The sequence below is a fragment of the Euphorbia lathyris genome, chromosome 2, assembly GCF_963576675.1.
Source record: "Euphorbia lathyris chromosome 2, ddEupLath1.1, whole genome shotgun sequence".
NCBI classification, from domain to species: domain Eukaryota; kingdom Viridiplantae; phylum Streptophyta; class Magnoliopsida; order Malpighiales; family Euphorbiaceae; genus Euphorbia; species Euphorbia lathyris.
The window spans coordinates 69493906-69565994 of NC_088911.1; the positions used below are offsets into that span (position 1 = coordinate 69493906).

At 37.9% G+C, this 72089-nt stretch overlaps 1 protein-coding gene and 1 non-coding gene across 2 annotated transcripts; both read left to right on the plus strand.

The window, feature by feature from the left end:
- The first annotated feature begins 2257 nt into the window (after positions 1-2257).
- Positions 2258-2364, plus strand: LOC136221153 (small nucleolar RNA R71). The gene has a single exon (XR_010684939.1). It is a non-coding gene; the product is annotated as a small nucleolar RNA R71 (small nucleolar RNA).
- Positions 2365-22415: 20051 nt separating this feature from the next.
- Positions 22416-46038, plus strand: LOC136218545 (uncharacterized). The gene is made up of 8 exons (XM_066005489.1): positions 22416-22626; positions 22697-22759; positions 22916-22982; positions 23095-23195; positions 45013-45057; positions 45134-45436; positions 45513-45615; positions 45709-46038. The coding sequence occupies exons 1-8, from the start codon at positions 22510-22512 to the stop codon at positions 45789-45791; spliced, it is 882 nt and encodes a 293-aa protein (XP_065861561.1). The 5' UTR covers positions 22416-22509; the 3' UTR covers positions 45792-46038.
- The last annotated feature ends 26051 nt before the right edge of the window (positions 46039-72089 follow it).

Consider the following 72089-nt stretch of genomic DNA (forward strand, 5'->3'; position numbering starts at 1 on the left):
AAGTAGTCAGTCTAAGCAAAAGAAGAAGAAATAGAAATAGGCTAACACAATCCTGTTGTCTACTTTGTAGTAGTCAGTCCAACCGGTGGTGGTTCGCGAAGGAATTAATTCACCTTCATCATTCCTTACCATAGTTATGCCTCCCTTTTTAGGTACACAATGGATTGGACTAACCCATTCACTATCCGAGATAGGATAAATGATTCCATTGTCTAAAAGTTTAGTAATCTCATTTTTTACTACTTCCTTCATGTTCGGATTTAAGCGTCTTTGCCTATCCGCTTTAAGTGGCTTATCTTCTTCTAAATGAATTCTGTGCATTACAATACTAGGATTAATTCATTTTAAGTCTGAAATTTTCCATCTCATACTTCCTATCCTATTTCTAACAACTTCTTTCAATTTCTCTTCTTGATCTTCAGTTAACTTGTTAAAGATAATTATAGGTAGAGTATCACCTTCGCCTAAGAAAGCGTACCTTAAATGGTTTGGTAACTCTTTAAGTTCTAACTTAGGGGGTACTATAATTGAAGGCGGGACTGGTCCATCTTCTCGAATCAAAGGCTCTGGAGCCTTATCTTCTAATTCTTCTCCCACTATGGGTTCTATTATTTCTTCTCTTTGAACAATATCATTGACACATTCTTCGACCAAATCAAGTTTCATACAAGCGAATTCTTCCATAGGATATTTCATCGCTTTGTTCATATTAAACTCAATCTTATCTTCACCTATCCTCAAAACTACTTTCCCTTCTGATACATCGACTAATGCACGTCCCGTATTCATAAACGGTCGACAAAAGGTTAGTGGACAATTAACGTCATATGCAAAGTCTAATATAACGAAATCGGTAGGAAAAATAAACTTATCGACTTTGACTAAAACATCCTCAATTATACCATATGGTTTCTTAGTGGTTTGATCCGCTAATTGCAAAACCATGTTGGTACACTTGATATCTTCTTCTAAACCTAATTTATTAAAAATAGACAACGGCATTAAGTTAATGCTTGCTCCTAAATCACAAAGACAACTTGGGAATTCAATGTCTCCCAACTTACACGGGATGGTGAAACATCCAGGATCTTTGAGTTTAGTGGGCAAATTACTCGACACTATTGAACTACAGTCCTCTGTTAACGATATGGACGAAATTCCTTCCCAACTGATTTTCTTAGAAATCAAATCTTTTAAAAACTTACCATAGTTAGGAATTTGCGTTATCGCATCCATAAACGTTAAATTTATATGCAAATTTTTAAGTTTGTCCAAAAATGTTAAAAGTTGTTTGTCATAGTCCTTATTTCGGACTTTATGTGGAAAATGTGGTTTAGGTACAAAAGTTTTTGTACTTGCATCAATTGGTGAACTTTTTGTATTTAAATTATCTTCTTTGGATTTTGTTGGTAAATCACTTCCCTCCATAATGTTAGTTGAATCTCCGGGCATTTCCGGACCTAAGTAGTTTTTTCCTGAACGAAGAGTGATAGCCTTTACATGCTCTTTCGGATCTTCTTCCGTATGGCTGGGAAGACTTCCCTCTTTTCGGGATGGAATCGATTTAGCAATTTGTCCTATTTGAACCTCCAAATTATGGATGCTAGACGAGTGGTTTTTAATTAATTGATCAAATTTATTCTCGATGCGTTTGAAACCATCATCGTGGCTACTTATTTTCCCACCGGTAGCGTCTATAAATTTGTCGATTTTAGAAGATAAAGTGCTAATCGTATCTCTTGACTGATTTTGATAATTATTGGTACGATTCTGATTAGCACTTGCATTATTATTATCTTTCCAATTAAAGTTAGGATGATTCCTCCATCCAGAATTATAAGTAGTAGAATAAAGATTATTAGTTTGGTTTTGCCCTTGGACAAAATTTACCTGTTTAATCTCATCCATACCTTCGTAATCCACATCCGTTGGGATTGGATTACCATTGGTATCGCACGGTGCCATAAACCTATCAATTTTGTGCGATAAGGCAGAAAATTGGGCTTGTAACATCGCGACTGGATCGAGATTCATTATACCTTTAACTGGTGATGTGGTTGAGGATGATGGTTTCGCCACTGGTATGTGTCCACGTTCCGTGGGCCACATACTGCTGTTGATTGCCATTTCCTCCAAAAGTTCTCTTACTTGGGCGGATGTCTTCTTCATAAATAACCCTCCCGACATAGCATCTAATGAACCTCTAGTTGTAGGATTTATTCTATTATAAAAAGTTTGCATTAAAAGTGCATCGGGTAATTGGTGGTGTGGGCATAAATGTTGAAGTTCCTTAAAACGTTCCCAAGCCTCATAAAGAGTTTTATTATCATATTGTGTAAAAGATGTTAACTCTTTTATGACTCTTGCTGTTTTTGCTAAAGGGAAAAATTTTGATAAAAATGCTTGGGATAATTGGTCCCAAGTTTCGAATGTTGCGGCTGGCATAGAACTTAACCAATCTTTGGCTCTATCCTTCAAAGTGAAAGGAAAGAGTCGAAGTTTAATTGCTTTAGCTGGCACATCGGTCATTTTAAAAGTGTCACAAATTTCTAAGAAATTTGTCAAATGAGTGTTTGGGTTTTCGTTAGGTAGTCCATAAAATGTGACATTATTTTGTAACATATTAAGCAAAGCTGGCTTAATTTCAAATTGGTGGGCGACTATTTGGGGTCTAACTATGCTACTAGTTACACCGACCACTCCTGGCCTAGCGTAATCCATGAATGTAGGTGGATTTTCCATATTTTCAGGCTGTAATTTTTGTTTATCTTTGTTTTTCTTGTCTTTCTTTTTTTTCTTAATTGTCTTTTCAATTTCTGGATCAAGTGGTTTTGGTGGAATGCCCAAACTTCGAGAACTGCGCATGAACTTGAAATCTTGCACGAACCGAAACTACCTTCAAAACAAAATTGAAAAATAAATATGTAAGTAAATTGAAATAAATAAAATATAAAATATAAAAGTTAAAATAAGTATGTATAAACCTAGATTCGAAATAAAACACGAAAAATCTAAATTTTTGTAAAAAAAATTTGGCGTTCCCCGGCAACGGCGCCAAAAACTTGTTGAGCGATTTCCGCAAGTGCACAGTTTCGCTTGTAGTAATAAAAAGATATCGATCCCTCAGGGAATGTTTTTTCACAAAAAACTTATTTTCATATGGTTTAAATACGTCTTTAGGTTTATTTAATAGAAAATTGTTAATTGAATTTGGTTTTGAAATTGAATAAATAAGAATCAGATTAGAATATATGTAGAATGTTAGAAATCAATTTTGTTTTGATATTAAATTACAAGACAGAAACATTTAGCGTTAAAAATAAGAGAAGAGTTGTACTCGTTTGCATTAAGCAAAGATACCAACTTTAAACTTTGTAAAAACTATAAGTATGTAATAAGAGTAAATTCCTTCAATTAAAAGGCTTTGAACCGTAGAGAACCCCCTGGCGTTGAGTAGATTTCTACCTTGGCCAAGTTTATACTTATTTTCGATAAGCCGACCCAACGATCATATCGTCCGTAAGAATGAACTTGCCCAAGTGTTCAACAAAGCTTCCTTGTAAAGATATGAATTTAACTACGTTTTAATGAAAACACCAGAACTTTACTTCGGATCATTTACCAAAGTAACTACATAAGAATATATTGAATTGCATGAACTTTTATTAGAGGAATTATGAATTGATACAAGTTTACAGAGAACAAAAAGCATGGAAGCATTCAAGAGGAATTAGTGAGTTCCAGGTCGTCAATCCTTTCCTCAAACCTCGTTAGAGTTTGTCAGGCTCCGGGGTCGAATCCGCTACTTGATCTTCTCATTGAATCTTCGGAATAGAGATGATGTTTCTACTACCAAAATGTAAACTAGTCTTTGAACAGATCTTAATCTAAATCTAATTGCTACTGTGTTTGTAAGTAATCTAAGAACAATTTGTGTACATCAGATTGCTTTTACAAGAATGAAGTCTAACTCTGAATCGTCTTGACTCAGAATTTTTGCATAAATTCTGCACTAATCTTAAAAATCTAACTCTCCTTAACTCTGAAATCAACTCTTTATTTATAGATGTTGAAGAGTCGTGTTTAAGGGTTGTGTCCGCTGCGAAGAGACGTTTCTATCCACCCGAACAGACGCGATTCTTTGAATTAAAACATGTGTAAATTGTGCTGACAAAATTGATGATCCTACCGAGATTGGGAAATCCCTGCCGAGATTAGGGAGCAGATTTTTGGTCTTCAAAAGACAAAGGAGAGTTGCTGGAACCAGCGTGTCATGCCCGAGATTAGGGAATCTCGGTCGCGACACAGGATTTATTTCCCGATCCGGCCTCGTTCCGTCATCCTCATTTCGGTGCGCTGATTTTCCTCGTCTTTTGGCTCGTAACTTAGGGGTTTTCCTTCGTTTTTGACCTGTTTTCGTTCCTATTTGGATTTTACCAAATATTTAGGTACCTTGCATGAAAGAAACATATTCGGACGTAAAAGTACTCTAAATAGATATAAACAACACGATTTCATAGCAAAACTGATGTAAATATTAATGATATTTTAGGTATATTTCGGGCTTAACAGTAATATTAATAGAAAAAGCAACCTTACCCATTTGAATTCCACTCTTTTCCCCCTCTATTAAAAATCAAAAGAATAAATTATAGAGGAAAGGATAAAAAGACGTGCTTATATTTTAGTTGCTTTTCGAATACTTCATTGAATCACAAAAACAACCTTGAGCTTACACCTTCTTACACTTAGCAGAAAACATGTCCCTTTTGCAAAAATCTTAACCAGTCGAGTCATTAACTTTTTGCCTATAAATTCCCTTTTTCCTACCCCAACCTTTAGCCTACATTACAACCCTTAAAGACCTATGGTCTTGTTTAATTTTAATGCATTAATTTTGACCGGATGGATGATGTAATCCCAACATGACCACTTGGTGCAATAAAATGTAGAGCGTTTACAAATAAAACATTTACACCCAAACACTTGAGCATTAGAGTGACCACTTGTGAGCTATCAATTTTAGTTCTCTTCTATCGTTTTCATGAAGTGTTGATCAATAAGACCAATTAATCAGTTTTGGAGAGTTATTTGAGGTTCACTATGTTTTCAATTGCAAAAATGAGTAGTTTGAACTGTTGTAGATTATAAAATGCAATGGATTCTTGTGTTTTGTACGTGTGCTATTTGTTGATTTTTCTCTGTTTTGAATTTTGTCTTGCTTGAGGACAAGCAAGATTAAAGTGTGGGGAATTTGATAGCTCCCTAATTATAACATTTCTAGGAGTAATCTAGATCGCTTTAACTTAGTTTTTGGTTAATTTTGGTTTTAATTTGATAGTTTTTAGTTAAATTTAGTATTTTCTGCTTTTTACGGCATTTTCAGTGTTTTTAGGGATTTTCAGGGACTTTTGGGCATTTTTTGGACTGGCCATGTGAAGGAAAATAGGCAAACGTTTGGTAGCGGAAATATAAAATTTTTAACCTATTTCGTTTAAACCAAGATCCGTTAATCGTTATTTCATATAAAGAGGGATAGAAGGAAATACCTTTTGATGAACTATCTACTGTTGCAAGCGAAGTGCCCTCAACTCTTAATCCGATTTCACGAGCACAAAACAAAACACAAATCAAAATGATGTTAGAACTCAATCGAAAAATAGCAATCAAGATAGATTACCTCTAATTAATCAACACAAGATCAAGGAGTAAAAGGAAATAGATGAAATCAATTGATTCGGAAGCAAGCGGTGAAAGACGATCCACTACGGTAGGGGTCGAAATTCTCTCTCTCCGGGATAGGAAGCTTGGCCGAAATTTACAACTAGAGGGGGTTAATATAGCCTCTTCCATCTAAACCCTAGTCAGATAGAATTAGGTTACTGAATAAGAGTTGTATTCGGAATAATACTCTTATTGTTATTATCTATAATTATATCTAAATGTAAAGATAATAATAACTTATTAATAGGATAATAATTAGAATCTTTCAAAAAAAAGGATAATAATTAGAAGCAATTTAATCTCAATAAACCTCCTAACTTATTTATCCTATAATTAATTTAATCCATAATCATAATTGTAAGTCGTTGTTTTCTATCACTTGCTGATGATGATGCTGAGTCAACAAGTCAGCATTGTAAGTCGTTGTTGTTTTCTATTACAAGAATGATGCTGGGTAATCAAGTCAGCATAATTGTAAGTCAACCCGTCAGCAAGAGTAAAATCAAGAAGTCGGAATGCTGAGTTATCAAGTCAGCATGGCTGTGGTCAGTATGGTACTGAGGTGATAATACAGGTCAACATGGTCTTGCTGTGTTACCACTGGTCAGTAGGTCTTGGTGAGTTTGTACATTTTTGAGTAAGGATATTTTGGGTATTTTCACAACTTTGTAAAGGCTATAAAAGGTCTGGGTTGGGAAGTAGTTTCATACGAGAGATTCTTAGACTAAGTCATAAGTGTACACTGTGATAATCTGAATTGGGGATTGGGAAAACACGAGAGTTTCTGGAAAAGGAGAAACTGTTTCAATCTTGTTGTAATCTCCATTGATTAGTGAAGTTGCTGGATGTAGGCAGTTAAGCCGAACCAGGGTAAATTCTGTGTGTATTCTTTTGATTGTTGTTTCAAGATCCAATCTGTGATCTTTGTGTACTTTGTTTCTCTGTGTGGTTGATTGATCGTTCGAAGCGTAGTTCAACAATTGGTATCAGAGCTAATCAAGAACAGAGCAATGGGTTTTACAAAGATCGAGATCGAGCGTTTCAATAGTAAGGGAGATTTTGCTCTATGGAGACAGAGGATGAAGGCAATCTTGGTTCAAATGAAGGTTGCGAAGGCTCTGAAGGGCGAGAAGGAATTTCCGGCGACAATGACGAAGGAGGAGAAAGAAGATCTTCTTGAATTGGCTTACAGTACGATCGTCCTGTATCTTGGCGATAAAGTGCTAAGAGAAGTTTCGAAGGAAACCTCAGCTGCTGGGGTTTGGCTCAAGCTTGAACAGTTGTACATGACGAAGACACTCACCAATCGGGTTTATCTTAAGGGAAAGCTTTTCGGCTTCAAGATGAACGAGGACAAGCCAGTTGAAGACTATCTTGATGATTTCTCAAAGATCATAATTGACCTAGAGAACATAGAGGTAAAGATTGAAGATGAAGATCAGGCCATAATGATCTTGAATTCTTTACCCCAGTCTTTCAGTCATTTTGTTGAAACCATGAAGTACGCTAGAGAAACACTAAGTCTGGAAGAAGTTCTGATGGCGCTAAAGTCAAAACAGATTGAGGCCAACACCAACACTGAAGCTGCAGAAGGATTGTTTGTTCGTGGAAGGTCTGAGAAAAAGGACTCTCACAAGCCAAAGAACAAGAACGGGAAAAAGTCCAAAACTACATCCTCAAGCAATAAAGAAGGCAAGGTCTACAAGTGTTTTCACTGCCATAAGGAAGGACATTTCAGGAAAAACTGTCCTGAGAGGAACAAGAGTCTAGGTCAGCCTAAAGATCAAGGCGAAGCCGCTGTGGTAGAAGAAGGTTATGAGAGCGCTGAGGTCCTTGCTGTCACTGATAAAGATCCAAACACTGACTGGATCTTGGACAGCAGATGTACGTTCCATATGACTCCCAACAGGACGTGGTTCGAAGACTTTCAAGAGGAAGGTGGGAGGGTTCTTCTAGGCAACAACAAGTTGTGCAAGGTACTGGGTCAAGGCTCCATTAGGCTGAAGATGTTCGATGGTCAAGAAAGGATTATGACCGGTGTGAGGTATGTGCCAGAACTGAAAAGAAATTTAATTTCTTTGGGTACGCTTGATAAACAAGGATACAATTATAGAGCCGAAGGGGGTATCATAAGGATATCTAGAGGACCTTTAGTTGTTATGAAAGGTACCATGAGTAATGGCCTATACACACTCCTAGGTAGTACTGTGTTAGTCTCTACCGCAAATCTCACCGAATCTAAAACTGATAGAACCAATCTTTGGCACCTTAGACTAGGTCACGTGAGTGAAGTTGGTTTACATGAACTTAGGAAGCAGGGTTGTCTTGGTAAAGATCACATAGGAAAGATAGATTTCTGTGAGAACTGTGTCTTAGGGAAGTCAAGTAAAGTCAAGTTTCCTAAGTCAGCAATACATAGAACCCAGGACATTCTTGAGTACATTCACTCTGACCTATGGGGGCCAACAAGAACTAAGTCTCATGGTGGGAGGACCTATTTTATGACTCTTATTGATGATTACTCTAGAAGAGTATGGGTTTATATTCTAGCTCATAAGAATGAGGCTTTGCAAACGTTCAAGGATTAGAAAGTGTTAGTGGAAAATCAAACAGGAAAGAAAATCAAAAGGTTGAGAACCAACAATGGTTTGGAGTTTCTTGACAAAGATTTCATCACTTTGTGCAAGAAGTCAGGTATAACTAAACATCATACCGTTCCTGGAACTCCACAGCAGAATGGCCTAGCAGAGAGGTATAATAGGACTATCCTAGAAAGAGTTAGGTGCATGTTAATCCAATCCAGTCTCCCTAAGTCTTTCTGGGCTGAAGCAGTGCAAACTGCGTGTTACCTAATCAATAGGTGCCCATCATCTGCTATAGGTTTTAAAACACCTATGCAAATGTGGTCTGATCACCCAGAGGATTATGAAAAACTTAGAGTGTTTGGTTGTTCAGCTTTTGCACACGTTAGACAGGGAAAATTAGAACCTCGGGCTCTAAGATGTGTTTTTATAGGCTACCCTATAGGAGTCAAGGGCTATAAGTTGTGGTGCCTAGAATCTGGTTATAAGAAATCCATAGTCAGCAGAAATGTTGTGTTCAATGAGATGGATTTTCCTTATCGGAAAAACCAAGAAAAAACTCAGTTAGAACCGAGTAGTCCTAAGTCCATTCAAAACCTTGAGAGTGTTAAGAATGAGGTGGAGCTTGAAGAAAATAGTGAAAACACCCGTAAAACCGAGCAAGAAGTCAGTGATGGTAATGATACTGAGTCCAGTCAAAGCTATAGACTTGTTAGAGACCGTGAAAGAAGAGTCCCTAGGGCCCCGGTTAGATATGGTTTTGAGGACCTTGTAGCTTATGCATTTAGTGTTGCTAAGGAAGTACAAGAGTCTGAACCTGTAACCTATAGGGAAGCTGTGAATTCGGTTGACAAGGAACAGTGGCTTAACGCTATGAAGGATGAGATAAAATCCCTTGATAAAAATAAAACTTGGATTTTGGTAGATAAACCTTTTGATAAGAAGTTGGTCGGTTCAAGGTGGGTGTTTAAAAGAAAGGAAGGGATACCTGGTGTAGAGGAACCTAGGTTTAAAGCTAGGTTGGTGGCCAAAGGGTTTACTCAGCAGGAAGGTATAGACTTTAATGAAATCTATTCACCGGTTGTTAAACATAGGTCTATCAGGATTATTCTCTCTCTTATAGCTCGTTTTGATCTAGAATTAGAACAGTTAGATGTCAAAACAGCTTTTCTTCATGGAAACCTGGATGAGGTCATATATATGCAACAACCAGAGGGTTTTGAAATAGGAGATAAAGACCAGCGGGTATGTTTGCTTAAGAAGTCTCTATATGGTCTGAAACAGTCCCCTAGACAGTGGTACATGAAGTTCGATGAGTTTATGATAAGTCAGGACTTTCATAGGTCTAGTTATGACTGGTGTGTGTATAGTAGAGACCTTAGTGATGGCTCTAAGATTTATCTCTTGTTATATGTTGATGACATGCTTATAGCTTGTCAAAACAAAGCAGCCATAAATCAGTTAAAGGCACAACTAAACACACGGTTTGAGATGAAGGATCTCGGGTCAGCACGGAAAATTTTAGGGATGCAAATTTCTCGAGACAGAGGAAGAAAGAAGCTATTCCTAAGTCAGTCAGTTTATCTGAGCAAGGTGTTAGAACGTTTTGGTATGACGAATTCAAAGGCCGTTCTCACTCCACTTGCAAGTCACTTCAAGCTGAGCAGTAAGCAAAGTCCTCAAACTGATGAGGAAAAGGAAGACATAGAGAGGGTGCCATATTCGAGTGTTGTAGGCTGTCTAATGTATGCGATGGTCTGTACACGTCCAGATTTGGCTCATGCTGTGAGTCTCATCAGCAGGTTCATGGCAAATCCAGGAAGAGCTCATTGGTCAGCGGTGAAGTGGGTGCTGAGGTATGTCAAAGGCTCACTGAGTAAAGGTTTGAGTTATGGTGGAGCTGAAGCCCTAGTGGATGATGTAGCAGGTTTTGTTGATTCTGATTATGCTGGTAGCATTGACACCAGAAAATCCCAAACCGGGTACGTATTCACTGTGTTTGGAACTGCAATAAGTTGGAGGGCAAGTCTACAGTCAGTTGTGACTTTGTCAACAACCGAAGCTGAGTTTATTGCTGTTACAGAGGCAGTAAAAGAAGCTATGTGGCTGAGAGGAGTCTTAACGGAACTTGGAGTGACACAGATTGATGGTTTGAAGATTTACTGTGATAGCCAAGGAGCTATACATCTGTCAAAACATCAAGTTTTTCACGAGCAATCCAAACACATAGATGTGAGAATGCATTTCGTCAGGGATGTGATTAGCACTGGTACTGTTCAGGTGGTGAAAGTGGGAACTGAGGATAACCCAGCCGACATGCTGACCAAATCTGTTTCAAGTAATAAATTTGAACATTGCTTGAAACTGGTTAGGATGGTCAGTGGTCCTTGAGTGTATTTTCTTCACTAGTTGATGGAGTGAATAGAAAGACAAGGTGGAGATTGTAAGTCGTTGTTTTCTATCACTTGCTGATGATGATGCTGAGTCAACAAGTCAGCATTGTAAGTCGTTGTTGTTTTCTATTACAAGAATGATGCTGGGTAATCAAGTCAGCATAATTGTAAGTCAACCCGTCAGCAAGAGTAAAATCAAGAAGTCAGAATGCTGAGTTATCAAGTCAGCATGGCTGTGGTCAGCATGGTACTGAGGTGATAATACAGGTCAACATGGTCTTGCTGTGTTACCACTGGTCAGTAGGTCTTGCTGAGTTTGTACATTTTTTAGTAAGGATATTTTGGGTATTTTCACAACTTTGTAAAGGCTATAAAAGGTCTGGGTTGGGAAGTAGTTTCATACGAGAGATTCTTAGACTAAGTCATAACTGTACACTGTGATAATCTGAATTGGGGATTGGGAAAACACGAGAGTTTCTGGAAAAGGAGAAACTGTTTCAATCTTGTTGTAATCTCCATTGATTAGTGAAGTTGCTGGATGTAGGCAGTTAAGCCGAACCAGGGTAAATTCTGTGTGTATTCTTTTGATTGTTGTTTCAAGATCCAATCTGTGATCTTTGTGTACTTTGTTTCTCTGTGTGGTTGATTGATCGTTCGAAGCGTAGTTCAACAATAATCTAATTATAATTGTTTAAAATTAAATTAATTCTTTATGTGTCACAACACATAGAAATCGCCCCCCCCCCCCTCTATTACTGGGCCTTAGTGGACTCAGTTGGGCTTCCGTCAATTAATTAACATCTGTTTCTCTTTTGGGTTCCAAGTCTTATGTGTGACCCATTAGGTTCTTATTGCTTCTAGCCGTATACAACCATTAAATTAATTTCTCAAAATTACATTCAATCTTTGTATAATGGAATGAGTACGCGAACTGTGATTGGCAGATCCGAAACATTCCCCCGGAGCTATAAGAAGACAGGTTGATTCTGTCGTTGACCTTTCCGTATTAGTTACAGTATAATTCGATCCTTTATCAACTACATCCTTGAACAGAATCTTATGACTATGGATAATGTCAAGTCATATATAGCGAGACGTTCGTTTTACTTGTACATGCCGAGTTAACTCCAATTAGATAGGTTAAGTGAAATCTACATTTCAAGTCTTACGCTATCACCTTATAAGGATTTAGAGTCAAGTCTTCCACAAGCGATCCTTGGACGTATCTCCTATTTATCAAGAGTGACAAATGCTCAATCCAATGTTAACTATCCTACAATTACTTCATGTGATACCCAACGTCTGCCATTGATGGGGCGTACGGCTAGGTAGAGCTTTTCTACGACAAAATGTATATTATGATAAGTGCGTTACGACTATGGATGTGATCTTTCTAAATGCTCTAACTCTACTAGACGCCACTACTTAGGGGCAAGTGTACCCCGTCGTATCAAGTAATAATCCGGTTAAGACCGGGTATCGAATCCACGGGATTTATAACTACAAGTACTAGACGACTCGGTTTTATACGTTATCTAAGCGGTGAATACTTTGAGTTGGTTCGGGGAACAACTACAAACTACTGCTAACTACGGGTGAGACAAGTTTATATAACAAAACTCCGTGAAATGATATGGATGACGATAAGTTATAAATATGATAAATAATGACTCTCAATATATAAACGGTTAACGTTTTACTCTTGCAAAGACGACTACGTGTAGTGTAACCGATCTGTGAAGTACTTAGACTACGTGATTCCTAGTCAAGGCGTGTCTAATGCTTGGGACCAGAAATTAGGGCCCGTAAGTTCCGTGGTTTGTCAATTCCTACGGTTTCCGGAGCGTCACTTCCGGTAAGGCAACACCTATATGAATCCCTAAAGATAGCCCGAATGGCGTCGGAAATCGCGTTCTCCTACACAATAATCAATTACGAGTATCAAAACAAGTAGCAAACATCAACACAAATATAAAGAAGGAGATTATGAATCATAAATTATAAATATGGAGAATGTAAGTGTGAATTACAACCAAGCCTAGTACATAGGAAGAGTGCAAGCTAGTTAGCAAGTAAAAATGGAAGAATCCACCCTCGGAACTAGCTAACCGGACTCAAGGCCGTCTCTTAGGACTTGGAGGTGGAGCTTTCGAGCTTGGTGAACGGAGATGGAACGGAACTTTGATGGACTGCCGGGATCAATGAACAAGCTCTCAAGGTGGAAGAGAATTGCTATGTAAACTACAATCTCCAACAAAAATAACAAGAACCTAAACTATAATAACAATGGTATATCAAAGGTGTCTAAGGTATCTAAAAAGTGTCCCTAAAACTTAAGGTTCAGCCCCTATTTATACACATCAAGCTAGGGCAAAGTTGTAATTTCATAAGATACAAGCATGGAGGAACATGATTTTGTGCAGATTTCCCATGATACGCCCCGCGTATGGTGGAGTATGCCCTGCGTAATTGCCCATTCCGTCAGAAATCTCCTGCATGTGGACCAAATCCAGATCTTGTTGTCTCAATCACGCCCCGCGTGTACTGGGATGCGCCTCGCATGTTTGAGTTTCTGAGATTTTATTGCTTGATTTGGCCCTTTTACGCCTCGCGTAGTCGAAGCACGCCCCGCGTAAATGAGTCTCTGATCTTTTTGCATTGAAGAACTTCCTTACATGCCTCGCGTGTAAGGTGGTACATCCCGCGTAGGGTAGTTGACTCAGGGAGACCATGCAGACTGACTTTCAGGATTAGGCTTATCATTTCTGACACATGTTTCCACGCCTCACGTGGTGGTTGGTACGCCTCGCGTATTGGTGACTAGATCCCACGTGGTGCCTGTGGATTGAACAATTATTTCTGACCAAATGTTCCACGCCCCGCGTAAAGGGAGGTACGCCCCGCGTATGTTGGTGGAATTTCACTCCTTGCTCGTACCTGAAACACAGTTCTCGAGAGCCGAGTTAGCTTGACGTTTTTATTTCTAATTAACTCAAAAATAGGGAAAATTAACCGTAAGTACGGAATTTATTTTTATTTCGTTATTTTATTTAAAACACTCTATTTTTGCAATTAAACTTATTTATTTCATCTAAAACTAAACCGTAAATCACGCTAAAAGATAGGGACGAAACGCCCCTATCAAACCTCCTCGGACTTTAAAGTTTTACTTGTCCTCAAGTAAAAGAAATCGAAAGACAAGGGATTGACATTATTAAGAAACAAACCGTCGGTTGGTTTTACCAAGTGCGTGATTCCGAAGCTAAAGTTTTATACACAGTTTTCGGTAAGTACTTACGCAAACAAATGAGTGACCAAAACTTGTTTGAAACCTCCATGATCAAATTTAATAGGCAATATTAACGGAGGTTGATTATCTTTTGAGAACCCGATAGTACCTCACCAAGGGATTTCACTCTTACGCTCAAATTTTGGTGGGTCGGTGTTTTTGCACTCTTCTTTGCACTTACTCGAAGTCACTTTGAGTTTGCATTTTTATCCGGGTTTTTCCTCCTATGTTATGGTCTAGGCAATATTAAAAATAAACCCGGAGGGGGTTGTAATGCGGGTGGCTTTTTAGTGATTAATTTTTTGGAAACTCGAGTTCAAATACCATTTTGATGATCGCACCGCGTTTTTATTTTGGCCTTAGTAAGTTTGTAAAATATAACTCGAAATTGCTCGGGTGGAGGTTGAGAATGCCTTTTGCTCTTTATTGTGTTTTTCTTTTTCTTTTTGTTTTGAGAGCGACACAAAAACGATCTCGAGGACTTATGGTGCTCACTTATCAAGGCCTTGGCTTATTTCGGGTGCGAATTGATTTTGTTGGTATTTACACAAGAGAAAAAAGAGGGTTAATTGTTAAAAGGGTATTAACAAGAAAAGTCGGTTAGTAGGCTCAAGGGGGTTTCCTAGAGGTTGATGAAAACGAGAAAAATAAATTAAGAAAAGAATTAAACTAAGTGGGTTCGTTTTATCATCTATTGCCATTTTAACCAAAATAAGTGTACTTAACACGGTATTAGATGCAAACTCTATGAGTCGAGTAAAGTCAAAGCTCTCGAAAAATTGTGAAAGAAATAGAGTTCTTGTACGAACTCTTTTAGGCTCAAAATTACCTCACAAAATTTCGGGTTAATTGTGTACGTTCAAGTTCTCGTCAAATTTTCAACTATATATCCCGTTTTTATTGCCTTTTTTAATTTTATTATGGAGATGACCTGTGGGTTAGGACTCGAGGCTTTCGTTTAGTACGAACCTAGGCTTTGCATAAATCCTAGAGCTTCGGAATTAAGACTACAATTTCTTACTAAAACCGATCCTTTGTATTAATGACTTTACATCTAAGGACAAATAACGGAGCTTTAATTAATTTCTGAGGGGTAGTGTGTCGGAAAAATTAAAGAATCAATAAATTAGTTTAACTATTTTGTTGTTTATTTAATTTTTATTTTTGTTTTTTTGTGTAAAACAAACGGGAAGTGTGGGGTTGCACGGCCCTCCGCGTTATTAAAATGACGCCTATTTCAAGGGCGTCGCAAAAGAAAACAAAAACAAAAACAAGAATAAAGATGGAATAAAACTAGACCCTTGAAGGTCAGGTCCTACGCGAGGCGTGCCCAGGGGGGCGCCCCGCGTAGGAGGTGCATTTTTAGCCATTTTTGGCCAGAGACTCAAATACGCGGGACGTACGACGAGGGGCGCCCTGCGTGTTTGAGTTTCTGGGCGAATTATACAAGAAAAATGGCGATCACGCGGGGCGTAAAAGGGAATACGCCCGGCGTGAGTTGCCAAAATGGTGTCAGAGACTCAACTGCGCGGGGCGTGCTGGTGTGTACGCCCCGCGTGAGAAACTTGGATTAGTATGGGATTTGTTTTTCTGCTTTTTCATTGATTTTAAAAAAGAAAGGAAACAAACGGATATGATACATATATACAAAGGGTTGGAGGGGCGCAAACCGAGGCTACGTTTAGAGTCGGAGTAGCTCGACTTTCTCATGATGTGTGTATGCTTACGGTGTTTGGAGGAATGTGGCTTCGCCGTGTTGTGGAAAAGTGCCTCCGCAGTATATTTTCAGACGGTGGATGTTCACCCGGTGGGTTGCGTTGTCGGAACCTTGGATGTCGATCACTCCGGACGAGTGGGCCTCAATAACGGTGTACGGTCCCGACCACCGACGTTTTAATTTTCCTGGGAACAAGCGGAGGCGAGAATTATAGAGGAGGACTTTGTCTCCTTTGTTGAATTCCCTGATTTGCACGTGCCTGTCGTGCCACTTCTTCGTACGTTCTTTGTAAATATTGGCATTTTCGTATGAACCGAGATGAAGTTCATCAAGGGTATTGAGTTGGAGGAGACGTTGATCCCCCATGGCCTGCACATCAAAATTTAAAAATTTCAGAGCCCAATAGGCCTTATGTTCCAATTCCACCGGTAAATGACACGATTTCCCAAAAACTAAACGATAAGGAGACATCTCGATAGGCGTTTTAAACGTCGTGTGGTAGGCCCAAAGAGCGTCATCGAGCTTTAGGCTCCAGTCTTTCCTAGAGGAACTAACCGTTTTTTCTAAGATACGTTTTAGTTCGCGGTTAGAAACCTCGACTTGCCCGCTAGTTTGCGGATGGTAGGGTGTGGAGACTCGGTGTGCAACCCCGTATTTTTTTAAGAGTTGGTCGAATTGGCGATTGCAAAAGTGGGAACCCCCGTCACTAATGATAGCTCGAGGGGTTCCAAACCGAGTAAAGATGTTTTTCTTTATAAATTTCCCTACCACCTTGGAGTCGTTTGAGGGTAAGGCAACGGCCTCCACCCATTTGGAGACATAGTCAACCGCCACAAGAATGTAGGAGTTGTTATGCGACTTAGGGAAAGGCCCCATAAAGTCTATCCCCCAAACATCAAAAAGTTCGCAAACTAGGATCTCTTGTTGGAGCATTTCATGTTTACGGGAGATGTTCCCGCTCCATTGACAAGCGTCACATGATTTGACGAAGTCTTGGGAATCCTTGGACAAGGTAGGCCAATAAAAACCACATTGTAGAACCTTTGCCATGGTCCGACTAGGGCCAAAGTGGCCCCCTGGCTCTTGGGTGTGACACATATGCAACACATGATTTACCTCTTCTTCCGATATGCACCTACGAATGATATTATCAGCACAAGATTTAAACAAGTAAGGTTCTTCCCAAAAATAGTTCTTAGCGTCGTGAAAGAACTTCCTACGCTGCTCGTAAGTAAGGTGAGGGGGAAGAATATTACCGGCTTTGAAGTTCGCCATATCGGTGTACCAAGGTAAATGTGTTACCGCATAGAGAGTTTCGTCGGGAAAGGTCTCCTTGATCTCCACAACTCCCGGAGATGCGGCTTGCTCGCTTTGTAGTGGGGAAAGATGGTCGGCTACGACAGTCTCCACTCCTTTTTTATCCCTAATTTCGATGTCAAATTCTTGTAGGAGTAGAATCCACCGTATCAATCGTGGTTTGGCATCCTGCTTAGTCATTAAGTACTTGAGAGCTGTGTGGTGAATGTATACGATAATTTTGGATAACACGAGATATGATCTAAATTTATCGAAAGCAAAAACTACAGCAAGCATCTCTTTTTCCGTAATGGAATAGTTTTGTTGGGCTTCATTGAGCGTTTTGCTCGCATAAAAAATGGGGCGGAAAATTTTATCCACCCGTTGACCCAAACAAGCACCTACAGCCAAATCACTCGCATCACACATAAGTTCAAAGGGGAGACTCCAATCGGGTTTCACCATGATGGGTGCATTAATTAGTTTTTCCTTTAGCGTGTTAAATGCAAGCAAACATTCGGAGGAAAAACTAAATTCCGCATCCTTTAAGAGGAGTTGGGTCAAGGGGGTTGCTATTTTAGAGAAATCTTTAATGAATCGCCTATAAAACCCCGCATGACCTAAGAAACTCCGAATCCCTTTAACATTGATTGGAGGAGGCAATTTCTCAATCACCTCAATCTTGGCCGGATCGACCGCGATTCCCTCCCCGGACACCTTGTGTCCTAAAACAATACAATCTTGAACCATAAATTGACACTTCTCCCAACTAAGAGCTAGGTTAGTGTCCTCGCAACGTTGAAGGACTTTATCAAGATTGCTCAAACAAATTTCGAAGGACGACCCAAAAACAGAAAAATCGTCCATGAAGACTTCCATGAAATCCTCAATCATCTCGGAGAATATAGCCGTCATGCACCGTTGAAAGGTGGCGGGAGCATTACAAAGCCCAAACGGCATCCGCCTATATGCAAATGTCCCATATGGACAAGTAAATGTCGTCTTTTCTTGATCCGACGGATCAACGGGGATTTGCATATAGCCGAATAGGCCATCGAGGGTACAAAAGAATTTATGTCCCGCCATTCTTTCCAACATTTGGTCAATGAACAGTAAAGGAAAATGATCTTTTCGGGTGGCCTCATTAAGTTTCCTATAATCAATGCATACTCGCCACCCCGTTATCTTCCGTGTGGGAATTAATTCCCCTTGATCATTTTCCATCACCGTAGTGCCCCCCTTTTTGGGAACGCATTGGACCGGACTAACCCACGGACTATCAGAGATAGGAAAGATTATACATGCGTCGAGGAGTTTGATTACCTTGGCCTTCACTACCTCTTTCATGTTGGGGTTAAGTCGTCATTGCGGCTGCACGGAGGGTTTGACTTTGTCCTCCATAAAGATGCGGTGTGTGCAAATGGTGGGGCTAATTCCTTTAATGTCGTGAATGGTCCACCCAAATGCGCCCTTGTGTTTTTGTAACACCGCAACCAATGCTTCCTCCATTTCCACTGTCAAAAGTGAAGATATAACAACGGGTAAGAAATTAGGAGGTTGCAAAAACACATATTTTAAATTAGGAGGCAAGGGTTTAAGTTCCAAAGTCGGAGGCTCTTCGAGAGATGACTTTGATTTTGCTTTGTTATCCCGGTCCAAACCCTCGATCCGGCTCCTTGCCAACAGACATTGTTCAATCTCGGAGTGAGAAGTTGAGTGGGGCTGCACTTAATTACCCCACCTATGACAAAGAGTTATACGCTCTAGTGAGGGCGTTGGAAACATGGCAGCATTACCTTTGGCCTAAGGAGTTTGTTATTCACTCTGATCATGAATCCCTAAAACACCTCAAGGGACAAGGTAAGTTGAATAGACGACATGCCCGGTGGATGGAGTTCATTGAGACTTTTCCATATACTATTCAATACAAGCAAGGTAAAGAAAATGTGGTGGCTGATGCACTATCGCGCAGGTATATTCTTTTAAGTTCTTTGAATACTAAACTCTTGGGATTTACACATCTTAAGGAATTGTATAAAGGTGATGTTGATTTTGGTGATATGTACCTTGCATGCGGTAAGTCTGCGGTGGACAAATTCTATTTACTTGATGGCTTTTTATTCCGTGAAAATAGACTATGTGTGCCACAATGTTCATATCGAGAATTGCTTGTCCGGGAAGCCCACGATGGTGGACTGATGGGACATTTTGGGGTTCGTAAGACTTTAGATATTTTACATGAACATTTCTTTTGGCCGAAGATGCGTAGGGATGTCAACAGACTTTGTTCTAGGTGCATCGTTTGTAAAAAGGCTAAGTCTAAGGTTTTGTCCCAAGGTCTCTATACCCCGTTACCCGTGCCTACGGAACCCTGGGTAGATTTTCTATGGACTTTATTGTTGGGTTACCTAGGACAAAGAAAGGTCGTGATTCCATTTTTGTTGTGGTTGATAGGTTTAGCAAAATGGCACATTTTATTGCATGCAATAAAACCGATGATGCCACCAATGTTGCTGACCTTTTCTTTCGAGAGGTCGTAAAGTTGCACGGAATCCCAAAAACTATAGTATCCGACCGAGATGCTAAATTTTTAAGTCATTTTTGGCGTGTTTTCTGGAGTCGATTGGGTATTAAGCTTTTGTATTCTACTGCTTGTCATCCTCAAACGGATGGACAAACCGAGGTCGTTAATCGAACTCTTGGTCAAATTTTGCGTACTGTGGTTGGGAAAAATCTTAAGAATTGGGAAAAGTGTTTACCTATGGTAGAATTTGCATATAATCGCAGTATTCACTCATCTACTTTGTTTTCACCATTTGAAGTTGTTTATGGTCTTAACCCTCTTACTCCTATGGATTTACTACCTTTACCTGTGGATGCCAGGTCTAGTACAGATGGCGTTAAGAAAGCAGAATTAGTGCAATCCATTCATGAGAAGGTTCGCAAGCACATTGAAGAAAAAAATAGACGGGTTGCTTCTAAAGTAAACCAACATCGTAAACGGGTTGTGTTTGCACCTGGTGATTTGGTGTGGGTGCATTTTCGAAAAGAGAGATTTCCAGGACTTCGTAAAAATAAGCTTCAACCCCGAGGCGATGGTCCTTTTCGAGTTTTGGAGCGTGTTAATGACAACGCTTACAAAATTGATTTACCTGGTGAGTATAATGTATCAGCTACTTTTAATGTTACTGATTTATCTTTTTATGATGCAGATTCTGATTCGAGGTCGAATCCTTTTGAGGAGGGAGGGAATGATATAACCTGGGTTGAAAATCCGGATTCTCATATGGAGCGAATACGTCTACCAGATGGACCTGTTACTCGGGCACGTGCTAAGCAGTTTGAAGAGGAGCTCCAAACATATGTGGTGCAAATGTTAGATATGTCGGACCAAATTGACACAGATGGAATTCAAGAAGCTATAACTTTTTCATACCTCTCGGGTTATTCGGAAAGCGGACACATCAAAGAAACCGAACATGGATTAAACAAAACAAGCAGTGAAATTGAGTCAAAAATCACCATATGAATTTTAACCATTTGGATTTATTGGGAAAATAAAATCAATTCAATATGAATTGATTTAATTATTTCAATGGTCAAAATGACAATTTCAACACAATGTGAACCTAATCAATTTCATGAGAATTGAGTCTTGTTTTCTCATTTGCATTATTGTCAAATTATGTGTATTGATTTTCTTTGTCTTAATGGTTTGACTAAATAAAGTACTTAAATGCCCTTGTATTATTATTGTTATCAAAGATATGTAAGGGCAATTCAAGTAATTGTTTGTATTTGCTTTACCTATTTAAAGGTGAGCTTTTTCATATGTAAGACACAAGTTTCATCTTAATAAAAATATTACTCTTAAAGAGTTGTGAGTGGTTTCTCTTGTGTTCTTTGGGGCACTACTTTGAACAGTTCGGGATTAAATCCTTAATTGTTGGAGACTGGGATTGGGTCTTTACAACCTAGTTTTGTAAGGGTTCTTTTCTGTCCGACCCTGATTCGTTAGCTTTCCTAGGGATCAAATCTAGTTGTCGGGTTTTCGAGGCACCGTTCCTCATGGGTTCGCATCATTGGGTGCTTCTCAAAAAATTATCCAACCCACTTAAGCTAAGCTCTTATCACCTCCTTTTGAAAAGCTTCAAAACTAATATTTTATTTTACCTCTTCATGTTTGGGCTTGGCCTCTTTTCTTGGTTCCACCTACATCCTTATGCAGTTTGTAGCCTAATCCACACTTAGTTCCATGTGCTGGGGACAAACCTTCGAATATCCTCACTCTTTGTTGTTGTTTTTCCAAAACCTAACACTAGCATAAACTTCATCTTTTTCTCCCTAGCCACTACGGGAGGCATCTCATCATTATAAATCATTTCCACTTGAAAACCATCCTTTGGAGGGAATGCCAAAAAAACACAAGTACAAAGCATGATTGAACTTGATGAAATGCAAGAAGAGGCACAAGTCAAAATAGTGGAAGCAAGGGTGGAACCTGAACCTGTCTCACAGACTAAGACACATGTGACGCAACAACCTTGTAGGTATGATAGAATTCGTCAAGGTCCAAAGAGATATGAATTTTTAGTGGGCTACAACAAAGAGGTTCTCGTCTTAAATGATGAACTTATGACTTATGAGGACGCTCTTGAAATCCCAGATTCCGAATCATGGCTAGAGGCCATGAAGTCTGAAATGGACTACATGTACACCAACCAAGTGTGGACTTTAGTTTTATCCACCAGAACTGATAAAATTCATTGGGTCATGTGGGTCTTCAAGAAGAAGACCACCATGATGAAAACGTTAGTACCTACAAGAATAGATTGGTAGTGATGAGGTTGTAAATGAGTCGAGCCGTTCACGAGCGACTCGGTGGTCGGCTCGATAAAAGCTTGGCTCGATGTGTAAATGAACCGCTCGTAAGCATGATTTACTGGATCGGTTCGTAAATGAGCCGAGTTTGAGCAGGTCAAAGCTCGACTTGAAAGCTCGCCAGCAGGCTCGATTAGAACATTTATGAAAAAATTTAGTTTTATAGAAAACTATATAGTTTTGTGTTAGTTCAGAAATATCTAAATGTAATATTATTTAATTTGCTATTAGATGAGTTCGTTCACAAACATAATAAATGAGTAATATACAAACTATTTATAAGCATCTTGTTTATTTATTTATGAACTTTGTTTGTGAGCTTGTTTATGTATACAATTAAAAAGCTATTTACGATTAAACTTTATAAAATATAATTAACAATTTACTCCCAAACAAAATAATTTTCTTAATGAACCAAGTTCAAAGATGATTTTGGACTTCAACAAATCAAAGTTGGGCTCGGGTTCAAACTCGTTTATAGCGAGCGGGCTCGTCTCGATTTCAGCCTAGGTGTGAAAATAAAAATATAGCAAAAACAGCCAGAATGCCAAGGAATCCCACCTTCTACGCTTACGAGAATCTGCAGCTACATTATACCAAAAAACTTAGAGTAGCTTTCTGAATATCATGGCCGGAAACTCCACAGGGTTCCAATTATTCTCGACCTCGAATGGGCTAGGATTAGGGGTTTTCGAGGATCCTCTCCCTCCTCCACCTCCTCCAGTTGAAGTTCAATCATCTGAGGTATCATTTAAACTCTGTTCTATATATTACCGATTAATGGATTGTTTTACTAATTCTGTTTTAAATGAAGGCTTCTTCGGCTTCAAAATGCTCAGTGGAGCCACTGGACTTGGATGGTCTCACTTTGCTCAAGGTCAGTTCTAGTTCTTTGCGTCCTCCTGTTTGGTTGCTGAGAATGGTTGGAAATATACACGACTGACGACTGAAACAAAATTTTCAGAACATACCTTGACTGAATTGAGCTTTTCCAGTTAATTTTGAGGCGTTTTCTTTCTTTTTCTTCGTTCAGGGACGGGTTAGCACTAAGGAGGTTTTTGGCTTGCCTAATTCTGATTTGGTACCCGGTGTATATGAAGGTGGAAAAATTATTTTCTTTACCTTTGATTGATTACCTTTATTTGGAGTATTTATGGCCATGACTGAAGCTTGTTATGTTATATACATATTGTTTGTTGTTTTGATTTTTAGGAGGGCTGAAGCTTTGGGAAGGCTCACTGGACCTCATTAAAGCTCTCCGCTCAGAGGTACAGAATGGGAATTTATCATTTACTGGAAAGCGAGTTTTAGAGGTGGGTACCACTTCTTCAAGCGGTTTTCTATTTAATAACTGTTGTTGCATGAGTTGGTTGATTGCTTCTGATTCAAACTTCACGGATTTCATGTTGTCGCCTTGTAATTATCTTTGTACCTTTGCATGCTAGTCAAGAAACAGAATAGAGAATTTATTGGGTTCAGAAGCATCTTTTCTCTATGAATATGAAATGCATTGCCTGAATGTCTGAGATACATAATCTATGCCGTTGTTTCATTATGCTTGTTCATCTGTGATTGAAACTCAATGATGCATAATCCTTGTCAAGATTTAAGTTAAGAATATCCGTGAAGATTTTGTAGGTCGGGAATGCATAATGGGAAAAGGTACAATAGAATTCTGTCCCTTTTAAGTATGTCCTCGAGTCATGGATTCCTTGAGTATGATATATGATTTAGATTTTAAATTGAAATCCTCTTATACAAGGTTTAGAGCTCTCCTTGGATAACTTTTATTACCTTAACTTTCATCCAGGCCTTAAAAATAGTATTCCGGGTAGAACTCACCTTGCTTTACCTTGTAATAAGCATTTATCATCTTGTCAAAGGAATATTGCCAACCTATCATGTGAGACAAGGAATAATCTAATTACACTGCTACCATTTGCCACATAAGGCATTCGCTTTACTTTCATGACGCATATTTGCTTAATTTATTTCTCTTGTTACAGTCACTTCTAACTCAATTTGAGCATATGTAACAATGCATGAGATAGTGATCACTAATATCTAAATGCTGCAATTGTCCTTTTTGCAGTTACAACAAAAAGGTATCATAGATATCAAACAGAAAGATTATGTTGTAGTTTAATGTTCTAACTCTAGGATTATTAACCGTTGAACAGTTAACTTTGAAGAAGAACAATTTGGTTGGAGGGAACATGAGAATCTACTGATTCAAATTTGGTGAAAACAGTAAGAGATTCTTGGGTTGTGTGCCAGGATCTGAGATTTAGTCATATAATTTTCTTGTAGACATCTCCTTGTTCTGAATGCACAAGACTTGTTCATTCTTTCTTTCTTTTCTTCCATACTTTCCAGTTATCTTGTCTAATTTTGCTCATCTGTTAAGCTTCAATTATGTATTATAAAACCTCGTGACAACATGTTACATATAGGATTTGCAAACTGTGACCTATTTGAATCGGCACATAAATAGGTTATTCAAGTTTGTGCTACATTGTCAGGTGTAAGCTTCTGACTTAGAAGTAGAATAGAATTTAAGGAAGAATAGAAGAATTTAGAGAGAAGATGAAAAGAAAGCAAGGAGAGAATAGCTTTTGCTAAATTTCATTGATAGTCCATTCTATGGAAGGCATGACCTCTAAATAGCTGGTACAACTGAGGCCACAAAACGGTTACGAGACAACTGACATATACAACAAACTACTACAGTCCAAAATAGGCTAAAGTTAATGCATCAATACATCAGAAATAACAATGCAACAAATAGTAAATAACTAGGAATTAGAAATACTATCAGCCTAACAGAATTGACTATCATAAGAGCCTGAATTACACACGAGGTCCTTTATTTCTGGGTTTCTACGTAACAATACCTCCTCCTTTACCATATTCTTGTCCCCAAGAATGAAAAAAGTATGGGTTTTGGGTAGCTAACATAGCCTAATCTTCCCAAGTAGCATCTATTGAGGGCATGACTGCCCATTGGATCAAAAGTTGTGGAGTAGACACCCCATCAATGAGAGCATTCCTAGAATTTAGGACTTTGGCCGGCTCAATGACAAACTCACCATCAAAAGGAGGGAGTGTAGTCAATGGGGATACATCTGATTTGGGCTTGCGTTTGAGTAAGGAGATGTGAAAGATATTGTGAATTCGACAAGTTGGTGGTAGCTAGAGCTTATAAGCTACCTTGCCAATGCATTCAGTATCTGAAATGGGCCATAGTATTTAGTAGAGAGCTTCAAGGAACTACGAAGAGCTATGGTAGACTGTCAATAAGGATGAAGCTTCAAGAACACCCAATTAGCCATTGCAAACTCCTAGTCTATCCTCTTTTTGTCTCATAGTTTCTTCATGCGGTTCTGAGTTGAAGATAAACACTCCTTCAATTAAGAAGTCATTTGACATCGTTCTTTGAAAACATCTTCAGCTATAGCTACATCAGTAGATTGGAAAGCAAAATTGGCAGCTGAGGCATGATTCCATTCGAAGCCTAAAATGACTCATGTTGATAGCACTGTGATACTTAGAATTGTGCCAGAATTTAGCTAAGCTTAGCTAGTGAACCCATTTTATTGGATTTAGGAAATACATACACAAATAATTTTCTAGGCACTGATTCAGACATTCTAACTCACCATCAGATTGAGGATGATAGGCACTACTAAAGTGCAACTGAGTGCTTATTAGTTTCATAAGTTCCTTCGAGAATATTGCCCTAGGCATTCCATGTAATTTAAAGACATTGTCTAGGAAAGCTTGAGCCACAGTAGCAGGATTGAAGGGGTGAGATGGGGCAATAAAATGACCACCTTTGGAGAATCTATCCACCACCACCAAGATGGTATCTGTAATGTATGTAATTGTATATAGATATTAGTTTAGGGACCTATTAGCATATTAGTTCAGGGACCTATTAGCATCTCTACCACTTTGTATATAAATACATATTGTTCCAATAATACACTATTTGAGTTTTCCCAAACTACATGGTATCAGAGCCAGTGTGACCAAGTGGTCCTGGGTTCGATTCTTGGCAGCCCCATTTGTTGAGTTATTTGCAGGACATGGTAATATGGGCCTGTGTTGTCACGCTTCAAGCCCAAGTGTGCTTTCGTGTGTGGGGGTGTGTCAGCTATTAATATGAAGTGGACCTTTAACTATTAGTTCGAGCTTTTAGCTAAAACGGTTCCATGACATGGTATCAGAGCCTGCCCTAGTGTGCAGTGTTTTTCTTTTGTGTTTGCCCTAGTGTGCAAACTGATTTAGGGTTCCACCTTCTTCTGATTTCCATTTTTCTGATCATCACCTAGTCTCACCTCACGGCCCATCCGTCTACCCATCCTCAGATCGGCCTGTTCGCGGCGGTCCGGCGACATTCCGACAGACGAGTGCACCGCACGCGCCACCTCACTCTGGCGACCCTCCTCCACGCTCCGGCGCGTGACGGCGCGTCCGGCCACCTCCGGCCGCCGACTCGACTCCGACCAACACCGTTGGCTTCGTCTCCCTCCGATCGGCCTCCCTGTCCAATTTATTTTGTGTTCCGACGACTTTTGTTTTCGCACCCTGTGAAGGTTGGTCCCTGTTTGTGTTCCTTTTTTGCTGAAACTTGTTGGGTTCTGTTTCTTCTTTGCTAAAATGGCTCAGGACAAGGATAAGAAAGTTGAATCGAGTAAACATGTGGTTAGTAGCATTATGACAGTTTCTCCTAAGATTACTGATCATAAATTGACGGGTTCCAATTATTTAGACTGGTCTAAAACAATCAAGATTTATTTGCGTAGCATCAGGAAGACCCGTCATTTAACTGATGATCCTAAGACAGATGATGAGGATTGGATGGCAGATGATGCCTGTTTGTTTTTGGGTATCAAGAACTCTATTGATGCGTCTATTGTTGGTTTGGTTCGTCATTGTGAGTATGCCAAATAACTTATGGACTATCTGCAAAATATGTATGCTGGGAAGGATAATTTGTCTCGCTTATACGATACGTATAAGTCTTTCTATACTACTGATCGTCAGGGTCAATCTGCTCAGGATTACTATATGCAGTTGAGGGAAATTTTTCAGCAGTTGAATGAATTGCTGCCTTTGAGTACTGATATAAGAGTGTTGCAAGCTCAACGGGAACAAATGTTTGTTCTTCGCTATCTGTGTGGACTTGGTTCTGATTTTGAGGGTGTTACTTCCCAGATTCTCTCTAGTGCCACCATTCCTGATGCTGAGGAAGCTCTTAGCCGTGTTTTGCGAAGTGGGCTGGTTCTGTCACCCACTCCTGTTGTTCCTGCTTCCAGTGCACTAGTCAGCCACAAGCCTTCATCTGACCGCTCTTATAAGGGTCCGATTAAGGGTGGCACTCGGGATACCAGATATCCAACTGAAGGGAACAGAGTCTTTCGGGACACCAGATATCCAACTGAAGGGAACAGAGTCGTTGAGTGCTATTACTGTCATGAGCCGGGTCATACCACACGTACTTGTCCCAAACTTAAGGCAAAGGGGCAGCACAGGCACCGGTCTGCTCACATTGTCACTAGTGATGCTACATCCTCTGGTCCGACCTACACCCTTACTGCAGATGAATATGCTAAGTATCAAGAATCATTAGCTCCTCAGCATTCTACTTCACCTATCACTGCTATTGCTGATTCAGGTAATTCTAATAAGTGCCTCATTTCTTCGTCTTCAAAGTGGGTCATTGATTCTGGTGCAACAGACCATGTGACAGGTAATTCTGAATTGTTCACCTCTCATAATAAAACTTTTCCTTCACATGTTGCTATAGCTGATGGTACACATTCCCCTGTTATTGGTTCTGGCACTATTAACCCAACTTCTTCTCTTTCCCTCTCCTCTGTTCTTAATGTGCCTGGATTTACATTCAATCTAATTTCTGTGAGTCAGCTTACTCGTTCACTTAATTGTTCTATCTCATTTTTCCCTGATCATTGCTTATTTCAGGATCTCATGACGAAGCAGATTATTGGTAGTGGACGGGAATCTGGCAGTCTCTACATCGTGGATACAACTGTTAGAAGACCGGTTGCCCTCTCTAGTGTATCCACACCTTTTGATGAACATTGTCGGTTGGGACATCCTTCTCTACCAGTGTTGAAGAAATTATGTCCTCAGTTTCAGGATTTGTCTAGTTTAGATTGTGAGTCGTGTCAGTTTGCTAAACATCACCGTTTGTTTTCCCCTCCCCGAGTCAATAAAAGGTCAAGTTTTCCATTTGAATTAGTTCATTCTGATGTTTGGGGTCCTTGTTCCGTTGTGTCGAAACCTGGTTTCAGATATTTTGTTACTTTTGTGGATGATTATTCTCGAACTACTTGGTTATATTTAATGAAAAGTCGTTCTGAATTATTTACTCATTTTACTACTTTTTGTGCTGAGATTAAAACACAATTTAATGTTTCTGTTCGTATACTCCGAAGTGACAATGCTAAAGAATACTTTTCTGGACAATTTCAGTCTTTCATGATCCAGAATGGTATTCTTCATCAATCTTCCTGTGTTGATACATCATCCCAAAATGGTGTTGCTGAACGCAAGAATCGTCATCTTCTTGAAACTACTAGAGCTCTTCTGTTTCAAACACGTGTTCCTAAACATTTTTGGGCTGATGCTGTCTCTACAGCATGTTTTCTGATCAATCGTATGCCTTCTTCCGTGTTATAAGGTGAGACTCCGTATGGTACTCTCTTCCCTCATAAACCTGTGTTTCCTGTGTCACCTCGTATTTTTGGGTGTACTTGCTTTGTTCGGGATGTTCGTCCACAAGTCACTAAACTTGACCCCAAAACCCTTAAATGTGTCTTCCTTGGATACTCTCGTCTTCAAAAAGGGTATCGTTGTTTTTCTCCTTCCCTTGATAAATATCTTGTGTCTTCTGATGTCACGTTTATGGAACATCTTCCGTTCTTTTCCATGTCGTCTGATATCTCCAGAGGTGATACTGATGTTGATGATGAGCTGGTCTATCAAGTTCACCAGGTTTCGGATGGCTGTCCCTCTAAGCCACCAATTACTCAAGTATATTCACGACGTGAGAGACCTCCTGCTTCTGATCCAGTACCAATTTCTGCTTCGCCTTCAGATCCTGCTTCTGAGTCAAGCCAAACCACTGATGAACTTCCCATTGCCCTTCGTAAAGGTAAAAGATCTTGCTCCCATCCTATTTCTGCTTTTGTTTCCTATGAGCGCTTATCTTCTCCTTCACAGTCTTTTGTTGCTTCCCTTGACTCTACTACTACTCCTAAATCTGTATCTGAGACGTTATCCCATCCGGGCTGGCGCCACGCCATGATTGATGAAATGAATGCTTTGGATGCTAATGGCACTTGGAACTTGGTAAATTTACCTGTTGGTAAGAAACTTGTTGGATGTCGTTGGGTATTCGCTGTGAAAGTTAACTCTGATGGTTCTGTTGCTCGACTAAAGGCTCGTCTTGTTGCAAAAGGCTTTGCTCAGACTTATGGGGTTGATTATTCTGACACCTTCTCCCCAGTGGCTAAAATGGGCTCTATTCGTCTCTTTATCTCCCTGGCTGCCCACTCTAATTGGCCCTTGCATCAGTTAGATATCAAAAATGCTTTCCTACATGGGGACCTTCAAGAAGAAGTTTACATGGAGCAACCACCAGGGTTTGTTGCTCAGGGGGAGTATGGCAAAGTTTATCGCCTCCGCAAATCTCTATATGGGTTGAAACAAAGTCCTCGAGCATGGTTTGGAAAGTTTAGTCAAGCAATTGAGGTTTTTGGGATGAAGAAGTGTAAGTGTGATCACTTTGTCTTTTATAAACATTCTGCTTCAGGTATCATTCTCTTGGTCGTCTATGTAGACGATATTGTTATTACAGGCAGTGACATGTCAGGAATCTCATCTTTGAAATCATTTCTCCATGGTCAATTTCATACCAAGGATCTAGGAGCTTTGAAGTACTTCTTAGGAATTGAGGTGTCAAGGAGTAAGAAAGGAATTTTCCTGTCTCAAAGAAAATATGTTCTTGATTTGTTGTCCGAAACTGGAAAATCTGGAGCTAAGCCATGCAGTGCACCTATGACACCGAATGCGCATCTCACATCAGAAGGAGAGCCCTTTGAAGACCCTGGAAGATATAGGCATTTGGTTGGAAAGTTAAACTATCTTACAGTGACTAGACCAGATATTGCCTATTCTGTCAGTGTTGTTAGCCAGTTTATGTCATCTCCCACTGTTGATCACTGGACTGCACTGGAACAGATCTTATGCTACTTAAAGGGAACTCCTGGCCGAGGCTTACTTTACAAGAATTATGGTCATACCCAGATTGAGTGTTTCTCTGATGCAGATTGGGCAGGAGACAAAGATGATAGGAGATCCACTACCGGTTATTGTGTTTTTGTTGGAGGTAATTTAATTTCTTGGAAGAGCAAGAAGCAACGTGTTGTTTCTCGCTCCAGTGCAGAATCTGAATATCGAGCGATGTCTCAATCAGTGTGTGAGATTATGTGGATTCGTCATCTCCTCTCCGAACTTGGGTTCAACGTCACCACTCCGGCAAAATTATGATGTGATAATCAAGCAGCTCTTCATATTGCTTCCAATCCTGTGTTTCGTGAACGTACTAAGCACATTGAAATAGATTGTCACTTTGTTCGTGAAAAGCTAGAAGAAAACATCATTGCTACAGCCTACATTGGCACCAATGAACAGCTTGGAGACATTTTTACCAAAGCCTTAAATGGGGTTCGGGTAAATTACATCTGTAACAAGCTGGGCATGTCAAATATCTATGCTCCAGCTTGAGGGGGAGTGTAATGTATGTAATTGTATATAGATATTAGTTTAGGGACCTATTAGCATATTAGTTCAGGGACTTATTAGCATCTCTACATATATAAATACCTATTGTTCCAATAATACACTATTTGAGTTTTCCGAAACTACAGTATCAAACCTAGCAGATTTTGGTAGCCTTTCTATGAAATCCATGACAACATCTTCCCATGCTCCAAATAGAATGGGAAGAGGTTGGAGAAGGCCTGTATAGGCTACATGATCAACCTTACATCTCTGACAAGTGTCACAGTTTGCAACTCAAGAAATGACAGACTGAGGCATGTTAGGCCAATAGAAACGATATTACAAAGGGTGCCTTTAATTCCGGAATGACTGACTAGAGGTGAATTGTAACATGCTTCCATAATAATCATAAGTAAGTGGTACTGCCAATCTATAATCTAGACTTGTATTTAAGAAGCCCATTGCTAAAAGTATAATTAGGATGAGAGGTAAGAAGTCCATTGCTAAAAGTATAATTAGGATGAGAGGCTGGTTGTTGGGTTGCTGGATCAATTTTGAGGCAGTACTATCACCATTATAAGAATGTTGGATTTCCTCCATCCAAGTAGGGAATCCTTACTGAAATTGCCAGAGACTTAGCAGTTTGACCTTCTCCTTGGCGCTTTGAAAGTGCATCTGCCACCTTATTTTCTACACCTTTCTTGTATTGAATTGAGTAATCTAGCGGTAGTAGTTTGGAGACTCCCTTGTGTTGTAAGTAGGTGTGTAGTTTTTGCTCCACAAGGTGTTCAATGCTTTCATGGTCAGTCTTTATGATGAAGGTGTAAGATATTTGTTGCTGAAATAATTCACGCATAATCTCTTATTAACAGAAGACTCCTTTATATATACAGACAGAGATGGACTGAACTTAAACCAACTCTAACTAGGAAAACCTATACCAACTGTTGTTATGGAAATCAATGTCTAAGTGTTTAATGTTGTTATAGAACACATGATTAGCAACACTCAAATTGTCATACCATAAGATAGGAGAAGTTCTTGGGAATCCGATTGCATTGAGTAACATTTTTATCCAACTCAGCTCAGATGTGGCAGATGTGATCAAACGATATTCTGCCTCTGTGGATGAACGAGAAACTGGACGCTGCTTACGCGAGGACCAGGATAGGAGGCATCTTCCTAGAAACACAACATAACCGCTGGTGGATTTTCTATCATCTTGATCTCTCACCCCAATCAGCATTCGAAAAGCAGTGCAATTGCCAAGCCTGCCACCTCGATGTAGTGTTAAACCATATGAACAAGTCCCATTTAGATAGCAAAACGCGTTTGACAGCCATCCAACTAGTGCGATACACGAGGCACATGCATATATTGAGACTATTTACTACAAAAGAAATGCCAAGACGGGTGAAGGTAAGATAATGAAGGCTACCCACTATACTCATGTACATTTCGGGATTGATTAATAATGCTCCATCCTCGGTGCTCAACTTTTCGGTTGGATTTTCTGGGGTTGAAATAGGTTTGCTGCTTTGCATATTTGATTTCTCAAGAATAGCCTTACAATACTTGGTTTGATGAAGAAATAGCTCCATTCAACTTCGACACCCAAAAAAATAATGTAGTCGTCCCAAATTCCAAATTGAAAATTGAGACTCCAAGAACTGAACAAGTTTATGTGGACTATATGGGCGCAGCCAAGAATAACATAAGCAACCAAAGATTCGTATTTGTGTATAATCTGTAAGTTTTCCAAATAGTAACTGATATGGAATTGCAGAATTAACAGTGGATTTAGGCAATCAATTCATTACATACACGACAGTATAAAAGGCATAAGACCAAAAGGAAATGGGCAAACAAGCATGATTTGTTAGAGCCAGACCAGTTTTAGCAATATGATGATGTTCTCTTTCAGCACAACCATTTTGTTCTGGTGTATAAGGACAAAAGCATCTCTGAAGTATTCCGTTATCTGAAAAATATTTTGTTCGGGCCTGAAACTCTCACCCCCACCCACCCCCTAATTTGATAGAAAGATTTAATTGGGAGTTCAAAATATTTTTACACAAGTAAATGGAATTTAACAAAGGTGTCATACATGTCAAATTTCTTTTTGAGAAAGAAGATCACGAATATTTTGTGTAATGATAAAAAAAGAATATAATATGAATAACCATCATGAGATTTAATACGCAGAGGACCCCACACATCAGAACAAATCAACTTTAATGATTGGTTAACAACATAATTGGATTTAACGAAAGGGAGTTTATGAATTTTGCTCAAAGAACGTGGTTCACAAAGGGAATGCTTTTTATTATCTGAAGCTAGAATAACATTAGAAGAGATGAGTTTTCTAACAACTGGAATTCTTGCATGCCTAAATGAGTATGCCACATAGATAAAGCAGCAAAGTTTATTGAAACGGGAAGGTAAAACGTTGTTGTCGTGTGACCAAAGGTCACGGGTTCGAGTCTTAGGAGCGGCCTCTTGCCAAATAAATTGGCAAGGGAAGGCTTGCCCCCAGTACATCCTTGTGGTGGGACCCCTCCCCGAACCCTCGCTCAGCGGGGACGCGTAGTGCACCGGGCCGCCCTTTATACTCTGCCCCTTGAAGATGATTTCCTTCGTTACCAAATCTGTTACCAAAAACGAGTTAGCAAAAAATTTCAACAGAATATTGTTAGATGAAGCAAGAGATCTATTAGAGATTAAGTTCTGAGAAGCTGAAGGAACAAATAACACATCTTTGAACTTAAGATTTTTGTCTTTCATCTTGCAATCAAAGGCAACAATGAAATGAATAGGGAGTTTAGAACCTTTACCTATAGTGACTTCCTTAGGAACGTGATATTCGGAATGAAAAGCAAGATTTTCCAAATCAAAGGTCAGATGATGAGTAGCACCGATATCCATAAACCAAGGCTGATTTCGATTAGCATCTTCAAGATGACCTGAAGGTTGATTGTTTTGTCGATGGCCTTGATTGAAATTTGGTGAAGAACAAGTAAGAGAATAATGTCCTATAGGGGTGTAAAATAAATTAATTTATAGGGTTTGAGTTACAATCCAACCCAACCCATTAAAACAAACAACTCATGGGTTGGTTGTTAAAACCAATCCAACCTATCAAATATTGAATTGAATTGAATTGAATTGGGTTAGATTGGGTTGGGTTGGTGTTTAATTCAAATAATTGTATATCCTTTTCTCATTCTTTACTTTTCATTGTGCAAAAACAATTTTATTAGAAAATATTATTTTAATTCACATATTAGATTAATACAACAACATCAAAGCCTTAGTCCCGAAATGATTCGGGGTCGGCTAACATGAACCATCATATAAAACCGTGAAATCAAGTCGTGTCAGCGACACAAATTCGCTCCCTCCACTCCGTCCTATCCACTACCATATTTTCCTCAATTCCCAGTAAACTCATATCACTCTTGATCACCCTCCTCCAAGTTTGCTTAGGTCTTCCCCTACCCCTCACCACTACATCCCTTTGTCACTCTTCGGTCCTCCTAACCGGCGCATCAAGCGCTCTACGTCTCACATAACCAAACCACCTTAGTCGGTTTTCTCTCATTTTATTCTCGATAGATGTAACCCCTACTTTTGTCCTAATTATTTCATTACTCACCCGATCCTTTCTCGTATGACCACACAATTGATAGAAATAAAAAATGTTGTAATTTAGATCACATTTCTTGTTCGACCTAACTAATCAGTGGTGAATTCAGGAATTCCAGAGAGGGAGGCGACATTTTTAATAAAAAAAATTTACAAAGCATCTTAAAATCACCTATTAGATCTCTAACGTATGTTGAAACCGATAATTGGTTTCCTTTCATGATTTGATTAACCGATCCTTTAGACAAATTTATTAATTGAACTGAATCTATCAATTGTGTGTGTGTTAAAACTAAAATCAACCATTAATGTCGGTTAACCTATATTATTTATTAGGTTTTTCAGTTAACAATTTTTAACCATTACAATAACAACAACAAAGCCTTAGTCCCGAAATGATTCGGGATCAGCTAACATGAAACGTCATACGAAACCGTGAAATCAAGTTGTGTCAGCGACATAAATTCTCTCCCCCCACTTCATCCTATCCACTACCATATTTTCCTCAATCCTCAATAAACTCATATCACTCTCAATCACCCTCTTCCAAGTTTGCTTAGGCCTTCCCCTAGCCCTCATCATTGCATCCCTTTGCCACTCTTCAATCCTTCTAATCGGCTCATCAAGCGCTCTTCGTCTTACATGGCCAAACCACCTTAGTCGATTTTCCCTCATTTTATTCTCAATAGATGTAACCCCTATTTTTGTCCTAATTATTTCATTACTCATCCGATCCTTTCTCGTATAATCACACATCCATCGCAACATACACATTTCCGCCACCGACATCTTATGAATGTGACAGTGTTTCACTGCCCAACACTCCGTACCTTATAACAATGCAGGTCTAATTGCCGTGCGGTAGAATTTTCCCTTCAATCTATTCGGCATGCCGGGGTTGCAAAAGGAAACCCGTAGCACTTTTCCACTTCGACCAACCGTATTTAATCATATGAGCAACTTCTTCATCCACTTCTCCATCTGTTTGACTAATAGATCCTAAATAACGGAAGCAATCCGAGCCCTAGACAACCCTCCCATCCAGGGTGATTGTCCATGTCTCCTTACTTCTGTCGCCGCTAAACTTACACTCCAAATATTTCGTCTTACTTCAGCTCAACTTGAAGCCTCTAGATTCCAAAGTTTGCCTCCATAGTTCCAACTTCCTCTCCACGCCTTCTTTCGTCTCATCAACCAACACAATGTTATCTGCAAACAACATGCACCATGGTATATCGTCTTGAAGTGAACTCGTTAATTCATCCATAACGACGGCAAAAAGAAATGGGCTAAGTGCGGAAACTGAATGCACTCCAATCGTAATAGGGTACTCTTCAGTCTCCCCAACACTGGTACGTACACTCGTGCATGCTCTTTCATACATGTCCTTTATGATGTCAATATATTTCCGCGAAATGTCTTTCCTTATTAAGGCCCACCAAAGTACTTCCCTTGGTACCTTATCGTATGCCTTCTCCAAGTCAATGAAAACCATATGCAAATCTTTCTTCTTATTTTGATAGTGCTCCATTAATTGTCTCATTAGATGGATAGCCTCCATAGTTGATCTTCCTAGCATAAAGCCAAATTGGTTTTCCGAGATCTTCATCCTCCTCATAGTGTGACTCATTAGTTTGATTCCTCACGTCGCCTTTGTTCTTATACAAAGGGATTATGGTACTTTTCCTCCATTCCGATGATATCTTATTGCTTCTCCAAATCTTGTTGAAGAAAGTCGTCAACCATTCGATTCCTCTCTCTCCCAAACATCTCTAAATCTTAATAGGGATGCCATCAAGTCTTACTGCTTTCTTTAATCTCATCTTTTTTAACGCCATCTCATCTTTTTTAATGCCATGGAGAATGAATTCCCAATTTTAATTTTCTTAAAAACGCTTTCATAGCATAAGATGAAGTACACCAACAAATAACTCTTTCATTAAATCCAATTCCAATTAAAAATAAAAATAAAAAACCCAACCTACTTTATTGCAACATCAATCAAAATAAAATGATTGAAAAGGATCTACATTTGATCGACAAATGTAATTCCAAAAGGACCTCGACTCACACTTTGCAAGTGGAACTGAGAGAGAGAGTCGTAAAGAGCCAAGGTGAAACAAGCTTTCTGCAATCGTATGGGACTGTGGGTGGCTAACTAATATATATATATATATATATATATATATATATATATATATATGATCTGTTCGGTTAATTAAAACCGACGATTTTTAAATTCAAAACTGAAACCGAAAACTGAACAGTTCGAATAAAATGAAACTGAAACTATTGTTCTGGTTAACTGATTATAATAATGTTTTGTAATAAAATTGTTTTTAAATTGAAAAGGAAATAAGAAAAAAGATACATGTAAATGTTTGAATTAAAAATCAACCCAACCCAACCTAATCAATCCATCCCTTATATGGGTTGGGTTCAATCCAACCCATGGATAAAACCACTGTAATAAAAATATATGGATTGGGTTGGGTTGGATTGGTTATATTAAATGGGTTGGTTAATTTTTGTACACCCCTAGTTATAGCATGTTATTGTAGAATAATCGATGTTAGACACCATTGATTCGAATTGCCACGTCCGGGCTGAAATTATTGTCCATATCCGCGTGATGCGCCTTGGCATTGGACCATCCACCTCAGGACTGCTGTCCACGACCGCGTCTTCGTCCACGATTGTTAAATCCCCCACGAGAAACACACGGGGAGATATTTAAATTCATTTCGTATCTCGAGCAAGCTGGATTTCTTCACTGGTCAATAATCCAAGCAAATTATCATAAGTAATAGGCTCGAGTCGAGTTTCTAGGGAGCGACAAAACGGTCTATAAGTAGGTCCAAGTCCTGCCATTATGCAATCAACAATTCAAACAACATTTTAGTCTTTTGCATATAAACAGTAATAGAATCATTATTTTTCTGAAGGGTGAGAAGTTGATTCCTTATCTGTCGAATTTGAGGATGAGTTCCTGCAGCAAAGGTAGTATGAAGCTTGTCCCATGCTTCTTTGGCGGTTCACAACCCACTAACTATGAGATCATGTTATCAGAGCGGATTCCCAATCATCTATATTCATGCCTGTTGGAGGAGCAGAAGCCGAGATGTGAGAAAATAAACGAGCTTCTTTCAGAATATTGGTCAGCTGGCTCTTCTTCCATAATAGAAAATTAGAGGGGGTGAGCATGAGTGAAAAATTTGTGACTTATTCCGGAAGTTTGTGGCTGAGTAAAACCGACATTATTTCCACAAGAAACTGACGAGCAAGAAGATGAAAACGAGCCTGCTACATAGCTGTTTTTAGGGTTTGTGGTGAGAGAAAAAAAAAATCTAACAGAGAGAACAGAACAGATTAGATTGACATTTTTAGGGAAATCAGAACAGGGAAACACAAAAACAGGAAAAAAGATCGGAACGGGGAAAATAAAAATTCGAACAGGGAAAACGAAACAGGGACAAAAAAAAAAAAATCGGGAATTTCAGTGAATAAAAACCCGAATAGAGATGATCGGGAATTAGTTTGGTCTTTAAACCCTTAGAGCTCTGACACCATGTAAGATATTTGTTAAATAATTCACGCATAATCACTCCTTTATATATACAGACAGAGATGGACTGAACCTAAACCATCTCTAACTAGGAAGACCTAAACCTATACAAACTTCTGTTAGAGCAACGGTGTAGTATAGGTTGATTAGGATAATACAAGTAAATCCTAATCGACTACAGCATACTTATCAGAAGGCATAATTCTCCAAATAGTGTCTCCATCACGTACAAGCTTGAAGAATAGCCAGAAGCTCCCTCTCATAAGCTCAAAGCCTTTGATTGCGTGGGCTGAGAGTCTTAGATAGATAGCAGATAGAGGAGAATTGTAACATGCTTCCATGATACTCTATTATAAGTTAGTGGTACTGCCAATTTATAATCTAGACATATATTAAGAAGTCCATTGCTAAAAGTATAATTAGGATGAGAGGTTGGTTAAATGTTGGGTTGCTAGATCATATTTGAGGCAATAGTATCACCATCATAAGAATGTTGGATTTCCTCCACCCATGTAGGATTCCTTACTAAAATTGTCAGACTTAGCAGTTTGATCTTCTCCTTCTTGCTGCCTTGAAAGGGCATCTGCCACCTTATTTTCTACACCCTTCTTGTATTGAATTGAGTAATCTAGCGCTAGTAGTTTGGAGACTCCCTTGTGTTGTAAGTAGGTCTATAATTTTTGCTCCAAAAGGTGCTTAATGTTTTCATGGCGAGTCTTTATGATGAAGGCAAAATTCTCCAAATAATGTCTCCATCATGTACAAGCCTGAAGAATAGCCGGGAGCTCCCTCTCATAAGCTCAAAGCCTTTGATTGCATGGGCTGAGAGTCTGAGATAGATAGCAGATAGGTCTACCTTACTGCATGAGCACTTTTCATATACCTGCATCGCTTGCATCACACTCAAGAATGAAAGGTTGTGTGAAATCAGGTAGGGCTAAGACATGTGCCTGAGTCATAATTCTTTCAGATGTAGAAAGACTGCATTGGCAACAGGGGACCAATAGAACTGATCCTGCTTGAGGAGGTCAGTTAATGTCTTACTAATGGTTTCCATAACCCTTGATAAACCTTCTATAGTACCCAATAAGTTCTATAGAAATGATATAGTACCCAATAAGACATTTTGGAATTGGCCACTCAGTCATGGCTGAGTTTTTAGCTGGGTGAGTGTAGCCCTTCTTTAGAAATGATATGCCCCAAATGAGCAACATGGTCAATCCAAAATCACAATTGGAGGCTTAAGCAAATAACTGATTGTGTGTAGTAGTTGAAAGACCAGTTGTAAATGATGTAAATGATCCTCTTCTGTTGGGTTGTAGATTAGGATATCGTTAAAAAAGACCAGGATGAATTTTCTATTTAGGACTGAAATACAGTGTTCATTAAGGATTGGAATGTGGCAGGGCATTGGTTAGCCCAAAAGGCATAATAAAGAACTCATAATGAACAGAATGTGTTCTAATGGCGGTCTTATGCCCATCATCAGTTTTCATTTGAATTTTATGGTAACCAGCCCTTAAATCTAACTTAGAAAACACCTTGGCCCTTTGTAGTTCATCAATTAGTCCCTGAATAACAGGGATAGGGAGTTTATCCTTAATGGTTGCCTTATTAAGATCCCTGTAATCAACACAGAATCTCCATGTGCCTTCTTTCTTCTTGACCGAAGTAGGATAGGAGAAGGATGCGGACTGTTGCTAGTTTGGATGACACCACTAGCTAGCATCTTAGTGATCGGTTTCTCAACTTCATTTTTTTTTTTTTTTTGATGATGTGCATAACGCTAGGGCCTGACATTTATAGGGTTTGTCGCAGACTTAAGGGGAATGGCATGATCATGGGTTCTCTGAGGTGGTAGGGCAGTTGGAGGTTGAAATATGTGTAAATTCTTTTTTATAAGAGGTTGCTATGTGAGTGTACCTTAGGAATGTGACTGTCTTGGGGTAAGGCAGGTTGAACTGCAGAAACTGACATGAGAAATAATTTAGATGTGACTCTCTTCCAGTCCTTTGAAACTAGATGATTGATGGATTTAAGAGTCACTGCTTTGAGTTTTACCTCATCAAAAAGATCCTTAAGCTTTATCTGCCTTTGATACTTATGAACTATGAAGCACCGATACGGGTACGCATACGGGTGCGGGTACGTGTACGGGTACGGCAAACGGCATTTCTAAAAAATATGAGATACGGGTACGGCAGGGATACGGCAAATTTTATATATAATTAATAATATATATATCATTTATAATGAAAATTCAAAAGATACATAAATATATAAATCACAAATCATATTCATAAAGTCATTATAAAAACACAAATAATACTCTCAAGTCATTAGAAAAACACAAATAATACTCTCAAGTCATTATAAACCCACAAATAACATCTATAATATTAACTAATAAGTCATTAATTCATAGCAGATCGACCAGATAAGAGGAAGACCAGATGAGAGGGATCGACTTCAGCAAAGCAATCGAGGAAGACAACTGATTGCACAAATTTCAATTTTGTTAGGGTTCAATCGCATCGCACAGGAGAGATTTTCAATTTTAGTTTAGGGTTCAATCGATTTCGTACCTGTATATACTAGTAATCCTGGGATTATTTCATTTTAATCCTTATATTTTCTGAGTTTTTTAAAAAAACCCTTATACTTTCAAAGTTTTTTTTAAAAAACCCCTAAAGTATCCCCGAAGTATCCCTGACGTGTCCCTGCGTATCCCCTCATTTAAAAAAGAAAAAGAAAAAAGGGTATACTTCCCAGGCGTGTCCCGTACGTATCCCGCCAAATCCCCGCAGCCGGAGTATCGGATATGCGTACGGTGACCTCCGGGAAGTATCGGTGCTTCATGGCTTATGAATAAGGAACCTGTTTTGATCGAAATCAAAGGATACTGGTGTGTGCCATCTCATCCAATCTACGCCTAGGGTGAGATCATAATCCCCTAACTCCAAGGCCTTTACAACGAAGGAGAATCTAGTGTTGTGCATTGTCCGTTGACAATCACTTCATTGTTATAATTCATAATTGTCATGGAACCGTTAAAATCAAAAGCTTAAGCAGATAGTTAAGGCCCACTGCATATTAATATCTGACATACCCCCGCACGCGAATGCCCCTGGGTTTGAGGCGTGCACAACACATGCTCATGTTACAATGTCCTGCAATTTAATCAACAAATGAGGTTGCTAGGAATCGAACCGTTTGAACCAAAAGATTAAGCTGATAGTTAAAACCCACTTCATATTAATATATGACACATAGTTGTTAAATCGAGATTCGACTCGTGACTCGAAATCTCATTTTGCGAATCGGGACTCGTAAATCGAATCGAATCGTAAGATTCGGATCAAATTCAAAATGCTATTAAAAAAAAATATTAACCATATTTAACTTTAAATATTAGTCAAAAAATACAATTTTAATATCTAAATAGAAATTATATCAAGTTATAAAAAAGAAAGTAGAGACAGACAGAACATAGAAAATAGAAAGAATAGAGAGTAGAAGAAGATAATAACAAATAAATAGAAAAGAAGAGGGAAGGTTTTGGAATTTGTAAAGTGAAGATTCATCTTCTTCGAAACTAATTGTATTTCATAACTTTTTCTTTTTTTGTTTTTGTAAAGTGAATAGTCATCTTCTTCGAAAGTTGTTTTGCTGTACGTTTTTTAGTTGTTAGAAATTGAATTTTTTTTAACTGGTAGCTTGAATCGACCGAATCGGGTGACTCGGTGAATCGACCGAATCGGTGGTGACTCGGCCGATTCATGAAGCTTCCGAGTCGTACCATAGATACGACTCGAATTCTTCATGAATCGAATCGTACGAGTCGGCTCGGGACTTGTACGATTCTAACAACTATGATCTGACAATAGTAAATTTAAATCTAAAGACCAAAGTTCAACTTCAACTAAACACTAAGTTAATAACTGGTATTAGGTTTGATAGTAGTGATTGATGTGGGATTCCAAGGTTTTGAAGGAAGTTGGGGACGGAAATTTGTTTTAGGTTTGACTGTTTCTATCAAATTCTTGATATGGCTTTCCTGGTATTGAGCTTGCTTAATTACAGCACAAATCTCTGCAAACGTTATTTTAGGTTTCAATCCTGAAATCAAGCTAGAAACATAGAATGAAGGAGTTATGGATAGGTATACCTTCTCCATTTTAAGTTTCAGAGCTTCAAACTGCTCTTGATACTGCAATACTGAAGTGGATTGCCTCAGATGAGCCATCTCCTCCACCACATCAATAGTTTCAGTTTCTTGAAATCTCTTGCTAATTTCCTCAACAAATTCCTCCCTGTTTGCTTGAGGTTGTTCCCTGATCAGTTTTTATACCACTGCTCTGCTCTTCCTTGCAAATACAATCCTGCTAGATCCACTCTCTTCTCGGAAGCAACATCAAATAGTTGGAAATACTTCATTAACTTACTAGCCCAGATTTCAACATCAATACCTTCCATAGTTATTAATGGCGCGCCTATGGCGCACCAGGCGCAGGCCTTAGCGCCATGGGGCTGCCATGGCGAGGCGCAATCGCCATGGCGCGTGCCTGGTGCGCCATTTTGCGCCAAGAGCAGTTGCCAAAGGCGCATCAAGGCACGCCTTGGCAGTTAGAGGCAGTTTTCTGGAATGTTTGGCAGTTAGGGGCAGTTATATTAAAAAAAAGTTATTAAAAGAGAGAGAGATTATACATTTATTAGAAGAGAAGAGATTGTACGTGTATTATTAGTAACGTTTATGATTTGAAGAGGAAGAGACAGAGTAGAAAGAAAACACCACTGATTGAAACAAAATAACAGAAGTCTAGTAGAAAGAAAAACACTTCGGATATTCAACTTTATCTTTCTAATATGGAGTTTATTTTGCATTTTAAAATTTATTTATGCTTAAGATATTTTCATAATTTAGTATTCATTGCATTTTTATGTTAGTTTTATAGTTTATAATTTTTAATTTTGAAAGTGCGCCTTGTCTCGCTATGGCGCGCGCCATGCGCCAAGGCTCCAAGACCCCTTGCGCCATGCGCCTTTAATAACTATGATACCTTCAAAAGAAGGAAAATCGCATTTAGGAAGCATTTTATTGAAACAGGGAACACTGTTAGATGGCTCTCCAGAATTAGAACTAGTTGGCTTCCCCCAGGAGTCCTTTTGCCTTGCTCTTTCCGGAGCAAGGTTTGCTCAAGATAGATAGAATCAATCCGTTGCTGTTTAGCGATTTGAGTATTGTGCATCTTGACTTGCATCATCTGCAATTGAGTTGCTGTAGCCTCGGCTCGTTAGTTGAACTGAGCATTTAAGTTCTTAATATGTTGTTCCAGGGCTTGCCTGAGCTCTTTTGCTGCTCTGGTTTTCTTTGAAGAATTGCTGACAATACAGGGGAGATGGCAGAGGAAGGAATGTCTCTGATATTGGTATCAGGTGTACGATTCCTGACTTAGAAGTAGAATAGAATTTAAGGAAGAATAGGAAAATTTAGAGAGAAGAAGAGAAGAAAGTAAGGAGAGAATAGCTTTTGCTAGATTTCATTGATAGTCCTTTCCATGAAAGGCATGACCTGTAAGTAGCTGGCACGGCTGAGGTCACAAAACGGTTACAAGACAGCTGCCATATACAGTTGCACAACAAACTACTACTACAGTCCAAAATACGCTAAAGTAACGCATCAATACATCAGAAATAACAATGAAGCAAATAGTAAATAACTCAGAATTAGAAACACTAACAGCCTAACAGAATTAACTGTCATAGGAGCCTGAATTACACATCAGGTTCTTTACTTCTGCATTTATACGTAACATACATCTGGTTAAGGAAGATGAACAGAATAGGGAGAGATTTGTATGTTCAAGTAGAGATGATGCTAAACTCCATGCCATGAAAACAAAAGCATTAGTTGCATCAGGAGGGAGGACATGCTGGTGTCTGTTACAATAATTGTAATCCTAAAGCAATCCACTTCCTAGTACTTACAATTACTTTTCTGGGAAAACATCAAAAGGTATGATGTAATTTCACTCTTTCACAGTTGTCAAAAAACCATTTTAACTAAAAGTTTTAAGCTGATAGTTAAAACCAAAAATAGTTATTATTATTATTATCTCCGACATATCTCTGGGGTTTGAAGCTTGTAAAACACAAGCCCATCCCTACCATATATTGAAATTTAATCAACCGTCATGGAACCAATTGACTAAAAGCTCAAGCTGATAGTTAAAGGTTCACCTTATATTAATATCTGGCACACACCTACACGCGAATGCCCACTGGGCTTGAAGCGTGTACAACACAGGCCCATATTACCATGTCCCGCAATTAAATCAACAAATGTGGTTGCCAAGAATCGAATCCTTGACCACTTGGTCAGGGAGGCTCTGATACCATGTTATGGAACCGATTGAACTAAAAGTTCAACCTGATAGTTAAAGGTTCACTTCATATTAATATCTGACATCAACAAATGAGGTTGTCACCATTTTGTCTAAGAGGATATGTTACGGAACCATTTGAACTAAAAGTTTAAGCAGTTGAAGCCCAAGAATAATTTTTATTATCATTGTTTCTGACAACAGTTATAGGATAAATGAGCTTTTTGTTTTTGTTTTCTTTTTCTTTTTTGTCAAAGTGGTATCCTATGTTCAGAAGTTCTTCAAATATTGTTGATTAACTGTTGTCACACATGACACAAAATAAAACATAAACTTATTTCCAATGATGTTCAATATCAAACCTTATTTCTAAAACAAATGATTAAAAAAAAATCTTTAGGAAGGAACCACAAGGTACCCACTTTAAAAAAAACAAAAAAAAAAAATACCTGACCCTTTAGTCTCAAAGCGCCAAACCACACCACATGGCACTTTTTCAAGTTTTCCTCTTCTATTTTTTCGTACGTTTTTGTTTTCTTTCTTGTCTGGTATATGTACTGTTAAGTAAACTGAATTCATGAATTAGTGGTCTGAAGCTTTTTGAGTTTAAGGTTTATGGAGTGATTAGATATGCCATAACTTAGAAGTACATAAGTACATCCTATCCCTCTTGTTTTAATGTTACGATTATTAATTGAGTTTCTATATGTGTTCAATGTTCAGCTTGGATGCGGCCACGGCCTTCCTGGAATCTTTGCATGCCTTGAGGTAAATTCGTACTTGTTTTACTTGATTTGATAGTATCATGTGTTGGATGTTTAGAGACCCTGTTGTGTGGCATCAGGGTGCAGCGGTTGTACACTTTCAGGACTTCAATGCTGAAGTCCTGCGATCTCTTACTATTCCTAATGTAAATGCAAATGTAAACCTTTCAAAAAGATTCTGGAACGAGACAAGTAGTGATCCTGAAGTGGAAATGCGTTTCTTTGCTGGTGACTGGAGTGAAATTCATCAATATCTGCCTCACATAGAAAAGGAAAACTGTAGCTCAAGGAAATGTCCAGAATCTGGGTATGATATAATTCTAATGGCAGAGACAATATACTCGATATCTGCTCAAGAAAGTCTCTATGGACTCCTAAAGAAGGTGTGGTGTTGTTTTTATTAAATTTTTTGGTATTACCAACTTATGATTTCTTATTTCCAAGGATTTTCCTTTTCAGTGTATCCAGGGGTCTGATGGTGTTGTATATATGGCGGCCAAAAAACATTATTTTGGAGTTGGCGGAGGAACACGGCAATTCCTCTCTATGTTAGAAAAAGATGGTGAGTAGCTCTCTTTGTGTTTTGCATCTTTTCTTAAAGAAACAAAAAGGAGTTTCTTTTGGTGAATAGAATAGATATTGTTTATTCGTGTAGGAATTATGGCCGCAAATCTGGTAGCTGAAGTTGCTGATGGCTCTTCTAATGTGCGAGAGGTATGGAAGCTTTTGATGAAATAAATCTGAATTTTTGTATCCTATATTTTTCCTGTAATCTTCAGATTATATTGCTTCTGCCTAACTCTCGTTTGATAAAAATAAATTAACGCCAACACCTCATCGTGACATTTACCAAATACTGTAGATAAACTCTAACAATTACAATCTAACAGATCTGTCGCATAAGCTTTTTTTTTTTTTTTTTGTGAAAACAACAAATTGTATTGAGGAAATTCTAGACCCATATTTGTAAATTTTTAAATCACAAGGACGTTTTTGCAAATGCCTAAAACTATAAGGTTTATATGTGTGTATATATATATATATATAGTGGCTGAACTAGAATCATGGGTTAACCAAGGCTTAATTTAATGCAACAACGTCGAAATAAGGAAAAGTATAAAAATAAACCTTGTGGTTTGATCGGTTCAAACATAATGCTTTTGGTTTAAAAGTTGACAAACAAGTATCTTAAAAATAGTTAGAAGGGCATTTTTGTCATTTTATTTATTTTATATTTTATCATTTATTTTATTTTTAAAACTAAACAATCTCCAATTTACACCTCACATTTCCTCGCATCTCTCATATCCCTGGAAGAAAGTAGTAAGCCAAAAATGATATGATTTACAGCCCGGCAATGGATTCAGAGATATTAAGATGGAACATGGTTATGCGCAATGGACAGAGATCTGGTTTTCTGGAATGTGAGCAATAAAAAACTAGCTGCTGCTCATGCATTATTTGAGAAAATGCCTAAAAGGAATGCAATGCTATATCTCGGTTCATTTGCTGCCATTGCCATTGTTGATTCAGATGATAGATTTGAAGAGAGATGTGAAAGGAATTGGGATTGGGTAAGGTTTTGATTTTAAAAATAAAATAAAGGATAAAATATAAAATAAATAGAATGACAAAAATGCCCATTTGATTTTTAACTTTGATTGTTATGTTATTTTTTTTTTAACACCGTTGGTCAGTTTGGACTGTTATTGCTAACAAAATCAATCTCAATGTACCTGTTTGTCAACTTTTAAACCACGAGAATTATGTTTGAAAACTGACCAAACCTCAAGGTTTATTTTTGTATTTTTCCCTCAAAAATATACTCCTTCCGTTCCACAGTAGATGTCTTTCTAGAGTTTTTTTTTTTTGTTTCATAATGGATGACGTTTTTATTCAATTCATGCACATTGATTGATTTTTACCAAATATGCCACTGTTTAAGTTGTTTTTTTACTTTGGGAATAGATAAAAATTAATTAATGGATGCAATGGTAACAAAGTCTTTTAGTTAAAATTAATGGTTAATTACAAAAATGGGTCAAATGGGAGGTCCATTTACATATTTAACCCATTTACTCAACCAACTACATATCTAGACTGATTTTGTGTGACTTTCCCATAATACTCTCAATATTTACGGGCGTCTCGTCCCTTCCCGTCTGACTTCGCAGATTCCATATTATGCGAAGCCTGCGAAGCTAATGTTTGGGTTTATATGCGAAGCCTGCGAATCTAATGTTTGTTTTACTTGATGAATTTCATTAGCATATGCGAAGCTAAAATTTGGTTTACTTGATGAATTTAGTTCGCATATGCGAAGCCTTGATATGTTTTGAAGCTAATTCGCGAAGTGGTATATAACAAAAAATGGCAAACAACAACGGGTTCTAACATTAAAATCATAACATTATCAAAATTTACAACAAGATTGCCACAATAACAACATCAAAATTTACAACAGGATTGCCACAATAAACTCCTAACAAAACATATTCACTCCTAAAATGGTTGGTTAGTAGAGATTATGCCAGTAATTCGGTACCAATTTTGAAGGGGATGAGTAATCTTGGTGTGCACCGTGAGACACATCCATCCCAAAAGGTTTGGACTTCCATTTCTTTTTGGGATGAGAAATGGAAGTCCAAACCTTTTGGGATGGATGTGTCCCATGGTGCACACCAAGATTAATCATCCGCTTCGAAATTGGTACCGAATTATTGGCACAATCTCTCCTAACTAACCATTTCAGGAGTGAATGTATCAATCTTGAGGGAAGTTAATCCCTATACAGGAAGGAAAGTTATCTCCCCTGCATCCGAGGACGCCGCCTTCCAGAAAGGGATGTTACGTATTTAACCACCTTCAGAAAAAATTAATCGTGTTAGGCAGCAAAAAAGACGATTTTGGCTTCGCGAAATGACGATTAGCGAAGAATGCGAATGTAAATGTGCAGGGAAAGAGATGATTTTACTTCGCTAATCGATGTTTTTGCGAGGTCTGAAACGCGACGATCTATTCGCAGACTTTGCAAACTAATCGATTCGCGAAGTAGATCCACACGTTTCAGGCTCTTTCTCTTCGCAGATCTTCGCGAAATCATCGATTCACGAAATAGATCGTCACGTTTCAGGCTCTTTCTCTTTGCAAATTTTCGCGAAACCATCGATTCACGAAGTGTATTCATGAAAAAACGCAGAAAAAATAACATATACTTACATTTTTCGCGTCTTTCACCCTTAAAAGTGACAATAACAATATGATAAATCGGAAAAAACGAAAGAAATAACGTAGAATAACCATTTCTTTGATGGTAACAAGAAGGAAGAAACCAAGTAACGAACAGGAAGATGAAGAACCATGGCTTCGTTTTCTAGGGTTAGGAAGTTGCAGAATCAAGAGATGAAGAGAGGAAAAAGAGAAATTCATTGTGATTTGGCGAAATAGTGCAGATTTCGTGCAATTTAAAGGAAGATCAAAAGTCTTGAAATCATTAATGGAGGAGCCAACTTTTTGCGTAACAAAGGAGATAGGGGGAGCGGCCGTTCGCGTTGTGGTGGGAAGTGGGAAGGTTAGGGGTATTATGGGAAAGTCACACAAAATCAGTCTAGATATGTAATAGGTTGAGTAAATGAGTTAAATATGTAAATGGACCTCCCATTTTACCTAGTTTTGTAATTTTCCCTAAAATTAATTGTATTTCTTAATTCTTTTGCCTTAACCTTAAAAGGCGTATATTGTGGAACAGGTGGAGTATATTAAAACTTCATTTTTAAAACATAACTTTACCTATAGTTCCTCTACATTTTACCGACAACATACTAGGGATGGAAAATAAACACAAAGTTGATTACACGATATGTAATTAGCGTTCCAGTTTAGCTTAATAGATAATAAGTTATTTTTGGGTTGACATGTAAACTTTTTGGTTGGATTAGAGTTAGATTTGCCAATTCAAAAATGATATAAATATTTAAAATTATTAATATATTTTTTCATGTATTTTTATATTAGCTTAATTAATAAAATTAGAATTCTTAATTGTAAACACGACTCGAACATATTATTTTTGCACGTGACTTGCAATTAAACTATTACACGAATCAAACATTATATATTACGGATTTTTGGATGGTCGTGGTCAACATGTTAATCTAAAAATGATATAAAATATTTAGAAGTATTACTATATTCTATAAATAAAAAAAAATTAAATGTCACGTTTAACATAGGTACATAATATGTCACATGAAAATACAACACATAATAACTAACTTTAAGTTGACACAATTGTGACATAGAATTTTTTGAGTTAAGTTTGAGTTGACTCATTTGAATAACCTGATAATTGATACAACATGAACACGATACTAATTCAATAATTGTTACCTTTACAATAGTGCCTCCTCCTCTCTCTCTCTCTCTTTCTCACGTCGACAAAGGGGCTCGAAAGTTATTTTGAACCAAATTTTGAAGGCTAGCTGAGGCTGTCGAGGCTGTAGCTCGAAAGTTATTATGTAACATAGGTACATAATATGTCACGTTCACGTCAGTGGTAATGTCTCACTGTCATATTCGATTCTATTTTGGGTCGGGTTTGACAAATAAACTCTTAGCAGTGTCACGAGTTTAAAGGTTTAATGAGTCCAAAAATAATCAAGTCGGTTTAAAATTAATATCTCAGCGACCGAAAATAATTAAATAAGAATATTGTGATTATTTTAAATTTTATTAATAAAATAGTTTGAGCAAATCTTAATTTGTCGAGTTAAAATAGAATGATTAATACTGATATTTACCAAGTAGAGTCGGTATAAAGTCGATATAAAATTTGTATCAAAATTTGAATATAAAATTAGTCCAAATAACTTATCCTAATATAACGAGTCTAACTGAACCTTCGGTCGGAATTAACAATGTCAGTTTAAATGGTCAAAATTCGAATATTTATAGATTCAGACAATCACAATGAATTTGAGGATAAAAATTAGTACGAATAGACTTATGACAATATAATGAGTCTAACGGTATATTCGGTCTAAAATAATGATACTCGGTTAGCGTTACGCGTTACAATTTCGGTAACAAACATAAATGGTCTGATAAAAGTGCTTATTTAAAATTATTTATATAATATTTGAGTTACTTTGAATATTTCGATTAAATTGTTTAAAATATTTATATACTCTGGATTTTGATTATTTGAAGAATAATTATTTATATATAATCTTTGAGTTATTTTGAATATTTTCGATTAAATTGTTTGAAATATATTGTTTATATATATTTGATTTTGATTGTAGAATAATTATTTACGATTGTGATATTTTGAAAATTAGAAAATGAATTTGACAATTTTATACGAAGTATTTTTGGATTGAGAAAGCTGATTCGATTATTGTTATTATTTCTGTGGTTTGGAATGAAGTCCAAATATGACTTTTATGTCGTGATATTTTGAAAGAAATATAAAATGGGTTTGTCCATCTAGGATTGCCCGGCGTAGGAGTTGTAAGTTGTAAGTTGTAAGACCATACCTAAGGGCGGTATGGCCAGAGTGCATGGCTGGTAGTCCTAACGTTAGGCAAGACGAGATATGAATGAGATATCTCGATGATTGATATGATTGATGTTATGATAAGCTACACGGGTGGAATTCGAAGATGGACACACACGCAAATTTAGTATTATGTTTTGAAAATGCTTGATGATTTGAAATATAATGTTAAGTTTGTTTGATTACGAATTTGGTTTGATAAAGTGTTTGTTTGATTACGAATTTGATTTAATAAAACGTTTGTTTGTTTACGAGTTGGTTTGATAAAACGTCGGTTTGAGAAAACGTTTATTTGTTCATGAACTAGTTTGATAAAACGTTTACTTATTTTGATAAAATGATTTATATATACAAAATTATAAAGTGAAATATACAATTATATCACTAGCATGTTAATCAACGCGTTAATAAGTTAAAATGTCTCAATAAGATAAAAAACCTATCGAAGATAAAGAAACTACCGAAGTTAAAAGAACTACCTATTAGAACTACCTAAAATAGGTAGAACTACGTGGCTTTGATTCCCGGTTTAAAGATTAAAAGACGTTCGGGATATGTAGAAAGCTTGATAGAATTATCGAGTCCAAGCTAAAAAATTAATAAAACTTTAAGTAGTCCGAATAAATTTTTATATTTAGAATATAGTTTCGCCTTTTAGACTGATAAGCGTTGATTATCCTATTTCATGCCCGATATCGTTTAGGGTCGGGTGTGACACATTATGGTGCGTGGTTCCCTATTTTCAACAAAGATGAGGGACGACGTTATGTTTTGTGGCATGATGTATATGGATGAGTTCTTAAATGATGAACTCGGTATCAGCGGCGATATAAACCGTTATCTTAACAATTTAGGATGGACTAAGTTTTCATCCATGCGATTCCCAATTATAGGAAATTGGGCAGTAGAGTTCTTTTCAACAGTACGATTCGTCGACAAGCGGCGAGTTCGTCTCAGTTTTCGTAACAATGGAAAGGAATTTACATTTGGCTATCCCAAATTACATGCATGGTTTGGTTTTCCACCACATGATACATCAAAAATCCATCATGGTAGAGATATGACTTCTCGAGATATTTGGAAGATGTTGAAAGGATTTTGGAGATTTCATCTTATATCTCCATAAATATCTCTGCTACAGTCTATTTGGACGTGTTTATGGAAGTATAGTTCATGACACGGATTTATATGTTTTAGGAGATGTACTTCAAGGTAATATTATGGATTCATCAAAAAAATTGATGGAAGGTTTGATGTCTGCTTCACGTTCAAAGAACAAGAAAGTTGGGTATGGGAATTTAGCTTGTGGAATTATTCTAGGTGCCAATGGCACAATTTCCGTTCATTGGAGCGAGAATGAACCATTTCCCGTCCTTGACTTTGAATTCTTGGAAAGCGAAGGACTTGTCAAACGAGAATTTCATTTTGTCCTTCACAAGAAAGACAAGTAATAGTTCAAGCAAAAATAAACCGGGCTCAAGCACAAAGAATTACCATCAATAGGGTTAAAGTTTAGATTTTGTTTTGATTATGTTTAAGTATGTTTATGCATAATTGTTTGTAATTATGTCTTGATGTTTAGTTTACAATTTTTTCTATTTTTATAAGCCATGTATATATGTTTCTGAATTAATGAAATTATCAATGCAATTATTTCTTATGAATTTTTAGTTTAAGGAAAGCTCTTAAGGCTAACCTTTTATTTAATTTTTCAGTTTTGATTTTAAAGTTTTTCAGGTATTAAATATCATTTACCTATTTTCGAGTACGAATGCATGTTTATTTTTAAGTACGAATGCTTGTTTTAAATTTTTGCCTACGTAAAAAATTCACATATGCTACATATAAAAAAATCGATTTTTAATTTTTATCATAATAATAAAATAAAGAGTAAATTATATCAATAGTATCTGAACTTTACCCTAATTCACACTTTGGTACTTAGATTATATTTTGTCCCGAAAATATACTTGAACTAACGATGACCGGACAATTTAGTACATTTTACCGGTCAATAATCGGTCAATCCGGGTTTGATGAGTAAATTACACTAATGGTACCTAAACTTTACCCTAATTCACACTTTGGTACCTAAATTTCATTTTGTCCAAAAAATACACTTCAAGTAAGGGTAAATTTCACCAATGGTGTACAACCTTTACCCTATTTCACACTTTGGTGCTTCAAATTGTCTCACTAATATGTACGGCCTTATAGGTGACCTCCCACTATGATGTAGTGGCCGGTTAAAATGACCGGTCAACGCTTGGTCAACGTGCCACATCATCATTTTTTCATCTTACTTATTTAAAAAGTGGGACCCGCTCCTTCTACAATTACAAAAATACTCTTATTCCTAATATAATTACTACAATACCCTTATACAACTCCACTCTCCTTGTTTCCTTTCCCTCTATTCCTCTCTCTCTAAATATACGAGATCTGGAAACATTTCTCCATATAATTCATGTCCATTTTTTGGTTTCATATAGATTTTAGGCATTTTTTATATTCATCTCTTAAGTTTTTATTTTTGTTTTCATATAGTTGAGTGGCTGCTCAAAGAGCTTGCCTAACAGAAGTAGAGATCAGGTTCCATACAATTTTTGGATTGAAATAATACACTTTTGAACTTCAATTGAGGGAAAGTAGAGCGCACTAAAACTTCCAGATGACAAAAAATCCGGCGAATGAGCCAGATTTTCCATGTATCCGTTGAGATGAGAAGATCGAATAGCCTCAGCCGGAGAAAACGATTGAAACCCCGGTAAATCCCTCTCCTCTTCTTTTTCTTGGATTTGAAATCAAATCAATCTGCCAGGATATGTAAGAGGAAAGATCGAAGAAAGGCTAGGGTTCGTACGATTCCGATGAATGTGGTTCGCTACTTTGAGTGAAACCGTCAGCTTGGGAAGCAACATTTGCAGAAGGATCAATAGCGAAGTAATCAGACATCGGTGGTGGAGTATTGCCGGAGAAAACGTCATCCTGGGCGGTTGGGGGAGGGAATGATGGGCTGTAACCGGTGAAACTTTCGTCGTCAAAAGGGCCAGAATTAGGGGCATTTTTGGTCGTTATTCATGGAATCTTCTCCACCGGAGATGAAGGAGCCGATGGCGGAATCCATTGTTGATGGTAATTGAAGCTTTTACTATGAATTGAGAAGATAGGTGAAAGTTTTTTGTGGGTGACAATGGCGGGTGTTTGTTGAGGTGATTTACTATTTACTGTTTGAATATCGTTTTGTTCGGATCAGAAGTTGCTTTCTTTGAAAATTGAAATGAAAAAGCAGATGATGAAATTGGGTTGGATAGGTGTGGAGTTTGATCACTAAAAGCCAAGGCAATACGAATCTGGTTTCAATATGAATTGTGTTTCCATATGGTAGAATATACTAAAGAGAGAGGAGAGAGAGAGAGAATTTCCAGAGAATGGAAGAGTGAGAAGTTGGGAGAAGAAGAAAGATAGATCTTTAATTAGGGAAAAATAAAAGGGTATAAAAGTAATTTTAATTGGTGGTTCCACAATTCAATTTTTTTTGAATGAAAAAATGATGATGTGGCACGTTGACCAAGCGTTGACCGGTCATTTTAACCGGATGTATACCATAGTGGGAGGTTACCTATAAGGTGGTACATATTAGTGAGACAATTTGAAGGTTGTACACCAAAGTGTGAAATAGGGTAAAGGTTATACACCATTGGTGAAATTTACCCCTTCAAGTAAAGATGAATCGATAATTTAATATATTTGAGCAGTCAACGTGAGTTTAACCATTTTAAATTAGAAATTTAGACCCATCATACACTCAATCAACATATACAATACTACTCTTTAGCTCTACATATATATTAAAGGGTAGTATTATAATTTTATGTTAATTGAGTGTATTGTAGGTCCTAATTTTTAATTCAAAATGGTCAAACTCTCGTTGATTGGTCACTAACCGATCAGATGTACTAAATTATCCGGTCACCTTCACTTGAGTTATATTTTTAGGACAAAAAAAATCCAAGTACCAAAGTGTGAATTAGAAAAAGTTCAAGTACCATTGATGTAATTTACTCAGACAAACTTGCATTGACCGGTCATTTACCGGTAAAATTTACTAAATTGTCCGGTCATCGTTACTTCGGGTATATTTTTGGGACAAAATGTAATCTAGGTAGGGCTGTAAATGAACAGAGACGCTCATGAGCGGCTCGGTGATCGGCTCGATTTGTAAACGAGCCGCTCGTGAACACGATTTACTAGCTCGGTTCGTAAACGAGCCAAGCTTGAGCAGGCCAAAGCTCGGCTCGAAAGCTCGCGAGCAGGCTCGATTAGAACATTTATGAACAAATTTTAGTTTTGTAGAAAACTATATAGTTTTGTGTTAGATCACAAATATCTAAACTTAATATTATTTCATTTGCTATTAGATGAGTTCATTCACAAACATAATAAATGAGTAATAGACGAACTATTTGTAAGCATCTTGTTTATTTATTCATAAATTTTGCTTGTGATCTTGTTTATGTACACAATTAAATAGTTATTTGCGAGCAAACTTCACAAATATAATTAACAATTTACTCACAAATAATTCATGGTTAGATAATTTTCTTAATGAACCAAGTCCAAACGAGGATTTTGGGCTCGAAACAAGCTCGAAGCTCGGCTCAAGCTCGTTGAGCAAGCCAAAGCTCGGCTCGGGCTCGGCTCGTTAATTTTATAGCAAGCTCGGCTCGGGCTCGAGCTCGTTAATTTTATAGCGAGCCGAGTTTGAACATGCCAAAGCTCGGCTCGGCTCGATTACAGCCCTAAATCTAGGTACCAAAGTGTAAAATAGGTAAAGTTCAGGTACTATTGGTGTAATTTACCCATAAAATAAATACATATGCTTTTTAAGATAATCAATATGCTTTCCATCTTCCATGACATAGTCCGCATCACCTATGCATCTTCACTTATAATATATGTTTGTTATAGAGTTCATGAAATTATTAATCAAAAGCATAAACGATGCAATAAAATTACTCTTTACATTAAATAAATAAAGGGTTTTACCTTTACAAAATTCCACAACTCATCTTTACCATATACTTTTATGCCAATTGATGTGGTCCAAACGCACATATTGCCTTGCTAAAGTTCCCAAAAAATTACTGAATTCAGTCAATGTTTTTTCATCATCAGCTGTTGGTTGTTTCTTTTCATTAAGATTTATTGTCTTCCTATCTTCAAATTTTTTTGTATGAATCGCATCAAGTTTTGTCTGTCCATGATATCTCCTTGTCTTAGCTTGAACAATTTCTACCATAATTGTAAAAAATCACAACATTATTGAAACTTTAATTAGTTTTTATGAATAACCATACATTATTTGTAATATATAAAAATATGCACATTCTACAGCCTCGGGTTGGGCAACTTGTACTTCCAATTGTGTCTCTGTAGCATCTACATGCATTTCTTCACTTTGTCCCTCTATTCCACTTTGTTGCTTCCTCATCTCTAGGAACTTAGCCATGGAACCTATTCTTTCATTCTTGTTTTGTTGGAGCAGTTTGGTAATAATTGGTTTAGAAACAGTATGCCTTGAATCCTCATTATCCTGAATAATGCAATGATTAATCTCATCAAACACCAACAACCATACACCTTAATGACTCAAATCAACAACATAACTAATTCTTAATTACAAAACAGTAATCAGACAATGTTGTAAAACAATGTCATTGACAATTGTGAAGCATTAGCCAATTTTAGTGTATATATATATATATACTTTAATTGCTTTTATTTATCAAACTCAAAAAACTAGAAGTATGATTCATTTCAAGTTGCAACTAAAAAAATGTTAGCATCTTTCACTTAATTACTTAATTAATGTAATGTCCTATCTGATTGTAATTATTTTAAGTAAATTGAATCAAATTAATCTCATACTACAATTTTATTTCTAAAATACTTATAGGCCACCATCTTGATGTTGGTGCTTAATTACTTCTTAATTCAAGAATCAGACAGTTTCAATTTATAACATAGTCGTTAAATCCTTTTATAAGATTATATTTTGATAAGCACATTGCATGTAATTCTGATAACTTACCACAACGACTTCTTTAGGCAGATCATTTTCATTAGTTGTAGTCGCCAAACTCTAGTTTGTCCGTGAACGTGTTATCCGTTTGGGTAATGTTTTCATCATTTCATCATTCCTCCTCCGATCTTTCTTTTTTGCTAAATAAGAATATAAAATAGAGAAAATCATCATATGTTGATAAAAAAAATTAAACATGTGAGTAATAAAATCGGTAACAAAACCAATTCCTCATTTAGTTACCTGAGTTGTGATCTTCCTATTCTCTTCATCATCGATTTCATTTCCATCATCGTCTGTTGGAATATATTGTGAATCATCTTCATCCTCATTTGTTTTTTCTTTCCTTTTAGCCTTCCTTTTATTGATAAAATGAGAAGGGCCCAATGAATCAGCAATTTGTTTTAATCCTAATTCAGCCAACCTTGCTTTGTTCTTTTCAATTGTGGCTGCCCGGATCATTTCAACATCATAGCCATCTGATTCTCCAACTTCTTCATATGTTTTATATTCTATTTCTTCGTCTACATGTTGGCTAGATAGTGTAATTTTTTTTTCATATCCTTTTTTAGCTCCCTTTGTTGTTGTTGTAAACCTTGCAAAGTCACATACTTGCGCTTATCTTTAAGCACTTGCCTTGGACTTTGACGAAGCACAATATTTGCTACAATACAAGATACATAAATCAATGTTAATTAATTCCATGACATAAACTGAAAATTAGCATAAACAACGATCAATAGTCCAATAGGCAATTATTATACGTAATCTTAAGTTCAATCTCAATATTTATATTCAATTTTTGTATAGGCCTTTTCACACTGAAAAATTTCAATAAAAAAAATATATCACTGAAAATGTGTGAAAGATAGGCTTTTACTGTTTGTGTATTTTTATTTTGAAATTGGGTAGAGTATGGTTGTACAATTTGCAGAGTAAAAGCAGCCTGAGATGGGGAGATTGATGAGTCCAACACCTTTTCTCCCAATTTATATAAAGGAAAAGCAACTAAAATTTGTTTAGCAGAAATATATAAAATGAAAAGACTGAATAGGTATAAAAATTAATACTATATAGGTAGGTAGGATTTGAAGTTTCTGACGTTCAAACCAAAAATAATTACTCAACCATCTTAAATGGTATTCAAGCAACATCTTTCTATGTTTTTACTGTCCTTGATTTTCATTTTCATATGTTGTAGTTATTTTGTTCTCAATTGTGTTGTTGTTTTATTTTTATTAAACAATAGTTGTTATAGTCTCATCTTTCAGATCCATTTCTGCCGTTACCCAGGTTCTATACCTATCGCTCCCTTATCCATGTTTTCTTTTTTATTTGTCTTTTTTTTCCAAACTGATATATCCAATTAAAGAAATCCAATAGAAATAGAAGATTCATGGACAACTAAAATCGGGAAACACAAATGTGTCAAAAATTACAAAAAAAAAATTATGTTTCTTGAGGTAATTATTCGATTTGTTTTCATATGTTATAGTTATTTTTGTTCTCAATTGTGTTGTTTTTTTATTTTTATTAAACAATAGTTGTTATAGTTTCATATTTCAGAGATGAAATTCCACTTCTGTCGTTACCCAGGTTCCATACCTCTCGCTACCTTATCCATGTTTTCTTTTTTATTTGTCTTTTTTTTCAAAATGAATAAACTAAAGATTTTATATATTCGCATTCTTTTTTAGTATATGTTGCTAGGTGTTATCGTTTCGATTGTTAACTCTAACTAAAATTTAGATTTTCGGCTTTATATGAACTCAATTATTAGCTTTAATTGAAGTTAAATTAATTTTTCTAATTCGGAACCTGTTGAAATCCACTCTTTTTTTTTTTAGTTTGAGTTTATCTAATCGATATGGATTGTATTTTTTTTATCATTCAATAAGAAAGGTTTCAATTTTTTTAAATGAACGATTTGAAGATCTATTGGTTCTAACAGCTGATTGCAGAGTTGATCATTCAGACCTTTCAAATTTTCATGCATTTTGGTACAAATAGATATAAAGTTTCACACAATAGTTGTTCATTGAAGTTTGAGACATATTGAAGAAAATATTAAAGAGGTATTGAAATATTATACTTACAATGAAGTTTATTTTAGTTATAAATTATGTTATACCATTATTATTATTATTATTATTATTATTATTATTATTATCAAGGAGTTATTTTTTCCTAGTTCTCTCGACAAAGAGATTGTAAGCGTCTAATACACTTGATAAGATATTTATTCTCGAAGAATTTTGATTATGCCAGATACGAATTCAAAATGAAGGTAAATAAAAACAAATTTTGATGCTCAAAATCCTAAAAATGTACATTAATTATGAGATATTGAGATAATTGCTTTTGCAACATTGATTATATAGTTTTTAACTATTATATTGTGGTTTGTACAAAATTGTTAGTATTTCAAGAGTTTTTAACAGATGAAAATGAAACATAAGCATAAGACAAGTTGTTGGAAAATATTAATTAAAAAATATTATTATTTGAATCTCTTCAAATTCTCAAATGTTGAGGATAATGATCCTAATTAATATAATTTTTTTGAATCAAAGTTGGGACGCGAAGGCAGGCCGGACATCCCAGCTAGGCTGGCACTCCCGGCACAACCAACAACCCGAATATTATTAAAAAAAGTAAAATTACAAAGGGAGAGAGGAAAAAATAAAAGAATGAAAGAACAGAAAGTTACAGAACGCGAGTGTGAGCTACATTGCAAATGTCATCAAACACAAAGCCCTGACAAAAATGTGGTGCCGAGTGCCACCAGCAAATAGACGGGACAGATTTCCCATGATTGGCCAGCCGATCCGCTACTTGATTTCCTTCTCTATATATGTGTGTAGCACGCCAGTTCATATCCGAAAGTTGGGCTAAGCAGGATTGCCACTCTCTCCTTATTTTCCAAGGAACATCAGGCCTTCCATTATTTAGAAGCTGCACGGCAAATGCGGAATTTGATTCAATCCAGATGCTCCTCCAGTTTCTTTCCCAGGCAGAGTTGACGGCGAACACAATCGCTTTGAGTTTAGCGATATGAGCAGGCGAGCTTTGCAAAGGGAAAGCAAAACATCCAACAACAAGTCCTCTTGAATTTCTAAAGATACCCCCGCACGTGGCACTCGCCGCACCGTCAGTATTGACCTTGAGCCAATAAGCCGGAGGCGCTATCCATCGCACGGTAATAAAATCTGGCTCCGGGGGCGGGCGAGCATCAGCAGTAACAGCATCGCACCCTTCTCTGATATATATCATTAGTTTGTGCTTAAGCGTTTGGATTGAAGAGAGATCAGAATCAAAAATAGCTCGATTTCGTATCAACCAAATAAACCAAACGCATGTGATCATCGCAAATATCCACCCTTTTCTCCTGCCTCGACTTACTCTCAACATTCTCAACGATGTGAAGAAATCAGAAAATGAAGTATTGTAACAGCAGCTTATATTGGACTCATTAAAGACCATATTCCACAGCGCCTTAACTACGTCACAGTTGACAAACAAATGAGAAGCAGATTCTTCCCCATTCTTACATAGCTCGCACCTCTGAGCCAGATGGAATCCGCGATTCTGCAGTAGATACTGAAGCGCCAGCCTCCCATGTAGCAACTTCCAGCAAGTGGCGGCTCGTCTTGGAGGGGTAAACGAGTTCCACAAGAACCTGCTCCAACTGACCTGATCTCCCGGAGAATGAATTTCATAGAACGCCTTTGCTGTGAGCCTGCCCGATTCCGACGGCTCCCAGATACATGAGTCAGACTCGTTCGTAACCTCAATCCGCTGAACGGCTGCCTGAACATCTTCTGCTAACAACTGTAGATTAGACCAAGAGCCATTTTCCCTAAAATTGTGAATAGGCTCAAATAGATTGACTTGCAAGAGTGCATGTATGTTCATTTGATCTACAATAGAGGGCACCACCCACCTGTCAACCCAAAAGTCCCAAACAGATCCTTCTCCTATCCACCATACGGTATCGAGTCTAACTTTTTCAAAAATTGTTCTCAGAGAGGACCAAATAGAAGAATTAGCAATGTACTTTTTAGGAATCCCAGAAACTTCAAGAATTCTCAGACGGAGCATGTCAACGATGAATCCTTGACTTTGAATCAAGTCCCAACTCAATTTACCAAGCAGAGCAGAATTGAATAGTTTATAATCTTTGATCCCCAAACCTCCGTTAGTCGTCTGTTGACAGCAGGTTTTCTAAGGGACCGTTATGAGCTTCCTACGATCTATGTCACCAGTCCAAAGGAAATTACGGACAGCCCTGTTAATCTTTGAGATAAGAGCCTCAGGCCAACGATAAATGAGGAACGAATGGACGAAAGCTCCAGTGAAGGCCGATTTAATAAGTGTCAGCCTCCCGGCAAAAGATAGCGTATGCCCACGCCAAAGGCTGAATTTGCTAAGGAATTTGTCTACCATAAGGTTCAAAAATCGAGCTCTAGGGGCCCCTTGGAATAGCGAAACACCTAAATAGTTGAAAGGGAGATCAGCCTGAGCAATACCAAGTGTTGCAGCTAGCCGATTTCTGCGCAGAACGGGAATAGAGTTGCCAAATAAAACATGTGATTTGCTCCAGTTCACAGCCTGACCAGAGTAGGATTCATACATGCCAAAGATATCCTGAATGCATTTCATATTTTTTGTCGAAGCACGGACAAATATCATCATATCATCAGCATACAGAAGGTGCGAAGGGAAAACAGTTCTGCTAGTGTATCTCATGGGATCCAATCTGCCTTCATCAACCAATTTGATATCCATCTTCCAAGAAAGTCCTCAGCAAGCCCAAACAGCGTGGAGGAAAGTGGATCCCCCTGTCTGACACCACAGGAACAACTAAAAAAACCCTTAATTCCACCCCCAAGAGCAATTGAAATCCTAGCAGATCTCAGTATTTCCAGAATCCAGCCTCTAAATTTGAGAGAGAAACCAAAGGATTCAAGGATTGCCAGCAAGAAGTTCTAATCAAGGGTGTCAAATGCCTTTCTGATGTCAATTTTCAGAGCCATGTTACCTCCAAAGCATTCTTTTTAAGCATGTTGACCCCCTCAGAAGCTGCCGCAATGCAATGGTGAATGCTCCTACCTGCTATGAAGCCAAATTGGTTGTTAGAAATGATTCTTGAAGCAATAGGGGCCAGCCTGTCAGAGATAATTTTCAAGATAATCTTGTAGTTAAAGTTTCCCATAGCCACAGGCCGGAAATGCTGAATCTCATTTGCTCCTTCAACCTTGGGAATTAGCACAATGATGCTCGAATTCAGCCCAGGCAGCATGTAACCAGAATCAAAAAAGCTGAAGATCATCTGACAGACATCGTGGCTAACAATATCCCAAAAGTGCTGATAAAACGTACCTCCAAACCCGTCAGGCCCAGGCGAACTGTCTCTGCTCATGCTAAAAACTGCTTTACAGACCTCATCATGAGTTGGTCGCTGGGTTAAGAGGCCATTATCAGTTTCTGACACACTATTAGGGATGACAGAGTTGATATTTCCATAATCGGCATGCCGGAGGCTACCCGTGAAAAGCGATTCATAGTAATTGACCACATGTTGAGCAATGACCTATTCATCTCTGACAATCGTGTTGTCAATCAAGAGGCTATCTAGCGAGGACTGCACCTTTCTAATTTTGGCAGATTTGTGAAAGAAATTGGAATTGCGATCCCCAGCAGCAAGCCATTTTTCTTTGCTTTTATCTCGTAGAAGAATCTCTTACCTGTACAACTGTAAGTCCAGGTCCTGCTGAGCTTTAAGCTCTTGAGAAAATCTAGCATCGCTGAGGCCCTCTCTAGAGATTAGTCTTTGGATATCTTCAAGTTTAGTCATAGCAGTATTAATGTTGTTATCCACCAAACCAAAAACTTCCGTGTTCCATGTTCTGAGCTTAGGCCTAAGAGTCTTAAGCTTATGGCAGAGCAGCTGAGCAGGCGGAAGGGATATACTGCAGGAGGCCCAGTGATTAGCCACTATCTTATACAGAGAGGGGTGAGTAATCCACATCGAGAGAAAACGAAATCTGCTTTTTCTGGTGGTGCCCGAAGCACAAGAGAGGATGATCGGGCTGTGATCTGATTTGCTGCGAGGAAGAACTGCGCAGCTTAATCTGTCCCAGCTGTCAATAAAGCTATCATTTACCAAAGCTCTGTCTAATTTACATTCAACATGATCTACACCTCTTCTTCCGTTCGACCACGTAAATTGTAAGCCAGTGCTTTCCACCTCAGTTAGCTCTCTATTACGAATGAACTCCCTGAAATCCCGACAAGTGCTCTCAGGTGGGCTTCTACCTGTTTTCTCATGAGCTCCAGTGATAGCATTAAAATCACCCAAAACTAGTTTTTTATCACAATCATCTACTGAGAGAAGAGATTCCCAGAGAATTCGTCTCCTGCCAGCATTGTTATGACCATATACAAAGGAGATTTGGTAATCAGAAAGGTTAAGCCTGTACCTCATAGAAATATGTTGATCATGATTGACAAGGATAGAGCAACGACTCCTGCTGCCGATTTTACAGAAAATCCATATAGAGTTGATATAGTTATGTGCAACTAACTGCAGACCAATTGAATCCCAAAACATGTTAGGAATTCTATTAATTTCAACCATGGGCTCAGATAGACATAGAAGATCAGGGTGATTAGTTCTGCACATCAATTTAAGGGCTCTCTGAGTTCCCAGATTCAAAACACCCCTACAATTCCAATACATGATGTTCATATGTATTTTATTGGAGGTCGGACATGCCTTGTCAACCGTGAGTCAATGGTTTTGCTCTTAGTTTTCTTCTTACGAGTTGTTATCTAGTCACTGCTCTCATCCGCATAGTCATTCAGTATGCATAACTCTCCGTTGTGTGATCTAAACATATGCTTTGTCCATTCAGGGGATTCAGAGAAAAAATTTACCTCCTTTGGGAGACCTGCCGGTAGTCGAACATCAAAGCCGTCAGTATCCGACGCATCCCTTCTGTCATCATCACTGCATTCTCCCCAAGCAACACCTTCCGCAGACTCATTCATCTCAGAGCTGTGTAACACTAACTGCAAATTAGCTTCAGGTTCTTTACCTGCCTCGATTGAACTTACTTCTCGAATCAAATTTTTCACCTCCTCTTCCCCTTTTTCATTGCTGGTCGAATCGGCCTGCTGCTAACTTCTTTGCCAGGTCATACTTTTCGATTGTTTAGGTTGCTTGCCCGTCTGAGCCTGTGGTTTAGAAACAGAAGCATTCCTACGACAATTGGCTGAAGAATGCCCAATGGCATGGCAGGTGCCACAAAGCATGGGAAGATTCTCATATTCTAAAAAAAACCCATTGCTTTTGATTATCAGTGTCAATTCGTAGCTTGTCCTGGATTTCCCCATTCAATTCTACATCAATTAGCACTCTGGCATAGTACCCAAATTCACCATTGACTGTGTTATTATCAAATCTAATCGGAACACCAACAGCTCTAGCAATGCTAGCAATGATTCTGGTATCCCAGAATTCCCAAGGCAGGTTATAGAATCTTACCCAGACTTGTGCAGACGTGGATTTGTGATGGTCCGGGTTGAAGCCAGGAGTCCAAGGTGAGAATCTGATGATGCCTGGTTTGAGAGGAATTGCACCCTGACCCCAGATTGATTGAAGAGCCCTCTCATCAGGCATGACAATCTGATAAAAACCCTTTCCGAGAGAGATCATTTTCCAGTCAAAGTTACGTTTCCATATCTGGTTCAGCTTTTGCTTAAGCTCAGCATGCTTCCATGGTTTCTCACCTTTGTTAAGAGACACCCGTCCAATAACCTAATGTTGAACAGCTTTGATTCTCTCCTCATAGATCAGTTGAGGAATTATGACCGCCTTAAAGCCTCCTTCTTCCGAGACCAGCGGTGTTGATGGAGAGGGAATCGCCGTAGTGATCGACGGAGCAGGAATCGCGGATGAGGGTGTGGAAATCTTCAAGATATCAGCAAAGGAAGTTTTAGGAAAGGCCCATGAAGTACTTGAAGCAGAGAATTTGCTAAAGGAGGATTTCTCAAACAGATGGGCAATCGCAAAGGATGTCGGGTCGCCGGAGGCCGGCGGGGAGGGGGCCATATCAGGAGACGGTGGCAGGGACGGCGGCTAGGGCATTCTTTGAGACTAATTAATATAATCAATTTCACATATTAATTATAAAACGTTTTTTTTTACTGAGTGGTTACAATTGCGGGTGCCTTCTATGGTTACTTTGTTTTTGACAAAGTAAACCTTACTTGGTTATTTTCACCATTAGATGATGGAGTATAAAATTCATCCAATGGTGAAAACACACAAAGTAACGTTTACTTTGTCAAAAACAAAGTAAGCATAGCCTTTACCTATAATTGCGATTTAATTCTATTTAACTAAAATTAATTTATGGACTTAATACTTCATTAAGAAAAAATTAAAATTTTAATTAATGGGCAAAAAATATTTCCACTCTCCTCTTTATATGTTTATATCTTACATTCTCTCTTATTTTTGAAAAAAAAAACGAAAGAAAAATAGTTCTCTCATAATTATCTTTTTTGTCCCTTCATTTTTGTTTTCTATTCTTTTGTTTGTTTTTCTTGCTTACGAAATTCAAGAATATATAATTATTAGAAAATCTTATAAAGTCAAATAAGTGATATCTGAGAGTGTGACTGATATTCTATATAGTGAAATAATGAAGAACAAATTGATTGAATGTCTTGATGAGATATTACGAGATAAAAATAGGACAAATCATCACCTTAAGCTGATTCAATTAGATATATTGGGTTGTTGTAACATAATGAATAATTGAATTTGAATACTTGGTGATCATGAAATTCCATCAAGCAAAATGATTATCATCAAGATGAATTTGTGACTAATTCTTATGAATTTTATTTTTTTATATGTAACATATAGAATTGATAAAGCTTCTTCATGTGCAATATTGGAAAAAGTATTGATGATAATAGTTTATAGAATAATATATTGATGTTGCTTCCATTTGAACATAGATTGTGATTCTTTTATATCGTAGATATAATATTTAATTTTAATTGTAGTTTAATTCAATTTTTGTTTAACATAGATTGTAATTCTTTTGTATCATACATATGATATTTAATTTTAATTGTAGTCTAATTCAATTTTTTGTTTTTTATTATATTTTAATATATTTCTTAATTAATCTCCTATTTTATTATTATTGTTTCATAGAACTACATATCGTATCTTAAACTATTTACACAACTTATAACTTTATAACAAGTTTGTGTAACAAAACTATGAACTAGAACAACCAAGATAACAACATTGAAATTATCAACATTGAACAACATGAATTCTGAACTTCTTCATCTATTTATAATATTCCAAGAGGTGTGTTTGAAGAGACGTGTCCGTTGGTGAAGAGTCGCCTCTATCCGGATGAAAGAACGCGTCGTTTGAAAATTAACACATGTAAAATGTGTGCTGAAAACTTCACTGCTGCTACCAAGATTTTGGAATCTCAGTCGCGACATGGGGCTTGAGGGAGATTGCTGATGAAGCTATCGATCATACCGAACATAAATCCTAATTCTTTTAAGTGTCCAACAAAGTTTCCATTGAAATGAAATTTGTGTAAAAAGGTTTTTATTGAAAACACCAAGTTTATTACTTTAGAGGATATCGCTGATCAGACTCTAAAATAACAACAGTAAAATATATATTGCATTGAAAAGATATCTTATTAATTTATTATGAATCGAATCAAGTTAACAGAGAAGAAGAAACATGGATAGCATTTTAACTAATTTGAGTTCCGGGTTGTCAATCCTTTCCTCAAACTTCGTAGGCTTGTCAGACCCTGGGGCGCTTCAGCCGCTAATTCTTCTCGCTGAATCCTCGAAATAGAGACTATGATCGATCATCTACAAAGTGTAAACTCATCTTCGAACAATACTCGAACTCTAAACTATAAGAACTACATATCGTATCTTAAACTATTTACACAACTTGTAACTTTATAACAAGTTTGTGTAACAAAACTATGAACTAGAACAACCAACATAACAACATTGAACAACATAAATTCTGAACTTCTTCATCTATTTATAATATTCCAAGAGGTGTGTTTCAAGAGATGTGTCCGTTGGTGAAGAGTCGCCTCTATCTGGATGAAAGAATGCGTTGTTTGGAAATTAACACATGTAAAATGTGTGCTGAAAACTTCGCTGCTGCTACCGAGATTTTGGAATCTCAGTCGCGACATGGGGCTTGAGGGAGATTGCTGACGAAAGTGTATTTTCGATGCTGAAGTGAGTGTGTCGCGACCGAGATATTGGAAATCTCGATCGCGACACGGGCTTATGTTCCCACTCTCGACTGCTTCCTAACTCCTCGTATCGGTCTTCTGAACTTGAACGTGCTTTTAGCTCGTAAATGTGATTTTCCTCTCGTTAATGCTCTGTTTTAGCTCCTATTTGGATTTTACCAAGTAATTAAGTACCTTGCACAATAGAAACAAATATAGACGTAAAAGTATTCTAAATAAATATAATTAACATGATTTTAATACAAAACTAACGTAATTATTAATAATATTTTAGGTATATTTTGAGCTTATCAAGCAGCCACCGATTCCATCTAAACAACCATCTGTCACCACGGCAACTCAAACCCTATTTTCTCCATCTGTTCTTGCTGCCCTAGCCGCCTATCAAACAGCTGAAGCCAGTAATAAACATCAGGTTATTTCTAAATCCAACACCTCACCGTTTGTTTACAATTCTCAATCAGCCCGTGATCCATCTCCATCTTTTTTCTCAAACTCTTTTCACAATACTTTAGATGCACCTTCAAATAATTTTCAACCTAATTTTATTCCTCCTTCAAATCCTCCTCATTCAACCAATCCTGTCTATACAGAACCTGTTTCTGCCTCTGTCACCCTACCAAGACAACCTCCCACAAATATCACCATTAACATCAAATTAACCCCTCACAACTACAAAGCCTGGAGAATGTCTATAGAATCTACCCTCAAAACCTAGCATCTCTTCTCTCATATTATCAGTTCAACACCTCTTCCACCTCAATTTATTTCCAGAATAGGTTTTATGACATCTACTGCAGATTTAATCATAAATCCATCCTTTTCCCAATGGGATGATTTAGAAAATATGGTTAGGACTTTGCTCCTAAATTCCATCACTGAAGAAGTTTTTCCTGATATAGCATATCTTAAATATTCACATGACATTTGGCTAGCTTTGGAAGATGCTTATGGGCTTATCACAGGAACCAAACAGTTTCAGTTAGGTGTTGAATTACATGAGCTTGAGCAAGGAGGATGTCAGTAACTGCTTACAAGCAAAAAGTGAAGTCTATTCTTGATGATCTAGCTGCCTTAGGGAACCCTTATCCTCGACATTTACTACCATCAGTTCTTTACAAGGGTTTGGGAGAAGAGTATCGCTCCACCGTTCAGAATCTTGTCACTCAGCGTGGCACAAACATCAATTATCAGGAGCTTCTGAACAGTTTAAAGACCGTTGAATGCATGATTCAATCAAAAAGAAAGACAACTCTGCTTCACTCTGATGGTATACCTGCGCACTGAGAAGCCAATATCTCCACCATAGCATCAACACAATAAAAGAAGCAGAATCCAAAGAAGAGAAGGAGTGGCAAGTGCTACAACTGTGGAGATCCAAGTCACTAGGCTGATAAGTGCAAAAGATTGAAGAACATTTCACATCCAAACTATAATTCTGGATCACAAGCACATATGGCATGGCAACAACCACCAAATCCGTTCATGGGTCCTCATCAGTTGTGGTATCCCGACACTGGAGCCACAAACCACATGACAGCCAATCCAGCTCAACTTCAACAAATGCAACCATATCTAGGATATGACACAGTTCAATTTGGCAATGGTCAAGGTCTGCAAATTTCTCACTTTGGAAACTCACATATAAATAATCTGAAAATTAATGATGCCTTGCTTATTCCTAAGCTCACTAAATCCCTACTATCTGTTCAAAAAAATTCTCGTGACAATTTATGTTTCTTTGAATTTTGGCCTAACCATTTTCTTGTGAAGGACCAAACAACTGGGGAAATCCTGTTATGAGGCCCAAGTAAAGATGGGCTATATGTGCTTACACCCACCCTGAAGGAGGCGCTTGTAGGAGAGAAGGTGTCTTTTGAAAGGTGGCATGCACGGCTTGGACATTGTCAGAATCAAACAGTCAGTACAGTTCTCAAAGGAAACAATCTATCCTCTCCAAGTTCAGTTAGCAATTGCTCCTTTTGTCCTTTAGGCAAACTTGTTAGAAGCTCTTTACCCTCTATTAATCGCTCTAGCACATTTATTTTTGAAAACTTACATCTGGATGTTTGGGGACCAGCTCCAGTCATTTCTTGTCTTGGTCACTGTTATTTCTTAATTATCATTAATGAATTCAGTAGATTTGGATGGGTTTTTTGTTTAAACAACAAGAGTGATGTTTTTTCAACATTTTGTGACTTTTATGCCATGATCTCTAATCAGTATAGTGCAAGGGTTGAGAATATTTATTCAGATATTGGGGGAGAATTTCAAAAACTACAACCTTTTTTCAAACGATATGGCATTATACACAAAATTGCATGCCCTCACACTCATGCATAAAATGGTATAGCTAAGAGAAAAATTAGACATGTTGTTGATACTTGCCTTACTTTGTTAGCCAATGCATCTTTGCCTCTAAAATTTTGGAACTATGCCATGATTCACAGCATTAGGCTAATCAACTATCTACCCACCAAAATTCTGAAAAACAAATCACCACATTTCCTGTTTTATAAGAAACAACCTTCCTATAAGGCATTGCGCATTTTTGGAAGTGGTATCTATCCTCTCCTTCGCCCATACAATCAGCATAAATTTGATTTTCGTTCTAAGTTATATGTCTACCTTGGTCCATCGAAGAATCATTCTAGGGATATCTGTCTTGAGTATGCCACCGGACGTATATACATCTGTAAATTTGTACAGCATAATGAAGATGTGTTTCCTGCCTCAACAGCCACTGCATCACCACCTTCATCTAGCAACTTGGGGGTAAGCACATCATGTCAACTACCGTCTCTACTCGGCCCGTATCCAGGTAATTTCTCTATTCCCAATCCTATATTATCTCCTTCATATTTGGTTTCTTGTTCCCAACCAACCACACCTGTCCACTCTGGGCCCCATTCTGGTACCCCAATTACTCCCTCTAACTCTGAAGTAACAAACACTACTCCACTAGCTCCATGACAATGTTTGTCACCAGTCATCACAGTTGCATCTACACCAGTTCCTCAGAACAATTCTGCTACACCTGTTGATTCTGTGGACACCGACACACCTGACATACCAAATGCAGCACCGCATGAACAGCACACCATGCCACAACCACAATCTCCTCCTCATGAAACTGCACCACCTGCTCCTGTTCCTACTGCAAGACCCCGATCTCGCACTGCATCCATGATTGGTCCACGTCAACATTATATGCAACTTCGATAGTCATCTCTTCATTCGAGGGGACATTTTGTGCGACACATCCAAATGGCACAGTGGACCCCACGTGTTTTAGAAAAGCCAACAAACAACCCGAATGGCGCACGGCAATATCTGACGAGATTCAAGCTCTTCTTGAAAATGGCACCTGGCAACTTGTTCCAAGACCACATGATCAACATGTCATCACTTCTAGGTGGCTCTTTCGCATAAAGAAGAAGTCAGATGGAACCATTGATCGATACAAAGCTCGTCTAGTAGCACGGGGATTCACTCAGAAAGCTGGGATTGACTACAAAGAGACATCCAGTCCCATGATCAAAGCTACAACCATTCGGTCTGTCTTTGCCATTGCAGCAGTAAACAACTGGTTCATCAATCAACTTGACGTCTCTAATGCGTTTCTCCATGGAAACTTATCCGAGACAATCTACATGGAATAACCACAGGGGTTCCAGGACAGTGACAGACCGGATCATGTTTGTCTTCTCAAAAAGAGTCTCTATGGGCTAAAGCAAGCACCACGAGAGTGGTTCACACGGCTTCGAACATTCCTCCTCTCACTTGGGTACAAGATGTCACAAGCTGCCAACTCTCTTTTCATCAGACGTACTGAAACTGAAAAGACCTACATTTTGTGCTATGTTGATGACATCCTCATAACAGGTAACCATCCTGCACACATCACTAACACAATTGCAGCCATTGAATAGGAGTTTCCCATTCGTAACCTTGGCAAGGTAGAATACTTTCTGGGAATCGAGATAAGATATGAGAAAGACGGCATTCACCTGTGTCAGGCTAAGTATGTGGCTGACATTCTCGATAGAATAAAGATGATTGACTCAAACCCTACATTGACTCCCATGGCCACCACACCAACGCTTTTCAAAGATCTTGGCATCAGTTTATCCTCTGGAGGTGAATACCGAAGCATTGTGGGAGCACTTCAATATTTAACATTCACTCGTCCAGACATTGCATTTGTAGTTAACAAACTATGCCAGTTCCTGCACTGTCCAACTGATTTTGGGATAGTCATGTCTATCAAACCACTAGATCACATTCATTGTTACTCAGATAGCGATTGGGAGGGTGTCCTGATGATAGAAGATCTACGGGTGCCTTTTGTGTCTACCTTGGATACAGCATTGTATCATGGCAGATGATAGGGGTATTTTACCCATATCTTTTAGCGTGATTTATGGGTTAATTTTAGAAGAAATAAATAAGTTTAATTGCAAAAATAGAGTGTTTTAATAAAATAACGAAATAAAAATAAATTCCGTACTTTCGGTTAATTTTCCATATTTTTTATTAATATTAGAAAATAAAACGTCAAGCTAACTCGGCTCTCGAGAATTGTATTTCAGGTACCCGCAAGAAGTGAAAATCCACCCATACACGCGGGGCGCATCATTCCTCACGCGAGGCGTGAAACACTGGATCAGAAATAATTGACTTATCCACAAGCACCACGTGGGATCTAGTCACCAATACGCGAGGCGTGTACCACCATACGCGAGGCATGGAACATGTGTCAGAAATGATTAGCCTAATCCTGAAAGTCAGACTGCATGGTCCCCCTGAGTCAACTATCCATACGCGGGACGTACCACCTTACACGCGGGGCGTGTAAGGAAGTTCCTCAATACAAAAGGTTCAGAGACTCATTTACGCGCGGCGTAAAAGACCCAATTCAAGCAATAAAATCTCAGAAACTCAAACACGTGAGGCACATCCCAGTCTTGGGCGTGTTTGAGACAACAAGATCTGGAATTGGTCCACATGCAGGAGATTTCTGACGGAATGGGCAAACACGCGGGGCGTTCCACACCATA

Bases quoted from the DNA above. Each gene is read 5' to 3' on its own strand.
- LOC136218545 (XM_066005489.1), top strand. From the start codon at position 22,510: ATGGCCGGAAACTCCACAGGGTTCCAATTATTCTCGACCTCGAATGGG. The intron at 23,196-45,012 runs GTGGGTACCACT...TTCAATGTTCAG, and splicing joins CTGGAAAGCGAGTTTTAGAG to CTTGGATGCGGCCACGGCCT. The intron at 45,437-45,512 runs GTGTGGTGTTGT...TTTCCTTTTCAG, and splicing joins TCTATGGACTCCTAAAGAAG to TGTATCCAGGGGTCTGATGG.